Source organism: Salvelinus sp. IW2-2015, linkage group LG11, assembly GCF_002910315.2.
Source record: "Salvelinus sp. IW2-2015 linkage group LG11, ASM291031v2, whole genome shotgun sequence".
Taxonomy (NCBI): domain Eukaryota; kingdom Metazoa; phylum Chordata; class Actinopteri; order Salmoniformes; family Salmonidae; genus Salvelinus; species Salvelinus sp. IW2-2015.
In genome coordinates, this window is record NC_036851.1 from 2021877 (window position 1) to 2093965 (window position 72089).

Below are 72089 nucleotides of genomic sequence, written 5' to 3' on the forward strand. Positions count from 1 at the left end.
GTAATCAGGAAGGTGATGGAGTCCAGGTAAGTGTCATGAGGCGCAGGTGCGCGTGGCGATGGTGGCAGGTGTGCGTAATGATGAGACAACTGGTGATGTCAAGCGCCGGAGAGGGGGAGCTGCAGTAAACGTGACACCGCCACAGGAAAGGAGGACCCAGAGTTACCTTTGCTGCAGAGGATCAGTTAATTACAGTTACCAGCCTCAAAATTTGCAGCCCAAATAAATGCTTCACAGAGTTCAAGTAACAGACATATCTCAACATCAACTGTTCAGAGGAGACTTTGTGAATCAAGCCTTCATGGTCAAATTGCTGCAAATGAACCACTACTAAAGGACACCAATGAGAAGAAGAGTCTTGCTTGGGCCAAGAAACACAAGCAATGGACATTAGACCGGTGGAAATTTGTCCTTTGGTCTGGAGTTCAAATTTTAGATTTTTGGTTCCATCCGCTGTGTCTTTGTGAGACGCAGTGTGGGTGAACGGATGATCTCCGCAAGTGTATTTCTCACCGTAAAGCATGGAGGTGTGATGGTGTGGGGGTGTGTTAGGGTTCGTTTCTTACGTCCTTCTTTGTCAATCATTGGTTCATTGGTGAAATTAGCATTATGACAATATATTTAATTAAATCATTCAAAAACCTTTATTAATGCAATTGCAGACAGAAGTTGACAAACAGGAACATAGCACGCATGTTTCTGAGTAAGTTCTGCCCCCACCAATGGGTATCCAGTGGTTTTATTAAAACCTAAAGTCGCGCCCTGGTGATGTCACTGCCCTAAGTCGCGCCCTGGTGATGTCACTGCCAATATCATCATCCTCTACTCCTGGGACCAAAACCATGCCTACAAAGCTGTATAAACAGGCCCTTTATTGTTAGCTAAACACATAGCAGTAAATGTCCCCTTCCCCCAAAGTTGACCCATTGTGGAATGTTTACCTAGTCTTATCTCCTTCACTCCCCTGCAGAGTTCTGTCTAAGGGCCTCTTTATAATGAGGCAGAAAAAGAGAGAGAACTAAAATACAAATGTAGAACAATACTAAACTTCTACAATGACTATATCTATTGTTAATCAGTAGTCTAAAACCCTATAAATGTAAGGAGGGAGGGGTCTTTCAACCCCTCCCCTTCTATTAATAAAACATAAGCATAATAAAAAAAAATCTAATACATCAAACATTTGGGTACAACCCCTTTTATGACCCCTAGGTGAACCCGACAGGTGCTTTGCTGGTGACACTGTCGGTGCAAACATTTTAAATGTCACGTTCCTGACCTTATTTCCTTTATTTTGTCTTTGTTTAGTATGGTCAGGACGTGAGCTGGGTGGGCATTCTATGTTATGTGTTTCTATGTTTAGGTTCATTGTTAATTAGCCTGATATGGTTCTCAATCAGGGGCAGGTGTTTTACGTTTCCTCTGATTGAGAACCATATTTAGGTAGGCTGTTCACACCGTTTGTTTGTGGGTGATTGTTCCTGTGTTAGTGTTTATGCCACACGGGACTGTTTCGTTTGTGAGTTTGTGCGTTCTTCGTTGTCTGTAAGTTCTCATGTTCAGGTCTGTTTATGTCATTTATTGTTTTGTAGTTTGTTAAGAGTTTTTTCGTGTTCGTCTTTCTTTAAATAAATCATTATGTCTTCATACCTCGCTGCATATTGGTCCGATCCTTGCTCCTCCTCAGACGAGGAGGAGAACGAACGTTACATTAAAATAAAGAAAAACCCTTGAATGAGTAGGTGTGTCCAAACTTTTGACTGATACTTATATGTATACACACACAAATACACACACACACGCATCTTTTAAAAATATATTTCCCTTTTATTTTCCACTAACCCTACCATATACACTACCGGTCAAAAGTTTTAGAACACCTACTCATTCAAGTCTTTTTCTTTATTTTTACTGTTTTGAACATTGTTGAATAATAGTGAAGACATCATCAAAACTATGAAATAACACATATGGAATCATGTAGTAACCCAAAAATGTTTTATATTTTATAATTGAGATTCTTCAAAGTAGCCACCCTTTGCCTTGATGGCAGCTTTGCACACTCTTGATATTCTCTCAACCAGATTCATCTGGAATGCTTTTCCAACAGTCTTGAAGGAGTTCACACATATGCTGAGGACTTGTTGGCTGCTTTCCTCCACTCTGCGGTCCGACATCCCAAACTATCTCAATTTGTTTGAGGTCAGGGGATTGTGGAGGCCAGGTCATCTGATGCAGCACTCCAACCCAATGGTCACTCTGACGGGGCTCTACAGCTCTACAGATGGGAGAACCTTCCAGAAGGACAACCATCTCTAAAGCACTCCATCAATTAGGCCTTTATGATAGAGTGTCCAGACGGAGCCACTCCTCAGTAAAAAGGCACATGACAGCCCGCTTGGAGTTTGCCAAAGGCATCTAAAGGACTCTCAGACCATGAGAAACAAGATTCTCGGGTCTGATGAAACCAAGATTGAAGTATTTGGCCTGAATGCCAAGTGTCACGTCTGGAGGAAACCTGGCACCATCCTTACGGTGAAGCATGGTGCCAGCAGCATGCTGTGAGGATGTTTTTCAGTGGCAGGGACTGGGAGACTAGTCAGGATTGAGGGGTAGATGAACAGAGCAAAGTACAGAGCGATCCTTGATGAAAGCCTGCTCCGGAGCCATCGGGACCTCAGACTGGGTTGAAGATTAACCTTCCAACAGGACAATGACCCTAAGCACACAGCCAAGACAACACAGGAGTGGCTTCGGGACAAGTCTCAGCATGTCCTTGACTGGCCCAGCCAGAGCCCGGACTTGAACCTGATCGAACTAAATAGCTGTGCACCGATGGTCCCCATCCCACCTAACAGAGCTTGAGAGGATCTGCAGAGAAGAATGGGAGAAACTCCCAAAATACAGGTGTGCCAACCTTGTAGCGTCATACCCAAGAAGACTCTAGGCTGTAATCGCTTCCAAAGGTGCTTCAACAAAGTACTGAGTAAAGGTTTTCAATACTCATGTAAATGTGATATTTCCATTTTAAATTTTAACAAATTTGCAAAAATGTCAAAAAAACAGTTTCTGCTTTCTTATTATGGGGTAATTGTGTGTAGATTGATAAGGGGGGAAAAGTATTTAATACATTTTAGGATAAGGCTGCACAGTATAAAAAATATATATATGGGGGATTGGAAATGATGCACACAAATACATTGATGGAATCCACAATCTATCTGCAATGTTATACCCCCCCCCCAAAGTTTTTTAGTTTTTTAAAAACAAATAATAAAAAAGGTTGCTGGAGCATTCTTCAAACCAAAAGGCATGACTTTGAAAGAGAACAAACCATCAGGGGTGACGAAGGCAGGCTTGTCCTGGCTGACGGGATCTATTGCCACCTGTCAATATCCGCTTTTCACATCCCGATTATTTAAGATGGTCGCTCCGACCAGAGATTCCAGTATATTATCGATGTTTGGTAGAGGGTAGGCATCGCTTTCTATTATGGCATTCAGCTACATGTAGTCCACACAGAATCGATATCCTCCATCTTTCTTTGGAATCAAGACAACCGGAAAAAGAAGGTTCCACAAAGCCATTAGCCAATATGCTCTCAAGCTTTTCATTGAGAATCGCCAGTTTGGAGGGGGACAGCCTGTAGAGATGTTGCTTAATGGTGACTTCATGCCGGCTGTAGATTTTGTGTTTGAAGACTGTTGTTCAGCCAGTTGTAAGAGTACAGACCTCGCCGTTTATCTCCAGCATCTGGGAGCGCTGCCACCTCTCGTGGGTGGGGTATGGCTGTAATCAGTGTGATAGCCGGATTATCTGCCTTCATTGGTGAAACTTGTTTTAGTCTCTGCCTTTTCATTGTATTTTCTCTCTTTGTCGTCATCTTCATCTTTGTCTTGACTTTTCCAAGACTCTGGATAGGATAGCAGGCAGTGCATTTCCAGTTTGAAGTTGAGGTGGCCGGAAAGGGTCAGAGCACATCCAATAGGATGTTTCGGACAATGAGATGGTCAGTCTGCTGAAGAACATGATGTCCAGGCCAAGGACTACATCAAATGCAAGGCACAGATCTGCAAGAATAGTTACAGGAAGGGTAATCTCATCATGCAGCTTTATTTCCATATCCGTCCAGCCCAAGGGATTGGTCGGTTCTCCAAATACAATGGTCCTTCCTCCCAAGTTCAAAGCTCCTCATGTGGTAATGCCATCTTTTTCCAGAGGGGCTCCTTCCTCAGGGTGTAAGTTGCTCCTGTGTCCATTATGGCCTTCCATCTACAGTTCCTAACAGTCAGGGGAACCAACAGTGGTTGAGGGATATGAACAAGACAGCTAAGTGAGCTGTCTGAAGGCGTCATCGATGGCATTGAGGCCGACCTAACCAAATGCAAGCCACCACGCCTATCTATACCGCCTGTCTTCTGACCTTTTTCTGAATCCTGATGCTGGTCATAGAGAGGGCAGGAACCTGGAGGACGTTGGCCCTTACACCTCCAGCACATCATTGGACTTTTGTCCTGGTTATTAGGCACAAACCGCTGAGACAATTTAGCCCCAGGAGAGTTGTTGGGATACCGGGATGAGAGAACAGGGGTTTGAGGTGGTGCTCCCAGTTTTTCTCAAACTGGGTCCCAAGATACACCGGATCCTCCACATTCTGCACACATTCGTGAAGTTGACTGGCAAGGCGGGGAACAATGTTCTTAAGAATGAGTTTGACTATCTCCTGTTCAGTAATATCAGCCTTCCATCTCCTAAATAGATAGGAGAAGGCAAAGTTCCGTATTGGTGCTGCTTCACGCTGGAGTCTGTTACGAACCCATTCCGCCAGTTCACCCTCATAGTCCTCCAAGAGAAATGGTTTCTGAAACTCCTCCCAAGTTGACACCTGTTCACGGGCCATCTCCCACCAGTCTCTTGCTGTACCATGGAGAACACTGCGGAGGGTGGCAAGAATCTCCAAGTCAGTGACAGTGCCGGAGAGAAAGGAAATCATTACACATAAATAGGAAAAGCAGAGGATCAACATCATCTTCTGGGCTGCCAAAAGTGGGAAAAAGGAGATTGATAGGGAGGGAGCTCTCTAGAGGAGGCATGACAGTGGCAGGAGGTCTTGGTGAAACTGGAGTTCATTGTTTAACTGCGTTTTTAGACGTTATTTCCAGTGCTATCTGTTCCTATTCCTTTAATGGCAGAGGTAAACACTGAGGGAGGTGCAGAGGATTTGTCCAGAAGGGAAAAGCTCTGCATTACCTCCTGGTACAGCTCTTCCAGTTGACAGTCTATGGCCTTCTGTACTCTCATTAGAGAGTTCCCCTGTGAGAGAGTTCTTCATGTCCCGCATAATGTGTTTCAGGTGAGCACATATTTCCTTCATAACAGAGGCTGTCTTGCTCAAGACAGGTCATGACTAGATGATGGTTAGTTTCTATGAGTGTTTTGAGACTTTGCATTTTCCCTTGAACATCTTGTTTTAGAGAATCTTGCAAATATTTCTGTGTTTGAACAGTTTGTTGTTTATTTTCCTCCTTTTGATGGGGGAGGTGAGCCAACCTCAGTGGCATATGTTTCTGATGGACCTCCACGCTTTCACTAAGTTTGCGAATGCCATTCACCTGCATTGTCAAACTATTGTTGGTGTGTCCGTTGTTGTTCCATTTGTTGTGTGAGCACAGAGACACCTCTCCTAGTCTGTCTGAGCAGAATAACAGGCAGAGGTTGAGGGGAGGGTAATGGTGGAGAGGTTATAGGCGAGCCAGAATCCTGTGGATAAGGTACAGTGCTCTCCAACTCCATTACACAATCAAGTCTTTCCACAATAAAATTATCCCGGTCATAATTTCCTCTGGGCGTGTCTACATTGACACAGTGTAGGATTCCAATAAAATACACGATTCAACAACTGTGTGTGTGCTGTGTTCATGGGTGCTTTTCTCCACAGGTACCTAGGGAACAGCTGTTCGGGCGCCAGTTCGGTATTATTAGAGAGGGGTAAAGATAACAATTTTTGTTTGGGCGCCAGGCAGGTATTAAACCCTGCCAATGTGAGATGAGTAGGAGAGAGAGTACCGCTACCAGAGACACACACACACACACACACCAGCAGAAGAGACTGCCGAGAGTGTATCCTGTTTACCAGTTAGCCAGTGGAGAAAAATGATAAGACACACCATATATCCACAAGTCACAGCACAGGGGTAAACTAACCAATAATACCTCATACAATAATAATGATTATTATTTTAATTTTATTTCACCTTTATTTAACAGGTAAGCTAGTTGAGAACAAGTTCTCATTTACAACTGCGACCTGGCCAAGATAAAGCAAAGCAATGCGACAGAAACAACAACACAGAGTTACATGGAATAAACAAGCGTACAGTCAATGGCGTACACAATAGAAAAAAAAGAAAGTCTATATACAGTATGTGCAAATGGCATGAGGAGGTATGGCAATAAATAGGCCATAGTAGCAAAGTAATTACAATTTAGCAGATTAACACTGGAGTGATAGATGAGCAGATGATGATGAGCAGATGATGGTGTGTAAGTAGTGATATTGGTGTGCAAAAAAGCAGCAAAGTAAATAAAAAAAATATGGGGATGAGGTAGGTAGGTAGATTGGGTGGGCTTTTTACAGATGGACTATGTACAGCTGCAGCGATCGGTTAGCTGCTCAGATAGCTGATGTTTAAAGTTAGTGAGGGAAATGTAATGTCTCCAGTTTCAGCGATTTTTGCAATTCGTTCCAGTCACTGGCAGCAGAGAACTGGAAGGAGAGGCGGCCAAAGTAGGTGTTGGCTTTGGGGATGACTAGTGAGATATACCTGCTGGAGCGAGTGCTACGGGTGGGTGTTGTTATTGTGACCAGTGAGCTGAGATAAGGCGGAGCTTTACCTAGCATAGACTTGTAGATGACCTGGAGCCAATGGGTCTGGCGACGAATATGTAGCGAAGGCCACCCGACTAGAGCATACAAGTCGCAGTGGTGGGTGGTATAAGGTGCTTTGGTAACAAAACGGATGGCACTGTGATAGACTGCATCCAATTTGCTGAGTAGAGTATTGGAAGCTATTTTGTAGATGACATCGCCGAAGTTGAAGATCGGTGGGATAGTCAGTTTTACTAGGGTAAGTTTGGCGGCGTGAATGAAGGAGGCTTTGTTTCGAAATAGAAAGATGAGTCTGGAAGGAGAGTTTACAGTCTAGCCAGACACCTAGGTACCTAGGTAATTTTCCACGTATTCTAGGTCAGAACCGTCCAGAGTAGTGATGCTAGTCGGGCGGGTGGGTGCGGGCAGCGAACGGTTGAAAAGCATACATTTGGTTTTGCTAGCGTTTAAGAGCAGTTGGAGGCCACAGAAGGACAGTTGTATGGCATTGAAGCTCGTTTGGAGGTTAGCTAACACAGTGTCCAAAGAAGGGCCAGATGTATACAGAATGGTGTCGTCTGCGTAGAGGTGGATCAGGGAATCACCCGCAGCAAGAGCGACATCGTTGATATAAACAGAGAAAAGAGTCGGCCCGAGAATTTAACCCTGTGGTACCCCCATAGAGACTGCCAGAGGTCCGGACAACAGGCCCTCCGATTTTACACACTGAACTCTGTGTTGTTATGTGTTAATAACATTTAGACTACGTTACCCAGCAGGCTATGCGGGAGGCAGATGGTTGAAGAATGCCTTGCATGGCTAAACATGGAGTTTTCTAGCTGAAGTATATGTTCATTAAAAGTAGTTAAACCTACGCCCCGGTTTGTCATTATATAAGGAACAAACATAACATGGTGTCAGATTGGTAGTCGCTATGACGAGACAGAGAAAAGAAAGGAGTAACTCTGCAAATTTCCGCGACGAAAATTGAACATTCTACCACAAGTCAAGTGACGTGAGTAGTCGAAGATGCTAGCTTGCAAGAGCGAGGACAACGAGCCGCAGCAGCGAGAGTGACAGCAGCGAGAGCGAGGCTGCATTGGAATCTGTTGATGAGCAACATACTGAAGTAAGAGAAATTGACACTGTTCCTGTTCTCCGTCATGGATAGGCTTAGTCCTCCTACTCCTATGCAGTTAACAGGAAATTTAGCTGACAATTGGAAACGTTTCAAGCAGAGATTCAATATCTACCTAGCAGCCAGTGGTGCAAGGTGAGATGATGACAAATTGAAAGCTTCCATTTTTCTGCATGTTATTGGAGAGGATGCATTGGACATTTACAATAGCTTTCAGCAAGACGAGGCAAACTTGACATTGACTGTGTTAATGGCTAAATTTGAGGAGTACTTTGTACCAAGCCAGAACGTCACGTTTGAGAGATACAAGTTTTTCTCTCATGATCAGAAACAAGGAGTCAGTTTTGACCAGTATTTGGCGGAGGTGAACACACTGAGCAAAACGTGTGAATTTGAAAATCTGAAAGACTCACTAGTGAAAGACAGGATAGTCTGTGGCATACTTGATAATGGACTCAAGGAGAGATTGCTGCGTGAGAAAGATTTAACTTTGGATAAAGCAGTGAATATGTGTCGAGCAGCTGAAACCACCAGAGCACAAGCTAAAGAGCTGTGCAGGGATGAGACGTCAGTGCATGCAATAAAAAAGAGAGGAGCAATACATATAACGCCTTACAAAACAAAAACAAGCAAAAGAGAGAAATCAAAACACTACATGTGGAAAATGTGGATTTATCCACAAGCCCAAAAAATGCCCTGCATATGGAAAATCATGTAACAACTGTGGGAAAAATAATAATTTCTCAAAATGCTGCAAAGCTRAGGCTACAAAGAAAAAGGTTCACACAGTCGAGGAGATGGAAGAATTCTTTGTTGATTCTGTGGAAATATGCAATGCAGTAAATGCTGAATGGATTGTGCCATTGACTGTGAATGAAACTATAATACCATTCAAGCTTGATACTGGAGCACAGGTAAACCTGTAAACCTGATGACTACAAAACACTGAAGGTGAAGAGCAAAATACACCCGGTGAAAATTAAGGTTACTGGTTATACTGGGGATAACGTACCAGTCAAAGGTAGCTGCATAGTAACTTTACAGCACAAAGGAAAACAGTTCAGAGCACAGCTGCTGATTGTGGAAAAGAGTGTACAGCCTATTCTAGGAATCAATGCATGTGAAAAGCTCAATTTGTTGAAAAGAGTGTATGTAGTGACATCACAGACTGAAAATGACCAAGAATCACTACTGGCTGAGTATGAGGATGTGTTTGAGGGTCTTGGATGTTTACCAGGAGAACACAAAATATGTACTGATGACAAAATTACTCCAGTTGTGCATGCATGCAGAAAAGTTCCATTTGCACTGAGGAAAAAGCTCAAAGAGGAACTCGGGCACATGGAAAAGATGGACGTCATCACAAAAATGGATGAACCTACAGACTGGGTAAGCTCACTGGTTATTGTGGTGAAAAAGAACGGCGATCTCAGGATATGTCTAGACCCGAGAGATCTCAACAAAGCAATCAAGATAGAGCACTTCAAGTTGCCAACCAGAGAAGAGATAATGTCGCAGTTTGCTGGAGCAAAGTGGTTCAGTAAGCTTGATGCCTCATCAGGATTCTGGCAAATGAAGCTAGATGATGCAAGCTCAAGGCTATGCACATTCAACACACCTGAGGGCAGGTACAGATTTCTATGGGATTCTCTCAGCGCCAGAGGTCTGCCACAAGACAATCCACATGATCTTCGAGAACATTCCAGAAGTGTAGACCATGATGGATGACATCATCGTCTGGGGGTCCACAAAAGAAGAACACGATGCGAGAGTGAGACAAGTGCTGGACCTGACACGGAAAGTCAACCTAAAACTAAACAAGGACAAATGTGAGTTTGGTGTGAAAACACTTACCTTCGTGGGAGACGTACTTTCAGAGGACGGAGTCAAACCAGACCAGAGGAAAACATCAGCCATCAACAACATGGAGTGCCCGAAGAACAAGCACGATGTGAGACGCTTCATGGGCATGATCACCTACCTTGCAAAGTTCATACCTCAACTGTCAGCACAGTCCGCTCCACTCAGATGTCTTCTGGAACAGAAAAATGAATTAGAATGGTCCCATGAACAGGAAAACTGCTTCAAAAACCTAAAGAAGACCATCACAGAAGAGCCAGTGCTCAGGTTCTATGATCCAGAGAAAAGCACAAGGATTTCTGCAGACGCGTCACAGTTTGGCCTGGGAGCAGTTCTTCTGCAACAGCATGACGACACATGGCAACCCGTCGCTTATGCGTCCAGAGCCTTGATAGGCGCAGAGACAAGGTATGCACAAATAGAGAAAGAACTACTGGCAAGTACATACGCTTGCGAAAGGTTTCACCAATATGTCTACGGATGAGACTTCGAAGTAGAAACCGACCACAAACCATTGGTGTCAATCATGTCTAAGCCACTGAATGATTGTCCAATGAGAATCCAGAGAATGTTGATCAGACTGCAAAAGTATGATGTGAAGATGATCTATACCCCGGGAAAGTTCATGTTCGCCGCCGACACTCTTTCTCGAGCAGTCGACAAGGAGAGCTTCGACACACAGAAAAACACTGAGATTCAGGCCTACGTCGACATGATTGTAGCATCACTTCCTGTGTCTTCTGAGAGAATGGAGCAGATCAAAAGAGAGACCGCAGCTGACCAAACAATGACAGAGTTGAAAGAAACAACACTGATAGGATGGCCTGCACAGAAAAACAACTGTCCAAGGAGAATACAGGATTACTGGATGTGCAGAGCAGAGCTCACCGTTGTGGATGACATAGTGTTCAAAGGCAACAAGATTGTCATTCAGATGACACTACGCAAAGAAATGCTACAGAAAATACACGAGGGTGAGGAAAAATGCAAACGACGAGCACGAGAAGTAATGTACTGGCCGAGAATGAACCAGGAAATCAGCCATGCCTGTAGGTCAAACACAGTTCACATGAAGCACATGAATTTCTGGAGAGATCAATTTTTTAAATTAGAAGCTCGAACTGTTTGGGCATAGACCTGGAAAGTATGACAGAACTTTGCAAGCCATCTCTGCAGTAGATTGCAACTCCTCCCCCTTTGGCAGTTCTATCTTGACGGAAAATGTTGTAGTTGGGTATGGAAATCTCAGAATTTTTGGTGGCGTTCCTAAGCCAGGATTCAGACACGGCAAGGACATCGGGGTTGGCGGAGTGTGCTTAAGCAGTGTGTAAAACAAACTTAGGGAGGAGGCTTCTGATGTTAACATGCATGAAACCAAGGCTTTTTCGATTACAGAAGTCAACTAATTAGAGTGCCTGGGGACACGCAGGGCCTGGGTTAGCCTCCACATCACCCGAGGAACAGAGGAGGAGTAGGATGAGGGTACGGCTAAAGGCTAGCAAAACTGGTCGTCTAGTGCGTTGGGGACAGAGAATAAAAGGAGCCGATTTCTGGGCATGGTAGAATAGATTCGGGGCATAATGTGCAGACAGGGGTATGGTGGGGTGTGGGTACAGTGGAGGTAAGCCCAGGCACTGAGTGATGATAAGAGAGGTTGCATCTCTGGACATGCTGGTTATACTTAGTGAGGTCACCGCATGTGTGGGAGGTGGGACAAAGGAGGTATCTAAGGCATGTACAGTGGGACTAGGGGCTCCGCAGTAAACTAAAACAATGATAATTATCCTAAACAACAGTATACAAGGCATATTGACATTTGAGAGAGACATAAAGCGAGGCATAAAGTAATCACAGGTGTTGATTGGGAGAGCTAGCTTAGTCAACAACGGGTAAGACAACAACAGCTAATCAGCTAAGTCAACAACAACAGGTAAAATGGCGATGAATGGGCAGGGAGGGTCGGTTAACCACACACAGGGCCTGAGTTTGGGGCTAGGGCGACAGATAAACAAAGGTAAACAAAGTGGAGTACCGTGCCAAATGAACAGTCCAGCAAGCATCAGCTATGTAGCCAAGTGATCATAGGGTCCAGCGTAAAGCAATAGATGAAACAGGGAAAAAGCTAGTTAGTCGTTACTATGCTAGCACGCGGGAGACACGGCGTTTAAAGTTAGCAGTCCGGGGTAAGTAGAAGCGTCTGCTCCGTCGTCCGGCAAAAGCCGGTTGAAGGCACAGCTGATGGAATTACGTCTGTGGACTTGTCGTGGTGGTACGGCGGGGCGCCGTGTCGACGAAGGGACCAGGCCAGACAACAAACCACGTCTGCACTGCTACGCCATCTTGGATATGTATGAGAGTAATCAGCTCGAGGATTCGATTAGAGTAACTCAGAGGCAACTTCATAGAGTCAACAGACAATAAAGAACCCAGCAATCAACAAAGGATTTGCAATAATCTGTATTCATTCCCAGATGGAGGAGTGACTGGGTCATGAATGTGTATTAGTGTGTGTGTGTGTCACGCCCTGGCCTTAGTATTCTTTGTTTTCTTAATTATTTTGGTTAGGTCAGGGTGTGACATGGGGAATGTATGTGGTTTTTTGTAGTGTCTAGGGTGGTTGTAAGGTTTAGGGGGTTTATTAGAGTAGTTGGGTTTATGTTTAGTATAGTAGTCTAGCTGTGTCTATGGTTGAGTGTAGGTATCTAGGAARGTCTATGGTTGCCTGAATTGGGTCTCAATTAGAGACAGCTGGTTATTGTTGTCTCTGATTGGGAGCCATATTTAAGGCAACCATAGGCTTTAGCTGGTTGTGGGGAATTGTCTATGTTGAACGTTTGTAGCATGTTTGTGTGCACTACGTTTATAGCTTCACGGTCGTTTGTTGGTTTTGTATAGTTTGTAATAGTGTTTCGTTTCATGTTCATCTTCGTAGTAAAATAAAAGAAGATGGCTTATTTTCCACATGCTGCGTTTTGGTCCGTCTCTCCTCCACACGATCGTGACAGAATCCCACCAACATCGGATCAAGCAGCGTGTGCAACAACAACAGGACCCACTACACAGGACTATTGGAATTGGGAGAAATTCTGGACCGCGAAGTACCAGGAGAATATAACCGCCCCAAAGCTGAGCTGGAGGCAGCGAAAGCAGAGAGGCGGAGATATGAGGAGGCAGCAAGGAAACAAGGCTGGAAACCCGTAAGTCAAACCCAAACATTTCTTGGGGGGGGGCTCTCGGTAGTTTAGTTGGGTCAGTCGGGAGACGTGAGCCAACTCCTCCTGCTTACCGTAAGGAGCCGGTGAGGGCGGATTTGGAGGTGAGTGACGCAGAGACAGTAAAGGAGTTAATGGAGAAATTGGAGGAGAGAGTTATGAGGGATGTACTGGTTTGGTGCATGAGGCACGGCATTCGTCCGAATGAACGTGTTGGTGAGTTAATGTCACCGGGAACAGCTCTCCATACTCGTCCTGAGGAGCGTGCTAGCCGTCTGGTTAAGACAGTGCCTACAGCACGCACAAAGCCTCCTGTGCGTCTCCAGAGTCCTGTGCGTCCTGTTACTGCTCCTCGCACTAGCCCTGTGGTGTGTATTCCCAGCCCAGTACCACCAGTGCTGACACCACGCACCAGGCTTCCAGTGCGTCTCCAGAGCCCTGTTCCTCTCCACGCACTCTCCCTGTGGTGCGTGTCTCCAGCCCAGTGCCTCCAGTCCCGGCACCACGCACCAAGCCTCCTGTGCGTCTCCAGAGCCCTGTACGCACTGATCCTTCTCCCCGCACTCGTCCTGAGGTGCGTGCCCTCAGCCCGGTACCACCAGTTCCGGTACCAGCGCACCAGTCCTATAGTGCACCTTGAGAGTCCAGTGTGCCCTGTCCCTGCTCCCCGCACTAGCCTTGAGGTGCGTGTCTCCAGTCCGGTACCTCCAGTTCCGGTACACGCACCAAGCTCATGTGCGTCTCCAGAGCCCTGTACGCACTGTTCCTTCTCCCCGTACTCGCCCTGTTGTGCGTGCCTCAGCCGGTACCACCAGTGCCGGTACCACACATCAGGCCTATAGTACGCCTTGAGAGTCCAGTGTGCCCTGTTGTTGTTCCCCGCACTAGCCTGAAGGTGCGTGTCCTTAGCCCGGTACCTCCAGTTCCGGCACCACGCACCAGGCCTACAGTGCGTCTCAGCCGGCAGAGTCTGCCGTCTGCCCAATGGCGCTGAACTGCCCGTCTGCCAACGGCGCCTGAACTGCCCGTCTGCCAAGCGGCGCCTGAACTGCCCGTCTGCCAAGCGGCGCCTGAACTGCCCATCTGCAAGCGGCGCCTGAACTGCCCGTCTGCCCAACGGCGCCTGAACTGCCCGTTGCCCAACGCCGTCTGAACTGTCCGTCTGCCAACGCCGCATGAACTGCCGTCTGTATTGAGCCTTCAAAGCCGCCCGTCTGCCATGAGCCTGCAAAGCCGCCCGTCTGCCATGACGCTACAGAGCCGTCCGCCAGACAGGAGCCGCTAGAGCCTTCCGCCAGACAGGAGCCGCTAGAGCCTTCCGCCAGACAGGAGCCGCTAGAGCCTTCCGCCAGACAGGAGCAGCCAGAGCCTCCGCCAGACCGATACAGCAGAGCCTTCCGCCAGAACGGATCAGCCAGAGCCTTCCGCCAGACCGGATCAGCCAGAGCTTCCGCCAGACCGATCAGCCAGAGCCTTCCGCCAGACGGATCAGCCAGAGCTTCCGCCAGACCGGTAAGCCAGAGCCTTCCGCCAGAGCCTTCCGCCAGAGGATCAGCCAGAGCCTTCGCCAGACGGATCAGCCAGAGCCTTCCGCAGAACGGATCAGCCAGAGCCTTCCGCCAGAACGGATCAGCCAGAGCCTTCCGCCAGCCATGACCAGCAGAGCGTCCGCGAGCCATGACCAGCCAGAGCCGTCAGCGAGCCATGACCAGCCAGAGCCGTCAGCGACCATGACCAGCCAGAGCCGTCAGCAGCCATGACCACCGCAGAGCGTCAGCGAGCCATGACCAGCCAGAGCCGTCAGCGAGCCATGACCAGCCAGAGCCGTCAGCGAGCCATGACCAGCAGAGCCGCCAACCAGACAGGATCTGCCAGAGCCGCCAACCAGACAGGATCTGCCAGAGCCGCCAACCAGACAGGATCTGCCAGAGCCGCCAGCCAGCCATGAGCGTCCAGAGCCGCAGCAGCCATGAGCGTCCAGAGCCGCCAGCCAGCCCTGAGCGTCCAGAGCCGCCAGCCAGCCATGAGCGTCCAGAGCCGCCAGCCAGCCATGAGCGTCCAGAGCCGCCAGCCAGCCATGAGCGTCAGAGCCGCCAGCCAGCCATGAGTGTCCAGAGCCGCCAACCAGCCATGAGCGTCCAGATCCGTCCCAGCAGCCATGAGCAGCCAGATCCGTCAGCCAGCCATGAGCAGCAGATCCGTCAGCCAGCCATGAGCAGCCAGATCGTCCAGCCAGGATCCGCCAGAGCCGTCATCAGCCAGGATCCGTCCCTCAGTCCGGAGCTGCCGTCCCTCAGTCCGGAGCTGCCCCTTATCCTGGTGCTGCCCCTTATCCTGGTGCTGCCCCTTATCCTGGTGCTGCCCCTTAGTCCGGTGCTCGCCCTTAGTCCGGTGCTGCCCTTAGTCCGGTGCTGCCCCTTAGTCCGGTGTGCCTAGTCCGTGCTCCCTTAATCCAGTGGGGTTAATGTGGAGGGTGGCCATTTGGAGGAGGCTACGAAAGCGGGTAGTGACTATGGTGTGGGTGGGGACCACGACCAGTGCCGGAGCCCGCCGTGGACGGACGCCACCCAGACCTCCCCTAGACTTTGTGCTGGTGCGCCCGGAGTTCGCACCTTAAGGGGGGGGGGTTATGTCACGCCCTGGCCTTAGTATTCTTTGTTTTCTTAATTATTTTGGTTAGGTCAGGGTGTGACATGGGGAATGTATGTGGTTTTTTGTAGTGTCTAGGGTGGTTGTAAGGTTTAGGGGGTTTATTAGAGTAGTTGGGTTTATGTTTAGTATAGTAGTCTAGCTGTGTCTATGGTTGAGTGTAGGTATCTAGGAAGGTCTTATGGTTGCCTGAATTGGGTCTCAATTAGAGACAGCTGGTTATTGTTGTCTCTGATTGGGAGCCATATTTAAGGCAACCATAGGCTTTAGCTGGTTGTGGGGAATTGTCTATGTTGAACGTTTGTAGCATGTTTGTGTGCACTACGTTTATAGCTTCACGGTCGTTTGTTGGTTTTGTATAGTTTGTAATAGTGTTTCGTTTTCATGTTCATCTTCGTAGTAAAATAAAAGAAGATGGCTTATTTTCCACATGCTGCGTTTTGGTCCGTCTCTCCTCCACACGATCGTGACAGTGTGTGTATAGACAAAACAAAAAAGGCCTTCAAATGTCTCAGTTTCTTTGGCCAAATAACAAAAGTCCCACAAAAATCTATCCAGTTCAATCAATAATCCATAATAATAAACAATCTCAAATGCACACTCCGTTGAACACCACTGTCAATAATATGTCCTGAAAGCAATAATAGTCCAGCCGCACTGAACACACCAGTGCGTGCAGCTCAAAAAAAAGAAAGTTGAGCGAGAGGGGGCTATGGTCTTAGCTGTTAACTTTAGGCTTGCAGTTGCACTCGTCCGTCCGTCTAATAGGGGAAAGGGGGATACCTAGTCAGTTGTACAACTGAATACATTCAACTGAAATGTGTTTTCCGCATTTAACCCAACCCCTCAGAGAGGTGCGGGGGGCTGCCTTAATCGACATCCACGTCATCGGCGCCCGGGGAACAGTGGGTAAACTGCCTTGCTCAGAGGCAGAACGACAGATTTTTACCTTGTCAGCTCGAGGATTTGATACAGTAACCTTTTTGCTACTAGCCCAACACTCCTACCCCCGTTGGTTTGGTTTGTTGGTTTGTTTGTCAAATCTACTCAACAATGTTACCAGTAATCTAGGAAATGCAGTTTGAAAGACGTTTTGGACACTACAGTGAAAATTGTTAACTTTGTTAAAGCAAGGCCCCTGAACTCTTGTGTATTTTCTGCATTATGCAATGATATGGGCAGCGACCATGTAACACTTTTACAACATACAGAAGAAGTGTGCTGGTTATCAAGCGGCAAAGTATTGACACGTTTTTAAATTGAGAGACGAGCTTAAAGTGTTCTTTACTGACCATAATTTTCACTTGTCTACCGCTTGCATGATAACGAGTTTCTCACATGACTGGCCTATCTGGGAGATGTTTTTTCTCGCCTGAATGATCTGAATCTAGGATTACAGGGACTCTCTGCGACTATATTCAATGTGCGGAACAAAATTGAGGCTATGATTAAGAAGTTGGGGCTCTTCTCTGTCTGCATTAACAAAGACAACACACAGGTCTTTCCATCATTGTATGATTTTTGGTGTGCAAATGAACTCAAGCTTACAGACAATGTCATCGAATTGCAACAAGCGGTTCTGTAAAAAAATATATTTAATCAGAAGCCTCTGACAGATATCTGGATAGGGCTGCGCTCAGAGTATCCTGCCAGCAAATCGTGCTGCTAAAACACTTTTATTTTTTTCTTTAACCTTTATTTACTAGGCAAGTCAGTTAAGAACAAATTCTTATTTACAATGATGGCCTACTTCGGCCAAACACCGATGCCCTTTGCAACAACGTACCTATGTGAGAGTGGATTCTTTGCATGAAAACTAAATACAGGCACAGACTCTCTTCAATACAACCCAAGATTGCAGAGTTATGTGCATCCTTTCAAGCACACCTTTCTCATTAACCTGTGTTAAGCTATCCACCATTTTTGATGAACAAATAAGGTTTATATGTAAGGTGGCTAATTATATTATTATTTGTGCCCTGGCTCTTTGTCACTTCCCACGAGCTGGGTTGTGACAAAAACTCACACTGATTCTTATGTTTAATAAATGTACCGTATAGTGTGTGTGTGTGGCAGCATTTGAGAGTGTGCTGACCCTTGTGCTAGAGGGGGTACGCAGCTGGAGGTTGAATGTATGAAGGGGTACGGGAGTATAAAACGTTTGGGAACAACTGCCTTAACGGTTTTGATTGAGCTGTGTTCATTTCTTACCACGCAACTACTTACATTGAGCTACAATACCGCGAGAGTTTGGACTTCTGTTTTTAAGCAAAGAATGAGTCTGAATCCTATTTCAGTGTTAGTTTTACACAAATAATTATTTATTTTCAGTTATAAAACTGATGATTGTTTATTTTTTTTTAAATTGAAAGTATAGATGATGGGTGTACTGTTGCTTCTAGTGTTGTATGCATGTGCTTTCTGTGACTGTCACCCTGATATTGGCTACTAGGTAGCAACTTCCTATGCCCGTTGCCTGACAGTAGTGCCACAGATAGAGCAATGTGACAGATATTTCACCGGATGTATAAATATGAAGCATGAGCTTGGCGTTTCCACTCACTACCAAATATGGTTGTGAGAGGAAGCCTAGTAGCCTGCAAAGGGCGAAGATGAAACTGAAATTCTGTAAATTTTTTCAAGGTGAAATCTAGGTGGTTATCAATATTAGATATTTATTGTGTAGATTGCTATCCTACTTTAAATAAACTGATGTGAGAGAAAAAAAATGTCCACGTAGCTACTGCCAACGACACTACCATGATACCAAGCAGGACACACTTCAAGTGGGCAAGCACAACACGGGGGCACTGGTCGCAGATTTACTATGAGTAATAGTGCAGCCCAATCAGCAACGCAAAACGGTCTTGTGTGGCAACAAATCTACCCAATTAGCTGATTCGCTTTCCATACACCCACTACTTTCATTTTTTAAATATTTTTTAAATAAAATAAAATGAACACCCACTACTTTCGACACACCCACTCGCCCATTCTCCGGTCGCCATATTGGGCTGTAGCTACCCATACTTCCCTGTCCAAAGAAAGGAAGAAACGAAAATGAAATCTAACACCATTCAAGAGCAAGATGGCGTCCGATCTCCATCCGCCAGCAAGAATAAGCAAGAACTTGCAAGAAACAGGCCGTGACCTCGGCGATTTTCCTTCACAATAAAAGTCCCACAATGAAGATGAAAAAAGAATACAAATGGTCGAAATTCATAATATTTTATGAGGAAATGTTAGCAGACTTTGTTTAACAATATGAAAAATTAATAAATGTAATAGCCTTTATAGCACAAATAATATTATATAGCATTGACATTATTGTTAACAGCATTAAAAGTAATAATTACTAGATAATTATCATGGTAACAACAGTATTATATATTACAAAACATTATTTAGAAAGCCATTATTACTAATAATAATAGTAATAACAATATTAATAATATTACTATATTATTATAGTTTCCAAGTCAAGAGAGTTTACATCCAGAGGATCGTCACTGCTCATTTTGCGGCCCTTATAGAGTGGCCCATCAACTTAAATCCAATAGTTTTTTCATATTGGACATCTAATTATTTGATGTACTTTTCCAAGATGGATTTGAAATTACAATCATCTGTTGAATGCTATATGTTGCATGATTATCAGAAATTTTATTTTGTCTTTCAGTAACTGAAAGCCTGGGACCTTTGAGACATAATGTTCCTCGCCAAGGACATTTTCTGAAATCACAAAGAGAACAAAGTGGAAGTTGTGTTGATCTTCTTGTAAATATATTGTTTAAATTCAAAAGCATTACTTATTACATTTATATTACCCAAAAGTTTGAAAGCATAGATTTTAGGCCAGTTGTCAATGTATGACTTATTTTCTGTTTCATTTTGTTAATTCTTTTGTGCTTTTGTACTTGTCTAATGACTCATCCTTGTATGGGTGTTTCCCAGCAGTTTGAGATTTGTTAGTATTTTGTATCAGGGATGGTGGCTTCATGTTCAATCCCCGTTCTACCACACCTAATTCTACTAATCAGCTCATTTGTAGAAACATGTATGGTAGAACTGGGCTTGAACAAAGTCTTGCACAACCTGTGGGTCCTTAAGAGCAGGCACGAGCCCTGATTATTAAGTACTAGTTCCAAAGTCTGATTATTGTAGGTTTGGCTATTAAATAGTTGTTTTTGTTGTAATAAGTCACTATTTTTACATGTATTTGAAAGTATGTTTCCGTATAAATAGTTTAGTTATTGTTAATGATTTGTGTAGTTCCATGAGCTTGCTCCATTGTCTTAAAAGCGATCAGGGGAGTTATTTTTCAGTTTCTCCAACATTGGCTTTAGTAGGTATCTGTTATTTCACTTCCCTCTTGAAAATAAGTATTTCAAAGTAGCAACAAATAAAAACTAGCATTGACCATATTTTTGTTTCCATTTGTCATTATTTTGTATTCGTATTCATCAGCAACTCACTTAAGGAGCATAACCAGCTCTATGCCTTGAATATCAGTTTTCTGTAACGTTTCCACAGATTAAGGGACACTATAATAGTATAAATTGCGTACAGTGCAATATGTATGTTCCAGAGGAGGCTGGTCAGAGGAGGACAGGCTCATTGTTATTGCTGGAATGGAATCAATGGAATGATACCCAGCCTCAGGAGGCTGAAGAAATTCGGCTTGGCCCCTAAGACCCTCACAAACCTTTCCAGATGCACAATTGAGAGCATCCTGTTGGGCTGTATCACCGCCTGGTAAGGAAACTGCACCGCCCACCACCGCAGGGCTCTCCAGAGGGTGGTGCGATCTGCCCAATGCATCAACTGGGGCACACTGCCTTCCCTCCAGGACACCTACAGCACCCTATGCCACAGGAAGGCCAAAAAGATCATCAAGGACATCAACCAGGGGAGCTACGGCCTGTTCACCCCGCTACCATCCAGAAGGCAAGGTCAGTACAGGTGCATCAAAGCTGGGACCGAGAGACTGAAAAACAGCTTCTATCTCAAGGCCATCAGACTTAAATAGCCATCACTAGCTGGATACCACCTGGTTACTCAACCCTGCACCTTAGAGGCTGCTGCCCTATATGGCACACTAGTCACTTTATTAATAATGTTTACTGCTTTACTTACTTCATATGTACAGTGGGGAGAACAAGTATTTGATACACTGCCGATTTTGCAGGTTTTCCTACTTACAAAGCATGTAGAGGTCTTTTAATTGTTTAGCATAGGTTACACCTAATCAACTATGAGAGACGGAATCTAAAACAAAAATCCAGAAAATCACATTGTATGATTTTTAAGTAATTAATTTGCATTTTATTGCATGACATAAGTATTTGATACATCAGAAAAGCAGAACTTAATATTTGGTACAGAAACCTTGTTTTGCAATTACAGAGATCATACGTTTCCTGTAGTTCTTGACTAGGTTTGCACACACTGCAGCAGGGATTTTGGCTCACTCCTCCCTACAGATCTTCTCCAGATCCTTCAGGTTCGGGGCTGTCGCTGGGCAATACGGACGTTCAGCTCCCTCCAAAGATTTTCTATTGGGTTCAGGTCTGGAGACTGGCTAGGCCACTCCAGGACCTTGAGATGCTTCTTACGGAGCCACTCCTTAGTTGCCATGGGTGTGTGCTTCGTGTCGTTGTCATGCTGGAAGACCCAGCCACGACCCATCTTCAATGCTCTTACTGAGGGAAGGAGGTTGTTGGCCAAATATCCGCGTACATGCCCATCCATCCTCCCCTCAATACGGTGCAGTCATCCTGTCCCCTTTGCAGAAAAGCATCCCAAAGAATGATGTTTCCACCTCCATGCTTCACGGTTGGTGGTGTGTTCTTGGGGTTGTACTCATACTTCTTTTCCTCTAAACACGGTGAGTGGAGTTAGACCAAAAAGCTCTATTTTGTCTCATCAGACCACATGATCTTCTCCCATTCCTCCTCTGGATCATCCAGATGGTCATTGGCAAACTTCAGACAGGCCTGGACATGCACTGGCTTAAGCAGGGGGACCTTGCGTGCGCTGCAGGATTTTAATCCATGACGCGTTAGTGTGTTACTAATGGTTTTCTTTGAGACTGTGGTCCCAGCTCTCTTCAGGTCATTGACCAGGTCCTGCCGTGTAGTTCTGGGCTGATCCCTCACCTTCCTCAATGTCATTGATGCCCCACGAGGTGAAATCTTGCATGGAGCCCCAGACGAGGGTGATTGACCGTCATCTTGAACTTCTTCATTTTCTATAAATTGCGCCAACAGTTGTTTCCTTCTCACCAAGCTGCTTGCCTATTGTCCTGTAGCCCATTCCAGCCTTGTGCAGGTCTACATTTTATCCCTGATGTCCTTACACAGCTCTCTGGTCTTGGCCATTGTGGAGAGGTTGGAATCTGTTTGATTGAGTGTGTGGACAGGTGTCTTTTATACAGGTAACGAGTTCAAACAGGTGCAGTTAATACAGGTAATGAGTGGAGAACAGGAGGCTTCTTAAAGAAAAACTAACAGAGTCTGTGAGAGCCGGAATTCTTACTGGTTGGTAGGTGATCAAATACTTATGTCATGCAATAAAATGCAAATTAATTATTTAAAAATCATACAATGTGATTTTCTGGATTTTTGTTTTAGATTCCGTCTCTCACAGTTGAAGTGTACCTATGATAAAAATTACAGACCTCTACATGCTTTGTAAGTAGGAAAACCTGCAAAATCGGCAGTGTATCAAATACTTGTTCTCCCCACTGTATATACTGTATTCTATTCTACTGTATTTTAGTCAATGCCACACCGACATTGCTCGTCCCAATATTTATATATTTCTTAATTACTTTCTTTTACTTTAGATTTGTGTGTATTGTTGTGAATTGTTAGATAGTACTGTACTGTTGGAGCTAGGAGCACAAGCATTTCGCTCTACCCACAATAACATTGCTAAATATGTGTGTGAATGTGACCAATAATATTTGATTTGACTTGAAACATACCAAACATTTGGAAACAACGTGTTTAACCCCGTTCGATTGATTACATCCCAGCCATTAAAATGAGCTCCTGCCACCAGCCTCCTCTGATATGTTCAATGTAACACTGAACGCTACAAAAAAATGATATTTTCCGTCATTAGTCAGATTTTTAAAAGCACACTAGATGGGGTAGTTGTTCAAAGTGAAATGTTTTAATAAATATGTTTCTCTTTTATTAATCATGTTCATTTTCTTATATATCTTGTAAACTCTGTTTACTTGGAAACTACAGGTGCTCCTGAGTAAAATGGACCCCCTTTTGCTGCAACACAATGTACAGAAATGGTGCAAAATGTATGTCCGACATGATATATGGCCTCAAAATGAGCAGCGAAACTACTGGGGGTGTAAACTCTGTGGATTTGGAAATTAAAATTGCTCTTGAGTAGAATGGACCCTCCCTTTTACAACGGCACAAGGTATAGATAATTTTGTACAGTGCAATATGTATGTCCAATATGAAGATTTTTTTTATTTAAGTTGATGGGCCACTCTATAAGGGCCGCTAAATGAGCAGCGACACTCCTCTGGGTGTAAACTCTACGGATTTGAAAACCTCAAGTGCTCCTGAGTAGAATGGACCCCCTTTTACTGTGGCACAACGTACAGATAATCTTGTACAGTGCAATACGTATGTCCAATATGAAAAAAAACATTGGATTTAAGTTGATGGCCCACTCTATAAGGGCTGCCAAATGAGCAGAGATGCTCCTCTGGGTGTAAACTCTGTGGATTTGGACACTAGAAGTGCTCCTGAGTAGAATGGACCGCCCTTTTACTGCAACACAACATACAGATAATTTTGTATGGTGCAATAAGTGATAGAAGTGCACACACACAAACATTGTTGACCATTTAGGCTTGGAAGAAATATACATTAAAAAATAAATTACATAACATAATATGGAATTATTCTTAATTATTATTTGTATGATAATTAGTATAAATTATATATATGTCGATAGTTGTGCACATTTTCATTATTAATTTACAAAGTATACAGGACGGAACTTTTACTCTGAATGATTCCACAAATCCGTGACCCGGAAGTACTTATTTGTTCTTGCCTTTTTCGATCACAGCGGTCTTGCCAATAACAGAAGTTAGCGTGATTCTGAAAATCCACTGATCGCTGCTCGTGATTAGCTAGTAAGCGAGACACGTATTACACCTCTATAGCTAATTTGTTTAAGATTTTGGCTTTACTAGCTAACATGATTGTCTAGAAGATTTGCGGACGAGTACAGTAGATTATAGCTAGTTACACAACCGGCTTGCCCGGATATCAATATTCATTCAGTCACTGGTAAATTGAGACCTAGCTGGATACACTAATACTATGCTAGTTAGCTACGGTATTTTTAAGGAATTAGCTAAAATTATGCTGGCCAGATTATTCAAGGGAAGTATGTAGAAGCTAAAGTTAGTTGGCTGGCTAAATTTAGTAGCTATGAACAATAACTTTTGTTTGCTGTAAAAGTTAGCTTGCTTGCTAGCCAAACGTAAAGCTAACGTTAGCCAACTAACGATATCTTGCAACTGTTTTTGTCATGTGTTACAGCAAAACAAAGATGTCACAGAAGCGTCGTTCCCAGTCTTGGACAGAGTTGAAACAAGCAGGCAACGAATTCTTTAAAACTGGACAGTATGGGGAGGCTGCTTCTATTTACAGCCAGGCTATCAAAGAAGTGGAGAAGTCAGGTAGGCAGCTAGCTAACAAGTCAGTCACAACAATGTGACCAGGCTACATGGTAGGGGACTACATTCAACGTTGGTTCTGGTGTTATACTTTGTATTTCATGTTATAGAGAAGCTTCTCAGGAACACATAGCACTATTTCATGAGGATAGGATTTACCATTGCTGAAATCTTATTTTCAAGTTACCGGAGAAGGTCAAGAAGGTACTTTGTATTCCATGTTATAGAGAAGCTTCTCAGGAACACATAGCACTATTTCATGAGGATAGGATTTACCATTGCTGAAATCTTATTTTCAAGTTACCGGAAAAGGTCAAGAAGGCAGTGGACAGGTCAAAGTTAATCCCTAGTCAATAATGGCACCAAAATACCTGGATTCTTAAATTCAACAGATTTTGTCCAATCTTTCAAGATAGGTTGGTCATATTGTTATGCCATTTTATGGGCTGATTTAGAACACAGAGGATTCAGATTAAAGTGAAATGTATTAAATTTAAATGTTATATTATGCAAATGAGGCACTTAATATACAAATCACTAAGGATCTATCATGGTCCACACACACAATGGTCATGAAAAGGATAGGACCGGCTCTTCCCCATCAGGAGAATGAAAAGATTTGGTATGGGCCCTCAGATCCTCAAAAAGTTATCCAGCTGTGCCATTGAGAGCTTTTTTTTTAACAATGCAAAACATACAAATGACAACGACCTCACCTTCCCAGACCCACCTGCTCTCACCCCCATCTCAAGATTTCACATCACTCTCCTTCACATGCACCATTTTGTTTCTCAGTCACTGATGCGAGTTCATACAATTCCAAGTCTGGAAGGTAAAAAAAAACACCCTTATTCCGTTTTATTTGCCCATATAAAGTCTTATGACCAGAGTATACTTTCAGTATACTTTTTAAAAGAATATCTTTGTATTACTGAAAATTAATATAAAAACTTTGGGAGCCATGCCATTCTGAAGAGGTTTATTCTACCTGTAAGATTTATGGGAAGATTGTTCCATTTAATTAGATCTGCTTTCATATTTTTGAGTAATGGGATGAAGTTATCTTTATACACTGTGTACAAAACCTTGGAAACACCTTACTAATATTGAGTTGCACCCCCTTTTGCCCTCAGAACAGCCTCAAATCGTCAGGGCATGTGCTCTACAAGTTGTCAAAAGCTTTACATAGGGATGCTGGCCCATGTTCACTCCCAATGCTTCCCACAGTTGTGTCAAGTTGGCTGGATGTCCTTTGCATAGTGGGTCATTCTTGATACACATGGGAAACTGTTGAGCGTGAAAAATCCAGCAGCGTTGCAGTTCTTGATACGCTCAAACCGGTGTGCCTGGAACCTACTACCATACCTTGTCAAAAGTACTTAAATCTTTTGTCTTGCCCATTCATCCTCTGAATGGCACACACACAATCCATGTCTCAAGGTTTAAAAATCCTTCTTTAAACTGTCTCCTCCCCTTCATCTACACTGATTTGAAGTGGATTTAACAAGTGACATCAATAAGGGATCATAGCTTTCACCCAATTCACCTGGTCAGTCTGTCATGGAAAGAGCACTTGTTTAATGGTTTTTACACTCTGCGTATATTTGTTGTTTGTGGTCACTAATAAGCATCCTAAGTATTTGATATTGTTTGTGGTCAACTTAATAGATTGCTGTAGATCATTAGTCTTCCTATTGACATTATTTTGTTTTTCCTCCCGGTGAATTTTATTAGTATTTTGAAAATAATTTTAGCAAGGGGGGCATTGTTTTTCAATATTGGTTACGTATAGCAGGACATAATCTGCAAATGCGTTTAGTTTATATTAATGTTTGCCAATACTGATACTTGTTACGCTTGGGTCCTGTTCTTTCTTTCAATTCTTTCAGCAAGAGATTCAGTTGCCAGTGCAAACAGGAGGGAGAGAGAGAAGACATGCCTTTCTTTTGCCCCTTTCTTAAGCAATTTAATCAGATAATGTGTTATTTGTGTATATTTTTGCATCAGCACATTTATTATTTCAGCTGGAATAGCCATTCCAAAAATATCAAAAATAGCAATTTTTGATTAATCTATACTCTATATACAGTGCATTTGGAAAGATTTCCAGACATTTTGTTAAGTTACAGGCTTATTCTAAAATGTATTAAATAGTTTCCCCCGCTCATCAATCTATACACAAGACCTCATAATGACAAAGCAAAAACAGGTTTTTAGAAATGTTTGCAAATGTATTAAAAATAAACTGATATCACATTTACCTAAGTATTCACACCCTATACTCAGTACTTTGTTGAAGCAGGTTTGTCAGCGATTACAGCCTTGAGTCTTCTTGGGTATGATGCTACAAGCTTGGCACACCTGTATTTGGGGAGTTTATCCCATTCTTCTCTGCAGATCCTCTCAAGCTCTGTGAGGTTGGATGGGGAGTGTCGCGGCACAGCTATTTTTAGGTCTCTCCAGAGATGTTTGATCAGGTTCAAGTCCAGGCTCTGGCTGTGCCACTCAAGGACATTCAGAGACTTGTCCCGAAGCCACTCCTGCATTGTCTTGGCTGTGTGTTTAGGGTCCTTGTCCTGTTGTAAGGGGAACCTTCACCCCAGTCTGAGGTCCTGAGCACTCTGGAGCAGGTTTTCATCAAGGATCTCTCTGTACTTTGCTCCATTCATCTTTCCCACGATCCTGACTAGTCTCCTAGTCCCTGCCACTGGAAAACATCCCCACAGCATGATGCTACCACCACCATGCCTCAAAGTAGAAATGGTGCCAGGCTTCCTCCAGACGTGACGCTTGGCATTGAGGCCAAAGAGTTCAATATTGGTTTCATCAGACCCGAGAATCTTGTTTCTCATGGTCGGAGAGTCCTTTAGGTGCTTTTTGGTGAACCAAGCGGGCTGTCGTGCCTTTTACTGAAGAGTGGCTTCTGTCTGGCCACTCTACCATAATGGCATGATTGGTGGAGTGCTGCAGAGATGGTTGTCCTTCTGGAAGATCCTCCCATCTCCACAGAGGAACTCTGGAGCTCTGTCAGAGGGACCGTTGCGTTCTTGGTCACCTCCCTGACCAAGGCCTCCCCTGATTGCTCAGTTTGGCCGGGCGGCCAGCTCTAGGAAGAGTCTTGGTGGTTACCCTTCTCCAGATCTGTGCCTCATCACAATCCTGACTCGGAGCTCTACTGACAATTCCTTTGACCTCATGGCTTGGTTTTTGCTCTGACATGCGCTGTGGGACCTTATATAGAGACGTGTGTGCCTTTCCAAATCATGTCCAATCAATTGAGTGTACCAGAGTGGCACCTGAGCTCAATTTCGAGTCTTAGCAAAGGCTCTTAATACTTATGTAAATAAGGTATTTCTGTTTTTTATTTGTAATAACTTTGCTAACATTTCTAACAACCTGTTTTTCGCTTTGTCATTATGGAGTATTGTGTGTAGATTGAGGATTTTTTTTTATTTAATCCATTTTAGAATAAGACTAACGTAACAAAATGTGGAAAAAGTCCGTCTGAATACCCATTCATCCATTCATGAAATGGGTTTCCATGGCTGATCAGCCGCACACAAGCCTAAGATCACCCTGCGCAATACCAAGCATCGGCTGGAGTGGTGTAAAGCTCGCCGCCATTGGACTCTGGAGTAGTGGAAACGCATTCTTCGCTTCACAAATCTGGGTTTGGCAGATGCCAGGAGAACGCTACCTGCCCTGAATGCATAGTGCCAACTGTGTTGGAAGAGCAATAATGGTCTGTGGCTGTTTTTCATGGTTTGAGCTAGGCCCCTTAGTTCCAGTGAAGGGGAATCTTAAACGCATACAGTGACATTCTATACGATTCTGTGCTTCCAACTTTGTGGCATGCCCTTTCCTGTTTCAGAATGACAATGCCCTCGTGCACAAAGCAAGGTCCAGACAGAAATGGTTTGTTGAGATCGGTGTGGAATAACTTGACTGGCATGCAAAGCCCTGACCTCAACCTATTGAACACCTTTTGTCACGACTTCAACCGAGGCAGGCTCTCCTTCCCGTTCGGGTGGCGCTCGGCGGTCGTCGTCACCGGCCTACTAGCTGCTACTGACTCTTTTTCCTCCCCCTCCTTATGTGTTTATGGTTATCACCTGGTTTGAGGGAATTAGCAATCAGGGTGGCTTTATTAGTCAGCCAGCCTGWCTGCTTCTTTGTGCGGGATTGTTCGTCTGTTTCTTTGGATTTCGGGAGTGGTTCGTGTGTGTGTACTGGTTTTGTCTTCATGTTGGAAGACAGGTGTTTATTTTGACACCCAGTAGTCCGGTTTGGACATTGTTTGTGTACGAGTTGGGAATTAAACTCAACCTATTGAAGCTCTGCTGTTCCTGCGTCTGATTCCACAAACACCCCGACACCTAGAGCGTTACACCTTTGGGATAAATTGGAACGCTGACTGCGAGCCAGGCCTAATCGCCCAATATCAGTGCCCGGCCTCACTAATGCTCTTGTGGCTGAATGGAAGCAAGTCCACGCAGCAATGTTCCAACATCTAGTGGAAACGGGGAACCAACTCCATATTAATGCCCATGATTTTGGAATGCGATGTTCGATGAGCAGGTGATTAGGCTATTGTGGCTTGTGGAATCCCAGTCCACAATCCCAGTGTGAAGTTGCTGGATATTAGCTGGAACTGGAACACTTTGTCGATCCAGAGCATCCCAAACCTGCTCAATGGGTGACATATCTGATGAGTATGCTGGCCATGGAAGAACTGGGACATTTTCAGCTTCCGGGAATTGTGTACCGATCCTTGCGACATGGGGCCATGCATTATCATGCTGAAACAGGAAGTGATGGCGGCGGATGAATGGCACGACAATGGACATCATGATCTCGTCACGGTGTTTCAGCATTCAAATTGCCATCGATAAAATGCTACGGTGTTCGTTGTCCGTAGTTTATGCCTCCCAATACCATAACCCCACCTCCACCATGGAGCACTCTGTTTGCAACGTTGATATCAGCGAACCGCTCACCCACACGACGCCATACATGCTGTCTGCCATCTGCCCGGTACAGTTGAAACCGGGATTCACCCATGAAAAGCACACTTCTCCAGCGTGCCATTGGCCATCGAAGGTGAGCATTTTCCCACTGAAGTCGGTTACGACGGCGAACTGCAGTAAGGTTAAGACCCTGGTGAGGACGAGGAGCACGCAGATGAGCTTCCCGGAGACGGTTTCTGACAGTTTGTGCAGAAAATCTTCGGTTTTGCAAACCCACAGCTGCCCGCGTGGCTGGTCTCAGATGATATCACATGTGATGAAGCCGGATGTGGAGGTCCTGGGCTGGAGTGGTTTTACGTGGTCTGCGGTTGTGAGGCCGGTTGGACGTACTACCATGGTAGAAATTAACATTCAATTATTTGGCAACAGCTCTGGTGGACATTCCTGCAGTCAGCATGCCAATTTGCACACTTCCTCAACTTGAGACATCTGTGGCATTGTGTTGTGTGACACAACTGCACATTTTAATGGACTTTTATTTTTCCCAGCACAATGTGCACCTGTGTAATGATGATTCTGTTTAATCAGCTTCTTGATATGCCACACCTGTCAGGTGGATGGATTATCTTGGCACGGGAGAAATGCTCACTAACAGGGATGTAAACAAATTTGTGGACGAAATATTAGAGAAACAAGCTTTTTGTGCATATGGAAAATTTCTGCAATCTTTTATTTCAGCTAAAGATTTTTTTTTGTTTAGTGTGTATATAGATTTTTATAGAAGCTTTTAAAATTGTAATTGCATTGTTTCTAATTAACACATTTGTATCTTTATCTTTTAAAATTATATTTAGTTTGGCGTCTATTCTTTGTCCTGTCTACATTTGTAATGGTAAAGGTTTTTATTTACATATTTAATAAGAGCATCTTGACTGGCTGAATCACCGCTTGGTGACTGCAAGGTGCTACAGAGGGTAGTGGGTATAGCCCAGTACATCATTGTGGGCCGAGCTCCCTGCCACCCAGGACCTCTATAACAGGCGGTGTCAGAGGAAGGCCCTAAAAATGGTCAGACTCCAGCCACCCAAGTCATAGACTGTTCTCTTTGCTACTACAAGGCAAGCGATGCACCAAGTCTAGAACCAACAGGACGCTGAACAGCTTCTACCCCGGCCATAAGACTGCTAAATAGTTAATTAAATTGTTAACCAAATAGCTACCCGAACTAACTGCATTGATCCTTTTTGCACCGATTTTTTTGTCTCATCACATACGCTGCTGCTACTGTTCATTATCCGTCACTTTATTCCTAGTTATATTTGCATATCTACCTCAGTTACCTAATACCCCTGCACATTGACTCGGTACCCTAGTATGTGTGTATATATACAAGTTCTTTATTTATTAATTATTTATTACTTTTATTATTACATTTTACTTTTTTATTATTTATCTGCATTGTTGGGAAGCATTTCACTATTAGTCTACACCTGTTGTTTACTAATAAGCATGTGACAAATAACATTTGATTTGAAATTAAGCATTACGGAATACATATTTTAAGCCCAATAATTGAAGGTAACCTAGTCATATTATTAACAAGACTTTATGCAAAGCTGAGAGTTTAACAATTTACGAAATTAGAATAAAACGTTATGTACTATCTTATGCAAATTAGATATTTAATATGCTAATGAATCTGTAAGAAAAGAAAAGAGAACAAATAAAGTCCATTCGTCTTTGTATCTTTCAGTGCATCTAGCCAGTGTATGGATTGGGGGTAGAAACGGTTCAGTGTCCTGTTGGTTCCAGACTTGGTACATCGGTACCGCTTCCTGTGCAGTAGCAGAGAGAACAGTCTATGACTTGGGTGGCTGGAACTAGCCAGCTGCACAGAAAGATAGATGGGACACATGTTCAATTAACTGCTATTTAGCAATGTTTATATCGATTGTAGGGCTGTAGCCACTGATTTCTGGTATTTTTTACTTGAAATAATAAAACCATCAATCACAAAATTCGCAGCTGGCAAAATACAGTCAATGCCTCGCAGTGCTGCCGCTCGCCCAGCTCGTTGCCTCAGCAAACAGGCACTAACACGAACTGCGTCAGACACTCGCACTCCCACAAAACACGTTTCATATCCCACAGCTAACAAGCTAGCGCTCATCATTGAAATGGGAATGGCGACACGTGAATTCGGACCAATCCCCGACGACCTATACATAAACATAGCAACGAAACTCTACTTTGTAACATGATGTTTTTTTCGTGTCTCTGAAAACATAAATGACAGAAGCAAGCGAAGGAAAAACATTTCACTATATATTTCAGACAAAAGACGTCTGATGACAGTGAAACACCCCCTACTTTCCCCTATTGATCTTGCTCTGATGTGTTGAGGAATAGCCATCGCAAATGTAAATACACAGAATTCGTGGGTTTCACAAAAAGGTTCTTAGCATGGGACTTTACATTTGTGCTCATATCGCGTAAATATAATATCGCACAGTATTGGGATTTTTAGACATGGGTAACAACTGCCACATGAACGTTTTCAAGTTATTTATTTTGTATTTTGACGACCACAGATGTGTTTATTGCGTTTCTTTTGGTACAATTCTCGCATAGCGTCCATTGTTTGTCACGTCACCTAACACCATATACATGTGTTTTATATTGTGCGTAATTGAAGTCTTCTAAAACCAGAACAAGCTTTCCATGTTCAGATACATTATTACCACTGTAAATTCATTTGCAGGAAAGAAGAATCCAGAGGATCTTAGTATCCTGTATTCTAACCGTGCAGCCAGTTATCTGAAGGATGGAAATTGTTGGGAGTGTGTGAAGGACTGTACAGTGTAAGTAGCCTACATTATGGACATATGTTTTGTGGTAGGCCATGAAGGCCTATTTCTTCGGCTCTACAGTTGGTTCATACTGCTGCAGTAACACTCCTACCTAAAACATATTGGAATGAAACTGGCCGCGCTTATAAACCCAGGGTCGTTACAATATCAACATAATCTTTTCCCAATATACTGTAGCTCATTACTTTGTCCGGTGTTGCTTAGATTGTCTTTCATTTTCCCAATTTACTGTAACTCATTACTTTGAAACTCATTACTTTGTCCAGTGTTGCTTAGGTTCTGTTCTGTCATTCCTTGTCCATACTACTGCAGAAACACTCATACCTAAAACATATCACAATAATCTTTTTCCAATATACTCAAGTAGCACATTACTTCGTCTGTTGTATAGGTTCTCCGGTTTTCTTTGTCCATACTACTGCAACAACACTGCTACCTAAAAATGTTTTATTTTATAGATCTCTTGACCTAGTTCCGTTTGGCATCAAGCCTCTCCTTCGCCGGGCTGCAGCGTATGAAGCATTGGAGAGATACAGATTAGCCTATGTGGACTACAAGACGGCCTTACAGATCGACTGTAACATACCTGCAGCCCATGATGGTACCAGCAGGTATAACATGTTGCACAAATCCATTTTCACTTACAAAAACCCTTTAAAGTCCTTTAACTTCTGAGAACTTCTGTCATATATAGGGGACATAATCAAGATAGTGGAATGTACAACTTGTTCACCCTCTTTCCTTCTAGAATGACGAAGTGTCTGACAGAGGTGGATGGACTCTCATGGCGAGAGAAGCTCCCACTTATTCCCACTGTTCCGATGGCCGTCAAAGAAAAATTGTCTCTGGCAACAAGCCAACAAACAACGCAACACAATGGCACCAGAGAAAATAAGAAATCTGGTAGGATTCAGTCTCTCAAATATGAGTAGAAACACAAAATGCTGTTAATAATTTGGCTATTACTATTGGATTCTCATCTTTGTACAACCTGGAACAGATGTACAGTCAATAATAAGATGTATCATTTATTTTTTTCAGTCCCAGGAGAGGTTTCCATTAAAAAAGCCCTAACCCTGAAAGAGGAAGGCAATGCGCAGGTGAAAAAAGGAGAGTACAAGAAAGCCATAGAGAAATACACTCAGAGCCTCAAACACAATTCCTCAGAAATCACAACCTACACAAATAGGTGAGACTAATAATGTCTATCTGGTGTGTAGACAAATGCCAACAAACCCTTGGGAGTGGTATTCCCAACTCTGCATTGTTATATAGTTCTGTGAAATGTTATTGCCCAGCTCCTGTTGTACAAGGGATGTGCATAATTCCTATATGGGACTAATTTGTGCCTTTTGTACTAAATAGGGCACTTTGCTACCTCTCTGTGAAGATGTACAAGGAAGCACTGCAAGATTGTGAAGAGGCCCTGCGACTCGACTCCGCTAATATCAAGGCACTGTACAGACGAGCACAGGCACACAAGGAGCTGAAAGTGAGAGCCTTGCTGATGAGCAAAAAATTGTTAGTACATTCTATGGAGTTTTTGCATTTTGTTTGATGTGTTCATTTTGCCTTTCAGGACTACAAAGCTTGCATTGAAGATCTAAACAGCTTGCTGAAAGTTGAGCCAAAGAACGCAGCCGGACAGAATTTACTGCTGGAAGTGCAAAAGAAGAAATGAGCTTGTGATTCGGATGGTTGCCTGTGGATGTGAAGGAGCCTACGCTGACCTGGTGTACATGCCTGAAGTGCCTGTATTCACTCACAGAAGCTGGTTTTCCAATCTATTTCCTGGCCTGTTTAACTTAAATCCACTCAAGATGGAGTATTGCTTTGACTACTACAGAGGAAGCACAGTCAATGCAGTTTATATTTAGCCTTCATATACATCATGCAATCACTGCATGAAACTGAAAATATAGCATTCAACCATTGTTTCACAAGGACTATGCATTTGTATGTATTTCCACTAGCATAAGAGATTTTCACGATCAAATACTGTTGTAGTTGAAGATATAATTCACCCAAATTACAAAATTACATTGGTTTACTTACAGACTTACTCTGTAAGCATTCTATGGACGAGGTAGGACAGCAATTCATGCATTGTTTTTTGTTTACCTGGTCACTATTTCAAATGCTAACTTTTTAGCATTTATGGCACAAATCCAATGCAAGTCAATTGTACCTATATTAGCATTCTCGCACTTAATGTACAAATCATTTTAAGTAACTTATTTGAGTTACACAATCAATATTTAGATACTTTAGGATGATTTGGACATAAAGCATGAAAATTCTAATATAAGCACCTATTTATATTATCTTTAATACATCTATAGGTAAACTATCCCTTTAAGATCGTAGTTATCTTGGGCTTCCGAGTGGCACAGAGGTCTAAGGCACTGCATCTAAGGCACTGTGTGATTGGGAGTCCCATAGGGCGGCGCACAATTGGCCCAGCGTCGTCCGGGTTTGGCCGGTGTAGGCCGTCATTGTAAGTAAGAATTTGTTCTTAACTGACTTGCCTAGTTTAAATAAAGGTTAAATAAAAAAAAATCTTAACATTTTATGGGTATTTTCATTGAGTCGAGGAAAGTAACACTATACCAGAGAAAGAGATAGTTACCGTATTATTGTGAATTTAAGACCATATTGAAACATCATTACCACCTCTATCACCGAACATGCTGACAATTCTATCAGTAATGCATAATCTTTAGATGTCATTTTTTTCGCTAATTAGGATTCAGGAAACAAACGGAACAAATCAAACTCTCATCCTCCCTGATGGGGGCTGAGTTGGATGATACCAGTTGTGAAACTAGTTGTTTTCCATTGTCTAGTTGTTGCTTCAATTACGGAATGTTTGAACATCTTTTTTCCAAATGCACGTATCCTACATGGTCAAAGTATGTGGACACCTGCTCGTCTAACATCTCTTTCCAAAATCATAAGCATTAATATGAATTTGGTCCCCCCTTTGCTTCTATAACAGCCATTCATCTTCTGGGAAGGCTTTCCACTAGATGTTGGAACATTGCTGCAGGGACTTGCTTCCATTCATCCACACAAGCATTAGTGAGGTCGGGTAGTGATGTTGGGCGATTAGGCCTGTCTCACTGTTGGTGTTGCAATCCATTCCAAAGGTGTTCGATGGGGTTGACATCAGTGCTCTGTGTAGGCCAGTCAAGTTCTTCCACACTGATCTTGACAAACCATTTCTGTGTGGACATCGCATTGTACTCAGGGGCATTGTCATACTGAAACAGGAAAGAGCCTTCCCCAAACTGTCACAAAGTTGGAAGCACAGAATTGTCTTGAATGTCATTGTATGCTGTAGCGTTAAGATTCCCCTTCACTGGAATTAAGGGGGCTAGCCCGAACCATGAAAAACAGCCCCAGACCATTATTCCTCCTCCACCAAACTTTGCAGTTGGCATTATGCATTCGGGCAGGTAGTGTTCTCCTGGCATCCACCAAACCCAGATTCTTTCATCCGACTACCAGATGGTGAAGCGTGATTAATCATTCCATAGAACGCGTTTCCACTTCTCCAGAGTCCAATGGTGGCGAGCTTTACACCACTCCAGCCGACGCTTGACATTGCGCATGGTGATCATAGGCTTGTGTGCGGCTGCTCGGCCATGGAAACCCATTTCATGAAGCTCCCGGTGAACAGTTCTTGTTCTTCTTGACGTTGCTTCCAGAGGCAGTTTGGAACTCTGTAGTGAGTGTTGCAACCGAGAACATATGATTTTTTACGTGCTTTAGCATTCGGCTGTCCTGTTCTGTGAGTTTGTGAGGCCTACCACTTCGCGGCTGTGCCGTTGTTGCACCTAAATGTTTCCACTTTACAATAACAGCACTTACAGTTGACCAGGGCAGCTCTAGCAGGGTAGAAATTTGAGGAACTGACTTGTTTGAAAGGTGGCATCCTATGGCGGTGCCACGTTGGTCACAGAGTTCTTCAATACAGGCCATTCTAAATCAAATCAAATTTTATTTGTCACATACACATGGTTAGCAGATGTTAATGCGAGTGTAGCGAAATGCTTGTGCTTCTAGTTCCGACAATGCAGTAATAACCAACCAATTCTACTACCAATGTGTCTTTAAAAAATTTTAATTTCACCTTTATTTAACCAAGTAGGCCAGTTGAGAACAAGTTCTCATTTACAACTGCGAACTGGCCAAGATAAAGCAAAGCAGTGCGACACAAACAACACAGAGTTACACATGGAATAAACAAACGTACAGTCAATAACACAATAGAAAAGTCTATATACAGTGTGTGCAAATGAAGTAAGATTAGGGAGGTAAGGCAATAAATAGGCCATAGTGGTGAAATAATTACAATTTAGCAATTAAACATGGGAGTGATAGATGAGCAGAAGATGAATGTGCAAGTAGAGATACTGGGGTGCAAAGGCGCAACAACAAAAATAATAACAATATGGGGATGAGGTAGTTGGGTGGGCTATTTACAAATGGGCTATGTACAGGTGCAATGATCTGTAAGCTGCTCTGACAGCTGATGCTTAAAGTTAGTGAGGGAGATATGAGTCTCCAGCTTCAGTGATTTTTGCAATTCGTTCCAGTCATTGGCAGCAGAGAATTGGAAGGAAAGGCTTTGGGAGTTGGCTTGGGGGGTGACCAGGGAAATATACCTGCTGGAGCGCGTGCTACGGGTGGGTGCTGCAATGGTGACCAGTGAGCTGAGATAAAACGGGGCTTTAACCTAGCAATATGAGTCTCCAGCTTCAGTGATTTTTGCATTTTGTTCAGTCATTGGCAGCAGAAAATTGGAAGGAAAGGCTTTGGGAGTTGGTTTTGGGGGTGACCAGTGAAATAAACCTGCTGGAGCGCGTGCTACGGTGGGTGCTGCTATGGTGCCCAGTGAGCTGAGATAAGACAGGGCTTTACTAGCAAAGACTTAGATGACCTGGAGCCAGTGGGTTTGGCGACGAATATGAAGCGAGGGCCAGCCAACGAGAGCATACAGGTTGCAGTGGTGGTGGTATATGGGGCTTTGGTGACAAAATGGATGGCACTTTGATAGACTGCATCCAATTTGCTGAGTAGAGTGTTGGAGGCTATTTTGTAAATGACATCGCCGAAGTCAAGGATCGGAGGGATAGTCAGTTTTACGAGGGTATGTTTGGCAGCATCAAATCAAATGTATTTATATAGCCCTTCTTACATCAGCTGATATCTCAAAGTGCTGTACAGAAACCCAGCCTAAAACCCCAAACAGCAAGCAATGCAGGTGTAGAAGCACGGTGGCTAGGAAAAACTCCCTAGAAAGGCCAAAACCTAGGAAGAAACCTAGAGAGGAACCAGGCTATGAGGGCTGGCCAGCCCTCTTCTGGCTGTGCCGGTGGAGATTATAACAGAACATGGCCAAGATGTTCAAATGTTCATAAATGAGCAGCATGGTCAAATAATAATAATCACAGTAGTTGTCGAGGGTGCAGCAAGTCAGCACCTCAGGAGTAAATGTCAGTTGCTTTTCATAGCCGATCATTAAGAGTATCTCTACGCTCCTGCTGTCTCTAGAGAGTTGAAAACAGCAGGTCTGGGACAGGTAGCACGTCCGGTGACAGGTCAGGGTTCCATAGCCGCAGGCAGAACAGTTGAAACTGGAGCAGCAGCATGAGTGAAGGATGCTTTGTTGCGACATTGGAAGCCGATTCTAGATTTAATTTGGGATTGGAGATGCTTGATGTGAGTCTGGAAGGAGAGTTTGCAGTCTAACCAGACACCTAGGTATTTGTAGTTGTCCACATATTCTAAGTCAGAAACGTCCAGAGTAGTGATGCTACTCGGGTGGGAGGATGCGGGAAGCAGTCGGTTGAAAAGCATGCACTTAGTTTTACTTGCATTTAAGAGCAGTTGGAGGCCACGGAAGTAGAGTTGTATGGCATTGAAGCTTTTCTGGAGGTTTGTTAACACAGTGTCCAAAGAAGGGCCAGAAGTATACAGAATGGTGTCGTCTGCGTAGAGGTGGATCAGAGAATCACCAGCAGCAAGAGTGACATCATTGATGTATACAGAGAAAAAAGTGGTCCCGAAAATTGAACCCTGGGGCACCCCCATAGAGACTGCCAGAGGTCCGGACAACAGGCCCTCCGATTTGACACACTGAACTCTCTGAACCAGGCGAGGCAGTCATTTGAGAAACCAAGGCTGTTGAGGCTGCCGATAAGAATGCGGTGATTGACAGAGTCGAAAGCCTTGGCCAGGTCGATGAAGACGGCTGCACAGTATTGTCTTTTGTCGATGGTGGTTATGATATTGTTTAGTACCTTGAGCTTGGTGGCCTTCCTAAGCCAGGATTCAGACACGGCTAGGACATCAGGGTTGGCGGACTTTGCTAAAGCAGTGAATAGAACAAACTTAGGGAGGAGGCTTCTGATGTTAACATGCAAGAAACCAAGGCTTTTACGGTTACAGAAGTCAACAAATGATAGCGCCTGGGGAGTAGGTGTAGTACTAGGGGCTACAGGGCCTGGGTTTACCTCTACATCACCAGAGGAACAGAGGAGTCGGATAAGGGTACGGCTAAAGGCTATAAGAACTGCTTGTCTAGTGCATTCGGAACAGAGAATTAAAGGAGCAGATTTCTGGGCATGGTAGAATAGATTCAAGGCATAATGTACTGTACAGGGGTATGGTAGGATGTGAGTACAGTGGAGGTAAACCTATGCGTTGGGTGACGATAAGAGAGGTTGTCTCTGGAGGCGTCAGTTAACCTAAGTGAGGTTTCCGCATGAGTGTGGGGTGGGAGAAAAGAGCCATCTAAGGCATTTTGAGCAGGACTGAGGACTCTACAGTGAAATAAAACAATGAAGATTGCATGGCTGTCTATGGAGATTGCATGGCTGTGTGCTCGATTTTATACACCTGTCAGCAACGGTTGTGGCTGAAATAGCTGAATCCACTAATTTGAAGGGGTGTCCACATACTTTTGTATATAGCTGAATCCACCAATTTGAAGGGGTGTCCACATACTTCTGTATATAGGGTGTATGTAGATGCTGGAGATAACTAATATAATGTTGAAAAGTTGTGGAGTTGCACTTTAAGGTTCAATCATAGGCTGGCTATTTCACCCAATTCCAGGTCACTAAGGGTATACGCCATAACATTTCTACATGCATGCTAATGTGAATAATGTATGAGATGTATCAAATAGGCTATGTAGTAGTAGGAATTAAATTGAGAGAAAATACATTATTTATTTGAAGCTATCCATTTGAAGTTGCTTGATAGTGTAACTGTCAAGAGTGGTCCGCCAAGCCACTTTATGCTGATTGGTTCTTGTTCTCAGAAGTTGAAAATCTATATAATAATACTGTAAGCCACTTAACTGCGGGGAAACTATGCAGATTTTCTTAATTTTAGGTTCGCTGACTAAATTATTTTCAGCTGTGTTTTGTATTTTTGTTTATTTTATCTTCAACTGCATATCTCATGACCCACTGCCCTGTTTTCCCCAACTAACCCCTTAAACCTTAAAAAAAAAAAAAATGCTGTCAAATAATGCAAGGTACATACTATACTGGGTTCATGGTTGGCCTATCACAACATTTAATTTTAAAGAGAAAGCAAGTGCCATGATGATCCCATAGGAAATAAGCTGTGTTGGGGAGTTGAAAGGTAAAACTCCCTAAATAGGAAAAATCCATGAGAGTAACCAGACTTCAAAGAAGGAGCCCCACAGAAATGACTCAATCTCAAGGGGAAGCCCATCCTCAGAACTGCTGGTCCATTCCTGGGGCTATTCAATCAATTTTGATATTTGGCAATCTTTTGTTGGTATAGCAAAATAACAATTTCCCCCATTTATCTTCATTGTGGTCAATGACTGCACTTCAGGATGTATCTAGTGCCCTGATGCTTCATTTCAATTTCTAGGTTGTGTGCAATACTATGTAGCCTAATTCAAGAGCCCATTATAGAAAGGACCAAATGAAAATAGAACGCCTGAGGAATAGATTAAGTGCCCTATTCAATCAGATCCGCTTTCAGACATCAGCATAGCGGTTGTTTTGGCAGTGTCAAAGGTGAGCTGCGCTAGAGCTGTCAAATCCAAAAGCAGCTCCTGGCATTATACCTAAAGTGGACATTGCCATTGGCTGCACGGAGTCGCATTAAGAGCAATCCCATGCAGCCTTGTTCACAAGTTCGAACAGTGGAATGCGACTTGTAGGCCTAATCTACTCCTCAATTAGGTTGATAGAAATCCTCGTTCATCATTTCAAATTTAAGCGTCATTTCTACACTGCTCAAAAAAATAAAGGGAACACTTAAACAACACAATGTAACTCCAAGTCAATCACACTTCTGTGAAATCAAACTGTCCACTTAGGAAGCAACACTGATTGACAATAAATTTCACATGCTGTTGTGCAAATGGGATAGACAAAAGGTGGAAATTATAGGCAATTAGCAAGACACCCCCAATAAAGGAATGGTTTGCAGGTGGTGACCACAGACCACTTCTCAGTTCCTATGCTTCCTGGCTGATGTTTTGGTCACTGTTGAATGCTGGCGGTGCTTTCACTCTAGTGGTAGCATGAGACGGAGTCTACAACCCACACAAGTGGCTCAGGTAGTGCAGCTCATCCAGGATGGCACATCAATGCGAGCTGTGGCAAGAAGGTTTGCTGTGTCTGTCAGCGTAGTGTCCAGAGCATGGAGGCGCTACCAGGAGACAGGCCAGTACATCAGGAGACGTGGAGGAGGCCGTAGGAGGGCAACAACCCAGCAGCAGGACCGCTACCTCCGCCTTTGTGCAAGGAGGAGCACTGCCAGAGCCCTGCAAAATGACCTCCAGCAGGCCACAAATGTGCATCGCCGCCGCCATGCTACCACTAAAGTGAAAGCACCGCCAGCATTCAAAAGTGACCAAAACATCAGCCAGGAAGCATAGGAACTGAGAAGTGGTCTGTGGTCACCACCTGCAGAACCACTCCTTTATTGGGGGTGTCTTGCTAATTGCCTATAATTTCCACCTGTTGTCTATTCCATTTGCACAACAGCATGTGAAATTTATTGTCAATCAGTGTTGCTTCCTAAGTGGACAGTTTGATTTCACAGAAGTGTGATTGACTTGGAGTTACATTGTGTTGTTTAAGTGTTCCCTTTATTTTTTTGAGCAGTGTATATAGCCTACACTTTCTCATTCTGAACATCTAATGCGAGCAGGAAGGTGTGGCTTAATGACAAGGATCAAGAGCAGCTTCTCACCAATTTGACAGCTCCAATGCAGTTACACATTCGACACTGCCAAAACATCAGCTATGTGGGTGTTGGCTATCCGGTTAATGCTTGATCTGATTGAATCTTCTTTGGCTGCATTTACACAGGCAGCCCATTTGACATTTTTTCCACTAATTGTTCTTTTGACCAATCAGTGAAAGAAATATCATTATTTAGCTGTAAGTGCCAGTGAAAATGCAGCCTTTGAGGTGTCGTGCAATTTCTGTCAACTAAATAAGTAGCCTGTTTTAATTGAACATTAAATAATGCTTATCAGACTAAGTAAAAATGTATGCGGGAGTGTTTAACTCTGTCAGACAAACCACTCGTTACAAAAACAAAACAGGACAATTTGGAACTGATAAAACTTTTATTTCACTTTAAATTGTCTTTTACACTTTCCTGATAACATGTAGGGTGAAACTAGAACTGTTTTAAAAGACATACAAATCTAGTATTACGTCAATAACCAGGGGTTGTTTTTTTTGTGTATTTTTGTTTTAATGCTATTCTAAATCTAAGCAATATAAACCATCACAGAAGCAAACTTTAGGCAGAATACTGGTCAGTAAAAACAAAGCAATTGGAGATACCAGATATACAGACAGGCTCGGTTCCACATTCACTACTGCATTTTTTAAATTAAGCGTAGAATAACTGCCATTTATTCAGCTAACGGGGAGATTTTTCTTCAGTGCATGAAACATTGTCTTCAGCAAGACTGAACCAGATGAATTCAACACCTAAGTGGAATGTTATGGTGATGACAAAGTATTGTGACACTGAGTGAATTCAGCTACTTCTTCAAGTTCCTTGCACTACTCCAGAATCTAACCCATCCACTGACCGCATTCCACTACAATATGGTCTCCTCTGATAGACTCCAGACTTAAGTCTGGAGATACACGAAACTAAAGCATCAATGCCATCTCCGACTATGACAACTTACATTAGGGGATTTGCTTACACACTCTTCGTGGGCAAGAGCATGAATTCTCTTAGATATCGTTTCCTTTATGAAATGATATCTAACTTTTGACTGGTCAGTTGGGACTGTCAGCATAAGGCCTTCAAGATAGGCTTTAATAACCAATATATAAAAGTTCAATGTAAAACAGCTTTAAGGTGTTTCTTTGCAAGCAGGTTAACAACACAATTTAAGAGATTTAAATGTACTTTAAAAGGGTTTACAATTTACAGTTTTGAACCAATGTGCGAGTCACTATTACGCAAAGCAAAAAAGTAACATTTAAGAACAAAATAGTATCATTATACTAATGTCAAACAGCACCTTTATGTCAAATGTTCTAGTACATAACATTAGGAGAATGCTCCGGTTTGTTCAACAAAAATGTATAACACCTTGAAGGTAGACTCAGCGAAATGACATCGATGCAGAAAGTTAACAGAAAGTTATTTCTGCAACTAAGAGCGCTGAAGTGGGAGCTCAACTTTTACTCTGTTTTGGTCTCGTACCTACCACACTAACAATGTGAAGCAAACCTGTGCGCATGCACAGATACTGTGTGACCGTGTAAGACCAAAGTCTTGCTCATCTCAATATCTGCAGTGCTGCGTGTGGCAACGTTATTTCACTGAGTCTACCTTTAAATGTTAGGTTCTAATGGAATGTTTTTTTTCCTTTTCAGCTGGACATACATTGAATGGCAAAACCTAGAGTCCCTTGTATTAATTTTAGTTCCAGATGCAAAATAAAATTTACAATACACAGCAATATGCATGTTAGTCAGTGTCACAATACAACCTCTTCTACCATTCTCTATGAGGCCACAGCAGAATTGCACTGCTACATACAGTACTGAATTTTAGCGACCAGAATTTGTGATTATGTGGAGAAAAACTAAGCATCACAGTGTTTGTTGAAAATAAACAGTTTAATGTTTAATGACCTTTTTGAATAAAAACCAGCAATCGCCAGTACACTAGCAAAGCAAAAAAGGATACTATCAATGCATATCTTGCTAGGTGAAAGAACATATCTTTATGAAATGTTAGGAGAGAATCAAAGGGGGGGGGGGCGAATGGCCTTGCCACTCAACCAGGTAAATGTATTTTTCTTTTATCCTCACAAAACAATACTCTGCTTGTTAACAACTGAGCATATCTGAGAAAGGGCACAACTGGTAGGTCAGGTACAATTCATGCTGCTTGTCATACAGAAAGGGAGGGGGCTGGATGGAGCAGGGATGTATGGGCTGTATATGTGTAAAATAAAGAAAGAAGAGTGTGGGTGGATTAACAGTGATGTGCAACGCCTTTAGTTCTCCCCTTCGCCGGCATCCCCCTCGTCACCCTGGTTTTCTGATGTCCACAGCTGCAGAGGGAAAAAAACAAAAAAAACATTGGATTCATACACTCGAGGCATTCAGTTCCAAGTTTATCGAACGATAATGCATTTGAATGGCATGACATTGGCAAGGCGCATATTGTCTGTAAGTACTTACAGTGAGATTGTCCCTTAGTAGCTGCATGATCAAGGTGCTGTCTTTGTAAGAGTCCTCGTTCAAGGTGTCAAGCTCGGCGATCGCTTCGTCGAAAGCCTATAGGGAAAACAGGTATATGGAAGGGGGTAAAAAAAACATGTTTTATAAGGCCCAGAATACCACAAAATAAAATGCCTCCAAAACACTTTACCAATTGACAAAGCTTGGTACTCCAGATGACAAAGCACCATCACAACAGTCTATTTTTCATTTAAATATTTGGCAAACGCCAACAGCACAAGCACCGGTGTTAAAGAGCAGGTTTGTGTAAAAAATCTGAGCAGGAGGGGCGTGTCTGTATCACGCAGGCACTGCAGTGTGATGATGGAACGTGTGTGAGAGTATAACGGTGCCCCACCGCCTTCGCCAAACTGCAGGCCTGCTCGGGGGAGTTGAGGATCTCATAATAGAAGACGGAAAAGTTGAGAGCGAGGCCCAGCCTGATGGGGTGTGTCGGCTGCATGTCCTTCTTGCTGATGTCAAATGCCTCCTGGTAGGCCTGCTGGGAGTTCTCCACTGTGGCTGTGATGGTGAGAGAAGAGGCCCAATGAATTAACACCATTCACTCATCATGCTTTTGTTGAAGAGAATTAATGTTTCATTTCACAGAGCATCTCCTGTATAATGGATACTGATTGAACATTGTCTAGATATTATGTACTGTGGACATCAAATCAGGCCAGTGATGATACCACTTAAGCCTTAAAAAGCACTGCAAGCAGCAGATTATAAAAATATAGGTTTTGCTTATTTCCATGATAATCAGACGCTGAGGAAAAGTGGCCAATTAACGATCATGGGTTCTTGGCAACAGTGTGACTCGGAAGCTTCCTCACAGAACAGAGATCTACTTACTCTTCTTTGAGTCTCCAGATGCCACCTCAGACAGATATCTGTAGTAGTCACCTTTCATTTTAAGGTAGAACACCTTGCTTTCTGCCTGAGTCGCATTGGCAATGAGGTAATTGTCGAGGAGTGCCTAAAACAGAAAAAAAGAGAGGTTGGTTGGGTGTCAGTCAACTCAAGTCCGCCCTTTCAACACACAGGACCAAACAAAAGATTAACCAAAAATAGATGCTCTGCAACCTTGCTTTGGTGTCAAATTCATTCCAGCTCACATTCACGCTAAATGAAAAATGCTTGTTGTGTAAATAGGGCATTTTCCCTGTACAATTTCCACTTCCAACCACATTCCCAAATTGCCTGCACTCTAAATGAATCTAACTCTAGCCCCAGTGTCACATTATATCACCCCGTCCCCATAGCATCAAGGGACTCCTTTAAAAGCGATGGCACAGACTAGCAAGCTCTCGCTCTCTCACCAGCACATCCTTGCAGATGTCCTGCAGCTCGGCCTCAATCTTCTCGCGGTATTCACGGGCCATCTGCTGCTTCTTCTCGTTGCCCTCGGTCTTCTGCTCGATGCTGGAGATGACGCGCCAGGAGGAGCGACGCGCCCCCACCACATTCTTGTAGGCCACCGACAGCAGGTTGCGCTCCTCGTTGGAGAGCTCGCCGCCCTGCTCCGTCACCGCTTTCATCGCCGCCGCCATATCGTCATAGCGTTCGGCCTGCTCGGCCAGCTTAGCCTTCTGTACCAGGTCGTTCTTGTCCATGTCGAGGCTGTGAAATGGCACAAAGTTATTGTGGTCATAGTCACACCAAGCAACAGTTATTAGTAATGTTAGAAAGTATGAGGTTACCCATTCTACAACCCTAGTACTGTGGACCCAAGGGGATGAACATTTTTGATCTAGTCATATACTAACAGACCCGATTAGATGCATCTGGTGTGCTTGTGCTGGGCTAGAACATTAATGTGCACCTCTGTGGGTCCTGAAAAGTTTTTTAATGTTCTGATTTTATTAATCCGTTTTATCATGTAGCCTATTGAATACTCAGTAATTAGGCGTGATAAAATGTCTAACAAACCAATAGCCTATTAGCACAGATGTCTCTCTCAGCTAAGGGAGTGCCTCATTTCTGACTGATAATGATTAGGATTTTTAAATATGCATTAATATACGGATATAAAGACAACCCGATAGCATGTCCAGAGATGTCTGTGTGTCCGGGTTGGGGTCAATTCCATTTCAATTCAGTTAATTCTGGAAGTAAACTGAAAAGCAAGCAAGACTGAATTGAAATGGAACTGACCCAAAACCTGCAAGTGTTCTTCAAATGGAAAATCACTGAGTATTCAATAGGCTACATGATCAAATTGATTAATAAGCATCATAACTTTTCAGATACCAGTCAGGAACTATTCCCTTACATGCAAACCACAGCGGCCACATTCCGTGCACGAGCGTTGCAAAATAAATGTACCAGTCAAAAGTTTGGACACACCTACTCATTCGAGGATTTATCTTGATTTTTTGTTTTTACTTTTAACCCTTTTTCTCCCCAATTTCGTGGTGTCCAATTGGTAGTTACAGTCTTGTCTCATCGTTGCAACTCCCGTACGGACTTGGGAAAGGCGTAGGTCGAGACCAAACCAAGCCACACTGCTTCTTGATACAATGCCCGCTTAACCCGGAACCAGCCACACCAATGTGTCGGAGGAAACACTGTACCGCGTCAGCCACAGGAGTCACTAGAGCGCGATGGAACAAGGACATCCCTGCCAGCCAAACCCTTGCCTAACCCGGATGACGCTGGGCCAATTGTGCGCCGCCCCATGGGTCTCCCGGTCGCGGCCGGCTGCAACAAGGCTTGCACTCGAACCAGGATCTCTAGTGGCACAGCTAGCAACTGCGATGCAGTGCCTTAGACCACTGCGCCACATTTGTACTATTTTCTACAATTGTAGAATAATAGTGAAGACATCAAAACTATGAAATAACACACATGTAGTAACCAAAAAAGTGTTGAACAAATCCTAATATATTTTTTTATTTAAGATTCTTCAAAGTAGCCACCCTTTGTCTTGATGACAGCTTTGCACACTCTTGGCATTCTCTCAACCAGCTTCATGAAGTAGTCACCTGGAATGCATTTCAATTAACAGGTGTGCCTTGTTAAGTCAATTTGTGGAATTTCTTTCTTCCTTAATTCATTTGAGCCAAGCATTTATGTTGTGACAAGGTAGGGGTGATATACAGAAGATAGCTCTATTTGGTAAAGGTCAGTTAATACGGAACATTTCTTCAAGTGCAGTCGCAAAAACCCATCTTCCATCAAGACCCAGAGTTACCTCTGCTGCAGAGGATAAGTTCATTAGAGTTACCAGCCTCAGAAATTGCAGCCCAAATAAATGCTTCACGGAGTTCAAGTAACAGACATCTCAACATCAACTGTTCAGAGGAGACTGCGTGAATCAGGCCTTCATGGTCGAATTGCTGCAAAGAAACCACTACTAAAGGACACCAATAATAAGAGAGCAAATGGACAATAGACAGGTGAAAATCTCCTTTGGCCTGATGTGTCCAAATTAGAGATTTTTGGTTCTAACCACCGTGTCTTTCTGAGACGCAGAGTAGGTGAACGGATGATCTCCACATGTGTGGTTTCCACCATGAAGCATTGAGGTGGTGCTGTGATGGTGCCAATATTCTTAATTTATTTAGAATTCAAGGCACACTTAACCAGCATGGCTACCACAGCATTCTGCAGTGATATGCCATCCCATCTAATTTGCGCTTCGTGGGACTGTCATTTGTTTTCCAACAGGGCAATGACCGAACACACCTCCAGGCTGTATAAGGGCTATTTGACCAAGAAAAAAAGTGACGGAGTGCTGCATCAGATGCATGCCCTGGCCTCCACAATCACCCGACCTCAATTGAGATGGTTTGGGATGAGTTGGACCGCAGAGTGAAGGAAAAGCAGCCAACAAGTGCTCAGCATATGTGGGAACTCCTTCAAGACTGTTGGAAAAGTATTCCAGGGGAAGCTGGTTGAGAGAATGCCAAGATTGTGCAAAACTGTCATCAAGGCAAAGGGTGGCTACTTTGAATTATCTAAAATATATTTGGATTTGTTGAACATTTTTTTGGTTACTACAGGATTTAATGTGTTATTTCATAGTTTTGATGTCTTCACTATTATTCTACAATGTAGAAAATAATAACAATTAAGAAAAACCCTTGAATGAGTATGTGTGTCCAAACTTTTGACTGGTAGTGTACATGTTATTCAGCCATTTCACCCACACCGCTCACAGGCCTGAACGAGCGTATGCGTAGCCAAACGATAAAATACAACTTGTCTATTTTTGAGACACTTGACACGCTGGAAGTCCCACCTCTCCCATCTACTCATTGGTTTGCAGGAGCATACAACATCACGTGGGTATTTGAAAGATGACCGAGGAGAGACTAAACATAGACAACTAAACTTAGAGCATCATTTAGAGGTCATATGAATTTAAGATTTTAATTATTCTGCCATTTTCAAAGTCATGTCCCCCCATCCTTGACTTTTCTTAAATAAGTATATTCAAAACACTGTGGTTGTTAGAATTTCACTATCAAAGTTTGTTATAAGCAGTTTTGAGGACATGCAATTTTCCCCCATTGCACTTGGCTGCCATCTGACAATGTCCCATGGCTCCCGAGTGGCACAGCGATCTAATGCACTGCATCTCATTGCTAGGCATCACTAGGTTCGATCCCGGACTGTATTACAACCGGACGTGATCAGGAGTCCCATAGCACAATTGGCCCAGTGTCGTCCGGGTTAGGCCATCATTGTAAAATAAGAATTTGTTCTTAACTGACTTGCCTAGTTAAATTAAAATAGATAGAAACTACCCCCTAACCAGTGGTCCAACAGGTCGTTTTCAGTCGATCGCCAAACATTTCTGTAAAAAAGCCGATTGGCGGTAGGTGCACCCGATTTAGCTGCCCTGAGCGCTGAGCAGGCAAAGAGTTTGCATTTTGAAACATGCGTCTGAAGTTACGAACTCTGCCTTCCAGGCAGACCCGGAGAGTAAATCAAGTGCACTAAAGGTCTACCGCTGGCCAATCGTGTGGCTCAGTTTACCGTGTCTGCAGTAATGTAGCAGGAATAAAAAAAAAAAGCTACAGTAAAGCTGATACTGCGAGATTTTTTTTTTTAAACCATGATTAGAGAGAGAGCTGCTGTTTTTATGAGTGAGTTAATGTAAGTCCTTACTCAGCACTGTCAACTCTTTTTATTCAACACCTTTATAAGCCATAAAATGCACGTTCTTCCTACTTCCACTCGTGCTGTAACGAATGAGTAGGAAAGTGTATTGATAGGCTTGCATTTTATTAGCGGCTTGGTTCTTTTTTAATATCCAGGAATATTTCACTTTCTGTTCACAACATGAATTTGTGGTGCGTGAGTTGTCATCAGCTGGAAGACGGTGTCCCTTTTTGGTTAGTGTCAGCAGAGGAAAGAGAGAGCGGCAGGACGTTGAGGCAGACCCTCAGTCAGCTGCTCTCTCCCTCCGCTGAGACTGACCATCAGATGCAGGCACCATCAGCCCAGCAAAATAAAAATAAGCAAATTATTTAAATGTATGCTCAATCAGCTGTGACTCACAAGTAATACAATGACTGATCTATTACCGCTGTGATCATATAACTCACAGTTTTAAATTAACTTTTTTGGGGGTGGGGGACAATGCATTGGGAGGGCAATTCAAGCAAAGACAATGTGCGGTGATAACGTATTAGGCCTATAGCCCACTGCACAAACCTCATTACTACAGTACTGTTTTTAATAGGTTAGTGTTGCATAGACTTAAATGTTTTAAGTCACGTTAAAATAAAATCTGAGCAGTAGATCTCGGGTTGCATTTTGACTCAGAAAGTGATCTTGAGACGGTTAGTGACACCTGACCTAAACTATATCAAAACTAATTTCACACATAGATGTACTAATAATAGATGTAGCCTAAAGACCAGATTACAGTTACAATATTCTGATGGGTGACAATAGTATTAACTGCCTTGTGATTGAAGAGACTACAGCGCAGTGTGGGTAACTGACAAAGGGAAAGCTTCAGCTTACCAAAAAGCAACTTTTTCATATAAGTCTTCATGCAGGAAAACTTTTTGATTTCCTAACCAGAAAAGAGCAGGTTAAGGTTTCTAAAACATGTGCATTTGCCAAACAACTTAAAGTAAAAATCCACTCAAAACCACCCATTCCTTTAATTTACAGTGTTAAAAGAAAATGGGAAAGGGGGATACCTAGTCAGTTGAATGTCTGAATGCATTCAACTGAAATGTGTCTTCCGCATTTAACCCCAACCCCTCTGAATCAGATGTGCGGAGTGCTGCCTTAATCGACATCCACGTCTTCGGCGCTCAGGGAACAGTGGGCTAACTGCCTTGCTCAGGGGCAGAATGACAGATTTTTACCTTGTCAGCTCAGGGACTGGCCCAAAGCTGTGAGAACAATATTTTTTGTGAACAAATGTTTCATTTTGGCGTTATAATAAGGTTGGTAGCAACATGGAAAATCGCTTTTTGAAATCTGTTGAAGCTCAAGTCGACAACAAAATCCACAATGCAAATGCTCTCTCTATGGGCTGGCTGGCTAGGTAGCTATCAAACGTAACTACACAAAATAATACCAAAGACAATATCAGTTAGTGTAGTTTTAGGCAATTTTACAGCTATCAATTTAGGAGTCTACAATCTCACCATGTTCAAACAGCAGATCGATGTGCCTTACAGAGTGGTCTAACATTCACAATGGTAGATATACTTTTGAGGAGATGGGAAACGTTGCCCATGCTACGTCAACGGGCTGCGCAGTGCATTCTGGGCAATTCTGGGACAAGAAGCACTCTCCTTCAAGCAGTGAATGGGAATCTATTGGTTATTAGCTCAAAAACCCAACATTAGCACACATTTTGGCAACAAGAAAACAAAATTACCAATCTTTACCGAGATATGAGAAAAGTACTCGCTATCTATAGTATCGTATAGCTTTGGAATGGTGACATTACGTACTTTTGAGGAAAATAGGCACGTTTCTCAACATATACACTGACTGACAACGTGAACGCGATTGGTCGACAGTCTGCTGGGTGGGTCGTTACACGTTCCTTCATTCGTTGGATTCCTATCTTCTTTCTATAATACACTGCTCCAAAAAATAAAGGGAACACTTAAACAAAACAATGTAACTCCAAGTCAATCACACTTCTGTGAAATCAAACTGTCCACTTAGGAAGCAACACTGATTGACAATAAATTTCACATGCTGTTGTGCAAATGGTATAGACAACAGGTGGAAATTATAGGCAATTAGCAAGACACCCCCAATAAAGGAGTGGTTCTGCAGGTGGTGACCACAGACCACTTCTCAGTTCCTATGCTTCCTGGMTGATGTTTTGGTCACTTTTGAATGCTGGCGGTGCTTTCACTCTAGTGGTAGCATGAGACGGAGTCTACGACCCACACAAGTGCCTCAGGTAGTGCAGCTCATCCAGGATGGAAGGTTTGCTGTGTCTGTCAGCGTAGTGTCCAGAGCATGGAGGCGCTACCAGGAGACAGGCCAGTACATCAGGAGACGTGGAGGAGGCCGTAGGAGGGCAACAACCCAGCACAGGACCGCTACCTCCGCCTTTGTGCAAGGAGGAGCACTGCCAGAGCCCTGCAAATGACCTCCAGCAGGCCACAAATGTGCATGTGTCTGCTCAAACGGCCAGAAACAGACTCCATGAGTGGTATGAGGGCCCGACGTCCACAGGTGGGGTTGTGCTTACAGCCCAACACCGTGCAGGACGTTTGGCATTTGCCAGAGAACACCAAGATTGGCAATTCGCCACTGGCGCCCTGTGTCTTCACAGATGAAAGCAGGTTCACACTGAGCACATGTGACAGACGTGACAGAGTCTGGAGACGCGTGGAGAACGTTCTGCTGCCTGCAACATCCTCCAGCATGACCGGTTTGGCGGTGGGTCAGTCATGGTGTTGGGTGGCATTTCTTGGGGGGCCGCACAGCCCTCCGAGATGTGCTCGCCAGAGGTAGCCTGCATGCCATTAGGTACCGAGATGAGATCTCAGACCCCTTGTGAGACCATATGCTGGTGCGGTTGGCCTGGGTTCTCCTAATGCAAGACAATGCTAGACCTCATGTGGCTGGAGTGTGTCAGCAGTTCCTGCAAGAGGAAGGCATTGATGCTATGGACTGGCCCGCCGTTCCCCCAGACCTTAATCCAATTGAGCACATCTGGGACATCATGTCTCGCTCCATCCACCAACGCCACGTTGCACACAGACTGTCCAGGAGTTGGCGGATGCTTTAGTCCAGGAGATCCCTCAGGAGACCATCCGCCACTCATCAGGAGCATGCCCAGGCGTTGTAGGGAGGTCATACAGGCACGTGGAGGCCACACACACTACTGAGCCTCATCTTGACTTGTTTTAAGGACATTACATCAAAGTTGGATCAGCCTGTAGTGTGGTTTTCCACTTTAATTTTGAGTGTGACTCCAAATCCAGACCTCCATGGGTTGATAAATTTGATTTCAATTGATAATTTTTGTGTGATTTGTTGTCAGCACATTCAACTATGTAAAGAAAAAAGTATTTAATAAGAATATTTCATTCATTCAGATCTAGGATGTGTTATTTTAGTGTTCCCTTTATTTTTTTGAGCAGTGTATATCTTTGGCAAATTCACCATGCACTAGAGGCAGACAAATAGTGCGACACCCTCCATTAAATTACACATTTGAGGTAAGATTATCGCAAAAATAAGATCAATGGCTCATTCGAGAGAAGACATCCTCCCGAGTTATGACATCAGCCAGTATTTTAATCTGACATGTTGACGAACGTTTTCGCAATCTAAAAGACGAATTCCTTTTGACTTCCAGTGTAGTTGAGAGTGACTATCACCGTGCTACGTCATACCGGCCTAAGCGAACGCCAATAACTCAGACACACATGAAATGACCCAGGGAATAGATTGAACATCAAATCAGAGATGCAAAACACAAAATAAAATTCAAAATGGGCGAACTAGGGCTGGGAAAAATCTCATATCCCGATATACAGTAGAAGTCGGGTTACTGTATGGCTTGCTTTTGTGGCTGAAGCTATTATCAGATTATTGAATATTGTGTTTTGCCGTAAAGCTTTTGAATATCTGACACCGCGGTGCATTAAGAACAAGTGTATCTTTAATTCTATGTAAAACATGTATCTTTCATCAAAGTTTATGATGAGTATTTATGTTATTTGACGTGGCTCTCTGCAATTTCTCCGGATATTTTGGATGCATTTCTGAACATGGCGCCAATGTAAACTGAGGTTTTTGGATATAAATATTAACTTTATTGAACAAAACATATATGTATTGTGTAACATGAAGTCCTATGAGTGTCATCTGATGAAGATCAACGGTTAATGATACATTTTATCTCTATTTCGGGTTTTTTGACTCCTGTCTTTGGCTGGAAAAATGACTGTTTGTCTGTGATTTTGCGGTGACCTAACATAATCGTTTGTGGTGCTTTCGCTGAAAAGCCTATTTGAAATCGGACACTTTGGTGGGATTAACAACAAGATTACCTTTAAAATGGTATAAGACACATGTATGTTTGAGGAATTTAAATTATGGGATTTCTGTTGTTTTGAATTTGGCGCCCTGCAGTTTCACTGGCTGTTGACGAGGTGGGACGCTACCGTCCCACATACCCTAGAGAGGTTAAGGCAGAGCATCACTTTATTACAGACAGACTTCTCCCCATCTTAGCTACTACTGCATCAATATGTTTTGACCATGACAGTTTACAATATAGTGTTACTCCAAGCAGTTTAGTCACCTCAATTTGCTAAATTTCCACATTAATTATTACAAGATTTAGTTGAGGTTTAGTTAATGATTTGACCCAAATACAATGCTTTTAGTATTAGAAATACCCACTCAAACTAACTGCAGCTCTTTGTTGAGTGTTGCAGTCATTTCAGTCGCTGTAGTAACTGACATGTATCATGTTGAGTCATCCGCATACATAGAACCTCTGGCTTTACTTCAAGTCAGTGGCATGTCGTAAGTAAAAATTGAAAAAACAAGGGGCCTAAACAGCTACTCTGAGGAATTCCTATTATATTTGATAGGCTTCCAATAAAGAACACCCTCTGTGTTCTGTTAGACAAGTAACTCTTTATCCACATTATAGCAGGGGGTGTAAAGCCATAACACATACGTTTTTCCGGCAGTAGACCATGATCAATAATGTCAAAATATGCACGGAGTCTAGCAAGACAGCCCCCACAATCATTTTATCATAAATTTCTCTCAGCCAATTCAGTCATTTGTGTATGTGCTGTGCTTGTTGAGTGTCCTTCCCAATAAGCATGCTGTGTGTCCTTCCCTAAATTCTGTTGTTAATTTGTTTACTGTAAAATAGCATTATATCTGGTCAACAAAAAAAATCCAGCGGTTTACTAAGGGTTGGTAACTGGCTGATTGGTTGGTTATTTGAGCCAGTAAAGGGGGCTTTACTATTCTAGGGTAGCGGAATGACTTTAGCTTCCCTCCAGGCCTGAGGGCACACACTCTCTAGTAAGCTTAAATTGAAGATGTGGCAAATAGGAGTGGCAATATAGTCAGTAATTTTCCATCTAGATTGTCAGACCCTGGTGGCTTGTCATTGTTGATAGACAAAAATTGTTCACCTCTTCCACTCTGACTTTACGGAATTCTAAAGTACAATTCTTGTCTTTCATAATATGGTCCGATATACTTGGATGTGTAGTGTCAGCGTTTGTTGCTGGCATGTCATCCCTAAGTTTGCTTATCTTGCCAATGAAAGTCATTAAAGTAGTTTGCAATATCAGTGGGCTTCGTGATGAATGAGCCATCTGTTTCAATAAATGGAGCCACGTTGGCTTTTCCCCCAAAAATTTCATTTAAGGTGACCCAAAGCTTTTTACTATAATTTTTTATATAATTTATCTTTGTTTCATACTTAATTGCCATACCTTTTGCCTCATCCCTCTCAACCATACACATTTTTAATTCCTCATCAATTCACGGGGATTTAACAGTTTTAACAGTCATTTTCTTAATGGGTGCGTGCTTATTAGTAACTGGAATAAGTAGTTTCATAAATGCGTCAAGTGCAGTGTCTGGTTTCTCATTACACACCACAGACCAGCAAATATTCTTTACATCAACATATGAAAAACTACAAAACTAATTGTATGACCTCTTATACACTATATTAGGCCCAGCCTTTGGAACTTTGGTTTCCCTAGATATGGCTACTATATTGTGATCACTACATCCTATGGATTTGGATACTGCTTTAAAGCAAATATCTGCAAAATGTGATCAACACATGTTGATGATTTAATTCCTGTGCTGTTTGTAACTACCCTGGTAGGTTGACTGACTGATGCAAGTTGCAGGCACTGGTTACAGTTTTAAGTTTTTTCCTGAGTGGGCAGCTTGATGAGAGCCAGTCAATATTTAAAATCACCCAGAAAATACATTTCTCTGTTCATATCACAAACTCAGCAAAAAACCAAACGTCCCTTTTTCAGGACCCTGTCTTTCAAAGATAATTAGCAAAAATCCAAATATCTTCACAGATCTTCACTGTAAAGGTTTTAAACACTGTGCTTGTTCAATGAACCATAAACAATTCATGAATATGCACCTGTGGAATGGTCGTTAACCTGTCTAGGACTGGGGTTCCGCTAGCGGAACAGTAGGTCAGTAATCCAGAGCAGAGTCCGAAAGGTATAGAATGGCAGGCAGGCTCAGGGCAGGCAGAGGTCAGCAATCCAGGGTGGTGTGACAAGGCACAGAATGGTGTGGGGGTGCTTTGCTGGTGACACTGTCAGTGATTTATTTAGAATTCAAGGAACACTTAACCTGTCTGGGAACGGGGTTTCGCTAGAACGGGGACCTGTTGGATCGGAGGGTGAGGGCTAGGGCGATTCCCCCCAGAAATGTCCGGGAACATGCAGGTACCTTGGTGGAAGAGTGGGGTAACATCTCACAGCAAGAACTGGCCAATCTGGTGCAGTCCATGAGGAGGAGATGCACTGCAGTATATAATGCAGCTGGTGGCCACACCAGATACTGACTGTTACTTTTGACCCCCCCTTTGTTCAGGGACGCATTATTTCATTTCTGTTAATCACATATCTGTGGAACTAGTTCTGTTTATGTCGCAGTTGTTGAATCTTATGTTCATACAAATATTTACACATGTTTAGTTTGCTGAAAATAAACAGTTGACAGTGAGGACATTTCTTTTTTTGCTGAGTTTACATTATCACGCATTTCACACATATTATCCAGATACTGACTGTTAGCACTTGGTGGTCTATAGCAGCTTCCCACAAGAATGGGCTTTAGGTGAGGCAGAGGAATTGTAGCCATATTACTTCAACAGTAGTTAACATTAGATCCTCTAAGGTTTACAGGAATGTGGTTCTGAATATAGACAGCAACACCACCTCCGTTGGCATTTGTCTTTTCGGTAGATGTTATAACCATGTATTGCTACCACTGTATCATCAAATATATTATCTAAGTGAACAGAATATGAATGTCATCTGTTACAGATGAATTCTAAATAAATCACCAACAGTGTCACCAGCAAAGCACCCCCGCACCACCTCCTCCATGCTTCACGGTGGTAACCACACATGCGGAGATCATCCGTTCACCCACTCTGCGTCTCACAAAGCCACAGCAGTTGGAACCAAAATTCTCACATTTGGACTCAGATCAGATCAAAAGGACAGATTTCCACCGGTGTAATGTACGTTACTCGTGTTTCTTGGCCCAAGCAAGTCTCTTCTTATTATTGGTTTCCTTTAGTAGTGGTTTCTTCGCAGCAATTCGACCATTAAGGTCTGATTCACGCAGTCTCCTCTGAACAGTTGATGTTGAGATGTGTCTGTTACTTGAACTCTGAAGCATTTATTTGGGCTGCAATTTCTGAAGCTGGTAACTCCAATGAACTTATCCTCTGGAGCAGAAGTAACTCCGGGTCTTCTTTCGCTGTGGCGGTCCTCATGAAAGCCAGCTTAATCATATCGCTTGATGGTTCTTGCGATTGCACTTGAATAAACTTTCAAAGTTCTTGAAATGTTCTGTATTGACGACCTTCATGTCTTAAAGAAAGGAGAGAAAGAAGTGATCTCATCTTTGTGGTTGGGAGTGGCAAGGGGGAGGGCTTGGTGTATGTGTGTAAATGGGAAGGTGCACAGCACACAAGGAGCCAAGACACAAAACGACAACATGAGAACAAACGCTTATGAAAAAATACAAAAATAAAGTGATTCTTGTGATACAGGCATTGATTTAATTAATTTGATATATTGCCTAGCCCTAATTTTAAGATTCAAGGAATGCCATACAGGCCATCATTGTAAATAAGAATTTGTTCTTAACTGACTTGCCTAGCTAAATAAAGGCCATTAAAAACAAAAACACAGTATAAATATACCTTTTAACACTTTCAGCATTTTTCGATGGTGAGAGGCAAGGAACCCCTTTCTCTGGGACAGTAACACAAATTCAATGTTATAAAGAAAATCTTGTCCACACCGGAACGGCTAAATAATGCTGACATAGGACAATATAAGATCAGCTTGGTAAATGTTAGGTATTATATTTGAGAAAATTGGCCATTATGATTGGCCACAACTAAACAAATTCCAATATTGTGGTTCTGATAATTTATCTTGAAAACACAACATTCTTAGAAATATCGATTTGTCCCCATTGGGGCTCTAGAAAGTTTAAGCCATAATCAGAAGACTTTCTTCTTCTAAACAACCATTATAGGAAATTAACCATATAACTTTTACGTGAAACCCAGCTCTAGACGCAAGGCATGTTTTCAAAGGACATACATCCCTAAAAAATAACGTGAAGTAGTGACAACGCAGCAGGTGATCTTAGCTTTATTGTTTAACCAATGTATTATTATTATGGCCACGTATAGTTATACGGCTCGTGGCCATGTTATCTCAAGTCAATTTCGACTATGATAAAGTCAGATTTGCTCACAATGGCTGTGTCACTTGCGCCAGTTGAGATCAGTTTATTTTAAAAACCTGGTATACTATGACAGTATGGTATCCTACATTACCAAGGCTATGTCTTAATTGTCACTGTGTTTTACTATCGATACAATTTCCTCCAACATAACCATCTTTCAACCGTTAGCAAATACTCGCTAACTAGTTATGATCACGGATGTCAAATTTAACGTCCATGGCGGAAATACTGCAGCATTGCGCTATAAAATCGGTAGCACCTAATCGCTAAAGCGTTAGCTTGCTAGATTCCAGTCCGGCATTGAAGATGGAGCTGGAGAGCTAGTAACGCCCTCTCTGTCGCATTCCCTTGCGGAATTTTAATATGAAAGCTGCCGTTAGCTGGCCTATCTAGCAAGTTATAGTAATTGAATGTTACCAATGAGTTGGATATACGAAAATATCATTTAATTCGTAGCTATTAAACACCAGTGTCATCGCAAAAACCTGTGCATTGCAGTCCATTCACTTGTAAAATTAGCTGGAGATAGCGTCATGTTAGCATTAGCTTGCTAGCGCTGGTAAGGTAGCTACTGTAAGTCTTGATTTCACGACGACCAGGCAGGGAACATTAGCCTTGCAAAAAAATTATCATAGTCTAGTGTGGATATATACATCAGCATTACGGTACAATTTTGGATTTTGATTCATATTTCCTAGGGCAGATCTGAGATACGTGGTTTACAATAACCTAATTCCTAGCTAGCTTGTGAGCTCTAGCTCGCTATTCAATCACACGTCTCGGCCTAAATCCTTGTACCCAGCCCCAAACCACCTTCCGCCACAGATAGCGATTGGAGACATTGTTGGGTTATTATGAACCCACAATTACCGCTCTGACCCAGGAGATAATAATATAATCAAACTTATGCAAGTGAACTCACATTTAGCTTGTATTTTGAATCCTGCTTTTTCTCTAAACGATGGGAGTACCAAGCTGTCCTCCGTTCGCTGCTCGGGATTTTCAGGGCAGTACCACTTCCGCCTGCGCTAACACTTCCGCTTCCTCTAAACTCCCCCCTCCCCCCGCCAGTATCTATGGTAACAGCACTCCGGGGTTTCCTAAGCATTTTGCAGGGTAGTTGACGTCATAAAGAGTATGCGAGCCACTATGCGATGACGTAAGTGGTCACCATAGTTACCGTCTCCAAGCAAATGCTTACAGTCCCATGTAAAGTGTAAATCATAGACCACAGATGTTGAGACAGGATAGTCTGGCTGTACCGTTTATATAAAGTTGCAGGCGCGTCACAATACTTTTGAGCTAATATTATATAAGAGGAACAGGAGCTCAAGCAGTAGAACATTTGCCAGTAATCAGCTCCTGTGAGCTCCTGTCCAAGTCAAGCACTGATCATGTCTTATGAAATGACAGCTTGCATGAATATGATTGCATGCATATGATTTTAAAAAAATATTGCTACCATAATACTAACAACACTGCTCTTAGAAAAAACACTGCTCTTAAAAAAAGTTACTCCAGCAGAAGAACCCATTATGGGACTTGGTAGAATAACTCTTTCACCCACAAAAGAGTTCCATGTATACTGAACAAAAATATAAAGGCAATGTCTAAAGTGTTGGTCCCATGTTCCATGAGCTGAAATAAAAGATCCCAGAAATGTTCCACATGTACAAAAAGCCCATTTCTCTAAAATGTGTGCACAAATTTGTTTACATCCCTGTTAGTGAGCATTTCTCATTTTCCAACTTAATCTTTCGACTTGACAGGTGTGGCATATCAAGAAGCTGATTAAACAGCATGATCATTACACAGGTGTAAGTTGTGCTGGGGACAATAAAAGGCCACTCTAAAATGTGCAGTTTTGTCACACAACACAATGGCACAGGTGTCTCATGTTTTGAGGGAGCGTGCAATTGGCATGCTGACTGCAGGAATGTCCACCATATCTGTTGCCAGAGAATTTAATGTTAATTTCTCTACCATAAGCTGCCTCCAACGTCGTTTTATAGAATTTGGCAGTACGTCCAACCGGCCTTACAACCACAGACCATGTGTAACCACACCAGCCCAGGACTTCCTCATCCGGCTTCTTCACCTGCGGGATCCGGCTTCTTCACCTGCGGGATCGTCTGAGACCAGCCAGCCGGACAGCTGATGAAACTGAGGAGTATTCTGTCTGCAATAAAACCCTTTTAAGGGAAAAACTCCTAGCTCCCCAGTTTCGTTTTAGGTTACATACCAGCATAAAGCATACTCTTTCACTACTGCCTCTAGAAATTGTGTTTGACCAAGGCGTTATTACTGCTGAACTTTGGTCACTAACTGAAGAGTGCGTCTGCACTGCAGCTCAAGGCAGTACCACAAACGCCCAAAGAAAATCTCAGAAACAAGCTGAACCCCATCTTGAACTTTAACTAAGCACCCCTGAAGTGGTGTCACCAGATTGCATCATATTCAGGTTTGTTATTTAAGCAAGAAGACCAAATAAATTACTGTTGGTATTATGGAATTATGGAAAATATATATGCATTTATGTAAAAAAGAAAATAAGAAAAATAAGAGAGAGACGGAGAAATAAAACAAAAGGAAATCTAGGCCTCTCTTAATCATTCACAGGAGTCAAGAATAGTACGTCTCAAGTCATGGGTACAAATGTTTAACACCAGTGTTTGCAATGTACTCGTATCCATGACCTATGAGGGGTTCCCACTACATGGCCAAGCTGCGAAGTCAAAATTGTCTATAGTGGCTTGCGAAAGTATTCACCCACCTTGGCATTTTTCCTATTTTGTTGCTTTACAAACTGGATTTTTGGGGGGATTTGTATCATTTGATTTACACAACATGCCTATCACTTTGAAGATGCAAAATATGTTTTATTGTGAAACAAGAAATAACACAAAAAACTGAAAACGTGCGTAATTATTCACCCCCCCAAAGTCAATACTTTGTAGAGCCACCTTTTGCAGCAAATACAGCTGCAAGTCTCTTTGGGTATGTCTCTATAAGCTTAGCACATCTAGCCACTGGGATTTTTGCCCATTCTTCAAGGCGAAAATGCTCCAGCTCCTTAAAGTTGGATGGGTTCCGCTGGTGTACAGCAATCTTTAACTCTTACCACAGATTCTCAATTGGATTGAGGCGTGGGCTTTGACTAGCAAATTCCAAGACATTTAAATGTTTCCTCTTAAACCACTCGAGTGTTACTTTAGCAGTATGCTTTGGGTCATTGTCCTGCTGGAAGGTGAATCTCCATCCCAATCTCAAATTTCTGGAAGAGTGAAAGGTTTCCCTCAAGAATTTCCCTGTATTTAGCGCCATCCATCATTCCTTCAATTTTGACCAGTTTCCCAGTCCCTGTCGATGAAAAACATCCCCACATCATGATGCTGCCACCACCATGCTTCACTGTGGGGATGGTGTTCTCGGGTGATGAAAGGTGTTGGATTTGCGCCAGACATAACGTTTTCTTTGATGGCCAAAAATATAAGTTTTAGTCTCATCTGACCAGAGTACCTTCTTCTATATTTTTGGGGAGTCTCCCACATGCCTTTTGGCGAACACCAAACGTGTTTGCTTATTTCTGTCTTTTAAACCTCTCTAGGATAGGGTCTAGTTTCCTGAATTTCTGCCTGACTGACGTGCCTAAAGTAAACTTCCTGTTACTCAGGCCCAGAAGCCAGGATATGCATATAATTGGGTAACATTGATAGAAAACACTTTGAAGTTTCTAAAACTGTTAAAATTATGTCTGAGACTATAACAGAATTGATATGGCAGGCGAAAGTCCAAAGAAAATCCAACCAGAATGTTTTAGTTTTTTTAGCTCCCAGGCTCTTATTATGGAAACCTATTGTTTCTATGTAAATCCATCTCCCAGATTGCAATTCTTATGGCTTCCACTAGATCTCAACAGTCTTTATTCAAGGTTTCAGGCTTCTTTTTTGAAAAACAAACAATTATTTAGAGTTTTTGTTAGGAGACCACCTGAAGAAAATCAGTCTTTCGGCGCCCGAGGGAGAGGTCGCGCACTTACGAATTTTCCTTTCCTATTGAACATACTACATTCCATATGAAATATTATAGTTTATTTACATTTTCGAGTACCTGAGGATTAAATAGAAACGTCATTTGACTTGTTTGGACAAAGTTTAGCGGTAGCTTTTTGGACTCCTTTGTCTGCATGTTGAACGAGTGGATTACTGAAATCGATGGCACCAACTAAACTGACTTTTTGGGATAAAAATAAGGATTTTATCAAACAAAACGACCAATCATATTGTAGCTGGGACCCTTGGGATTGCTAACAGAGGTAGATCTTCAAAAGTAAGTGATTTATTTAATCACGATTTGTGATTTTGTGAAGCCTGTGCTGGTTGAAAAATAGGTTGATGTGGGGCGCCATCCTCAGACAATCGTATGGTATGCTTTCACCATAGAGCCTTTTTGAAATCGGACAATGCAGTTAGATTAACAAGAAGTTAAGCTTTTAAATGATATAAGACACTTGTATGTTCATGAATGTTTAATATTAGGAATATTTATTTGAATTAGGCGCCCTCCAATTTCACCGGATGTTGTCGGCTTGTGTCCTCACCTATCCCCAATTAAGCAATAACTTTTTTATGACCACTCTTCCGTAAAGCCCAACTCTGGAGTGTACGGATAAAAGTGGTCCTATGGACAGATACTCCAATCTCTGCTGTGGAGCTTTGCAGCTCCTTCAGGGTTATCTTTGGTCTCATTGTTGCCTCTAATTAATGCCCTCCTTGCTGGTCCGTGAGTTTTGGTGGGCGGCCCTCTCTTGGCAGGTTTGTTGTGGTGCCATATTCTTTCCATTCTTTTATAATGGATTTAATGTTGCTCCGTGGAATGTTCAAAGATTCCTTCTTTTTTTTATACAACCCAACCCTGATCTGTACTTCTCCACAACTTTGTCCTTGACCTGTTTGGAGAGCTCCTGTAACGGCAGTCTAAGTCGTCCTCCTCAGACGAGGAGAGGCGAGAAGGATCGGAGGACCAATGTACAGCGTGGTAAGTTTCCATGATTTAATAACACGAAAACTAGACAAAATACAAAACAACAAACGAACCAACCGTCACAGTCCCGTGTGGCACAAACACTGACACAGGAAACAACCACCCTCAAAATCCCAACACAAACAAGCCACCTATATATGATTCTCAATCAGGGACAACGATTGACAGCTGCCTCTGATTGAGAACCATATTAGGCTGAACACAGAAACAGACAAACTAGACACACAACATAGAATGCCCACCCAGCTCACGTCCTGACCAACAATAAAACAAGCAAAACACATAAGCACTATGGTCAGGACGTGACAGCTCCTTGGTCTTCATGGTGCCGCTTGCTTGGTGGTGCCCTTTGCTTAATGATGTTGCAGAATCTGGGGCCGTTCGGAACAGGTGTATATATACTGAGATCATGTGACACTTAGATTGCACACAGGTGGACTTTATTTAACTCATTATGTGACTTCTGAAGGTAATTGGTTGCACCAGAACTTATTTAGGGGCTTCATAGCAAAGGGGATGAATACATATGCACGTACCACTTTTCCGTTGTATTTTTTTAAACAAGTTATTTTTTTCATTTCACTTCACCAATTTGGCCTATTTTGTGTATGTCCATTAAATGAAATCCAAATAAAAATCTATTTAAATTACAGGTTGTAATGCAACATAATAGGAAAAAGCCAAGGGGGATGAATACTTTTGCATGGCACTGTATATCGTAAAAAAAAAAAAATGCTTTTTCCTCTTCATTTAAGGTTAGGGTTAGACAAGGTTAGCAGTGTGGTTAATGTTAGGGTTAAGATGACCCCTATAAGGCTAGTCCTCAGAGGTATTTTATAAGGGTGCACCTGACTGTGGTGAAGTGATGCTTTGAAGCAGCCAGCAGGGTGTAGTGGAGACTATGCTATTGGATGGATAGTCCTACATATGTTTTTTTTTTCATGATTAACTGGCCTGCCTTACAAAATGCTGCTAATAGGATCATTTTTCAAGACTATAACTTTCACATTTTGATATTGTTCAAAAAATAAAACCAACCTTATAATGAAGGTATCAGTATCACTGATATAGAATTGAGGGCATTATGAGCACAATGTCAACTGTTATTATATGCTAAATGAAGAGTTATAAATCAAATACCATATTGATCTGTTCTATGGTTTGCATTTAATCGACATCTTCAATAATCGATTGAAAGAGTGATTAGTCTTTACCATTCTTTCAATAAGTAATCAGTACATAATGTAATAACTCAGTCTTTACAGTCGCTTAACATTTTTACTATTGGCAATCAATTGAGTGTCCTTCACAATATTGTAATTTGGCAGAGCGGTTTGACAGACATAGGTTTGACTGGGGTCAGCCCTAACTAATGCCAGTCAAGACAGGACAGTCTAAACAGAAAACACTACAAATTGTCTCTATAGACCTATATATTGAGTTTTATGTTTTTTAATATTTAATTATCTTTTTTCTTCAGTCATCTGCTTCTGTTACTGAGGAGAAGCAGTTGCCAGCATGGAGGCATTCAAAGACTCTTGGCCTTGGCCATGGACAGCAGGCTGTTGCAGGGGGGATTATGGCACGGCAGTCATATGATATGGTGTGTTGTGTACACTGCCTGTGTACTTGCACTGCAAGGCTGAGGAGAAGATATTCACAATTATTTTTATTTCACCTTTATTAAAAATGTGATTACAGCCCATCATCACTAACGCATTTTTCCAACTACAGTTTAAGGTAAATGTTATGGGATCATTAATGTTTTGGGGGCTGCATCATCAGATATACCCACTCTTCCGTTGAGACAAAGACTAAGTCCTTGTTGCGGCCGACCTCTGTCATCATCATTATTGCACTCGTGATTGTTCCAAAACAGGAAAACTCCTTGCGAAGATGGTCATCTTCCCAGTGATCATCCAGATTTTTCACATATAGATCGACGCCCTGGTATATGGTCATGTTGTCCTGCTTCGTCTGCTCAAACTTGTGTATCGGCTCCGTCTGGCGCTCTCCTTCTGGGCTAGGCCCACATTACATTCAGATCCTTCCCATTCATTTCATCCACAGCCTGAGGAGGTCAGATACACTCCATTGAAACACTGGACTCATATACACTGAACTCTATTCCATATCTAGACAGTGAGAATACTATAGGGCATCACTCACCTTCTATGACTCTGTAAAGTCATTGGATCATCTGATTAATTTTGCATCGATGCAATTTCATCTTTATTGACTCATAGTGGAGTAACCACCACAGAAGCTTCATTTAAGTTACCCCCTCCCACTGCATAGCAAAAATGTATCTCTGCTAAGATTGGTGCTTCAACCCTGGAGACAGGGCAAATAAACTACCACTTGTGCCACAGATGTCCAGACTTCTTGGCAGGGGGTTTCATCTTACACTATGTTCAAAGAATGTTGCATTGATCCTATCCTGCAATTGGAACAGTGTTCTAGTTCTTCCTCTGTTTGGCAACACATATACATTTTTCAAGCATGACAAAATAGGGATTATTATATTTCCGCTTTATTTTGGATGCTACTTTTAGGACTTGGTGTAATGTAGCAGTGCACGTATGTCACGTTCTGACCTTTATTTCCTTTCTTTTGTCTTTATTTAGTATGGTCAGGGCATGAGTTGGGGTGGGCAGTCTATGTTTGTATTTCTATGTTTTCCTATTTCTGTGTTTGGCCTGATATGGTTCTCAATCAGTGGCAGGTGTTTTGTGTTGTCTCTGATTGGGAACCATATTTAGGTAGCCTGTTTTGTGTTGGGTTTTGTGGGTGGTTGTCTTCAGTCTTTGTGTGTCTGCACCAGATAGAACTGTTTCGGTTTTCACGTTTGTTGTTTTGTATTTTGGAAGTGTTCAGTTTATTGTCTTTTATTAAACATGACAAAGGGGAAAATACTTATTTTCCACCATAATTTGCAAATAAATTAATAAAAAATCCTACAATGTGATTTTCTGGATTTTTTTTTCTCATTTTGTCTGTCATAGTTGAAGTGTACCTATGATGAAAATTACAGGCCTCTCTCATCTTTTTAAGTGGGAGAACTTGCACAATTGGTGGCTGACTAAATACTTTTTTGCCCCACTGTATGTATAATGTTAGAATCAGTAAAGGCCGCTTTACCACTCTTGGGTAGCGAAATAACTTTGGCTTCCATCCAGGCCTGAGTACAAAGACTTTCCTCTAGGTTCAGATTAAAGATATTACATATATGATTGACTATAGAGTCAGCTACCATCCTCAGTAGCTTTCCATCTAAATATTCAATGCCAGGAGGTTTGTCATTATTGATCAATAACAATCATTTGTCCAACTCTCCCACACTTACTTTACAAAATTCAAACTTGCAATGCTTTTCTTTCATTATTTGTTATTTTATGCATGAATACGATGGCTCACTGTTCTAATGAAGGAGTTATGTCACACATGCAGCTAACAAAAATATATGGAAATGTCTGCTCTATCCAAAATTACAAGCAACTAATTACAGCATTACCACAAAAATGGAAGAGGCAAGTGGAAGGGGTAGAAAGTAAGGAACTTGTCTTTCGGCCTTGCATTAAAGACCAAAATTGGTTAATGAAAATTGTGTTAAATAAAAAACTTTACAAGTTGACAGCCAAAAAATTGTCAGCTGTGCCATATAGATTGTAAAATAGTTGGGAAGAGATTTTCGATGTACCGATTCCATGGCACATGGTTTATGAACTGATACAGAAAACAACACTTGTATTCACAACTTGAGTTTTTCAATTTAAATTATTATACACAATTTCTGCAACCAATAGAATGTTATATATATGGGGGATACGACCATCCCAGCTCTGCAGATTCTGCTGCGAAGAGACAGAATTATTAGATCATTTGTTCTGGTATTGTCCATATGTAGCTTGTTTTTGGTTGCAGGTTAAGGAATGGATGAAGAATTGCAACATTTACCTGGACTAAAAACAAACAAAATGTAACTATTGTAAAATATACTGTGTCCTTAAAATGAAACCTAAGTGTTGTTGTCAATTAGTTTTCTCCAATCAGGGGTGGTAGTAAGGTGAAAATATATTTATAAATAACATATGGGGTATAGGAAATGATACAGACAATTACATTGATGGAAGCCACAATGTGTCTGCAATATTAAACCCTATCTAAATAAAAACATTTTATTAAAAAAAAAATGTATACATACAGTGCATTCGGAAAGTATTCAGACCCCTTGACTTTTTCAAACATTTTGTTACATTACAGCCTTATTAAAAAAAAGGTTCTCATCAATCTACACAAAATAACCCATAATGACAAAGCGAAAACAGGTTTGTAATCGCTGCCAAAGGTGTTTCAACAAAGTACTGAGTAAAGTGTCTGAATACTTATGTAAATGTAATATTTTAGTTTCTTTATATATGAGCAAAAATAAATAAAAATCTATTTTTTCTTTGTTATTATGGGGTATTGTGTGTAGACTGATGAGGGAAAACAACAATTTAATACATCTTTGAATAAGGCTGTAATGTAAGAAAATGTGGAGAAAGTCAAGGGGGCTGAATATGTATACAGTCAGGTCCATAAGTATTTGGACAGTGACACAATTGGCATCATTTTGGCTCTGTAAGCCACCACAATGGATTTGAAAGGAAACAATCAAGATGTGCTTTAAGTGTAGACTTTCATCTTTAAGTTAACGGTTTTGTCAAAATTATTGTATGAACCGTGTAGGCATTACAACCATTTTTATACATAGCCCCCCAATTTTAGTGGGTCAAATGTTTTAAAAAACTTGGTTGCAAATCCTTTGCAAATCCTTGTGTTTGAAGGTACCGAACCTCCTGTTCAAGCAGTTGGCACACAGTTCGGACACTCATCTGTACAACATAAGACATGCAACCAGAGGTCTCTTCACAGTTCCCAGGTCCAGAACAGAGCCTGGGAAAGGCATAGTATAAAATAGAGTCATGACTATATGGAATACTGCCACCCCAGGTATCTCAAGCTAGCAATAAAACCAGTTTTAAAAAAACAGATAAAAGAACACCTTACTGCACAAAGGGGACTGTGAAGAGTCAGCCATTTTATACTGTATATATTGTATTGTAATTTGCACTGCACTATGTATTAGACCTAGACATTGTGTGTATGTACTGATATGTAGGCTATGTGTGATGTTTTAAATGTATGTATTTCAGTCCTTGACTAATAATGCTCTGTACTATCTATTATGTCATGTTTCATGTGGACCTCAGGAAGTGTATCTGATGCTTTTGCAGCGGCTAATGGGGATCCTAATAAATACCAAATATGTCGCTGCAATAGTGTCACTGCTTACCTATATAAAATGTCAGGCCCCCCCCACCCCCTCTTTACAATATGTTGTGAAAGGTCTAAGGCAATTGCCTGCCCCTGCCTCTGAACCACATTATGGCAAGTGTGCTGGAGCATGCAATTCCCTGGCAAATGTGATTCTCTCTCTCCAGGTACTCAGCCTAGGGAGGGAAAAACAGCTGTCTGCTAAATTTCTCCATGAGCCTTACCAAGATCCCTGCAGTAAATTGAACAGTCAGTGGACATCTGTGTCCTTGGATTCGCAATATGACATTATAGGAGAACAGAGGCAGAGCAAGTTAAATAGTATCATGAACGAGAGACCGGATACAGCGATTAACTATTAAGTGTTCTGTCTGTGTCAAGTCCCATTGTCCCCTATTTTTATTTTTTATTTTTTTTATTTCACCTTTATTTAACCAGGTAGGCTAGTTGAGAACAAGTTCTCATTTGCAACTGCGACCTGGCCAAGATAAAGCATAGCAGTGTGAACAGACAACACAGAGTTACACATGGAGTAAACAATAAACAAGTCAATAACATGGTAGAAAAAAAAGAGAATCTATATACAATGTGTGCAAAAGGCATGAGGTAGGCAATAAATCGAATAATTACAATTTAGCAGATTAACACTGGATATCCAATATGCCTGATACTGTTGTTCAGGCTAGTTATCATTATCATTGTTTTGGTTTGCAATGGACCCCGTAGTTCCACTCTCCGTACCTCTGATACCTCCTTTGTCCCACCCCCCACAATGCGGTGACCTCACCCATTGAGACCAGCATGTCCAGAGATACAACCTCTCTTATCATCACCCAGTGCCTGGGCTTGCCTCCGCTGTACCGGCGCCCCACCATACCCCTGTCTGCACATTATGCCCAGAATCTATTCTACCACGCCCATAAATCTGCTCCTTTTATTCTTTGTCCCCAACGCTCTAGGCGACCAGTTTTGATAGCCTTTAGCCGCACCCTCATCCTACTACTCCTCTGTTCCTCGGGTGATGTGGAGGTAAACCCAGGCCCTGCATGTCCCCAGTCACCCTCATTTGTTGACTTCTGTGATCAAAAAAGCCTTGGCCTCATGCATGTCAACATCAGAAGCCTCCTCCCTAAGTTTGCCTTACTCACCGCTTTAGCACACTCTGCCAACCCTGATGTCCTTGCCGTGTCCGAATCATGGCTTAGGAAGGCCACCAAAAATTCTGGGATTTCTATACCCAACTATAACACTTTCCGTCAAGATAGAACTGCCAAAGGGGAGGAGTTGCAATCTACTGCAGAGATAGCCTGCAAAGTTCTGTCATACTTTCCAGGTCTATGCCCAAACAGTTCGAACTTCTAATTTTAAAATTAATCTCTCCAGAAATAAGTCTCTCACTGTTGCCGCCTGCTACCGACCCCCTCAGCTCCCAGCTGTGCCCTGGACACCATCTGTGATTGATCGCTCCCCATCTAGCTTCAGAGTTTGTTCTGTTAGGTGACCTAAACTGGGATATGCTTAACACCCCGGCAGTCCTACAATCCAAGCTTATGCCCTCAATCTCACACAAATCATCAAGGAACCCACCAGGTACAACCCTAAATCCATAAACATGGGCACCCTAATAGACATTATCCTGACCAACCTGCCCTCACAATACACCTTGCTGTCTTCAATCAAGATCTCAGCGATCACTGCCTCATTGCCTGTATCCGCCACGGGTCCGCGGTCAAACGACCACCCCTCATCACTGTCAAACGCTCCCTAAAACACTTCTGCGAGCAGGCCTTTCTAATCGACCTGGCCCGGGTACCCTGGAAGGATATTGACCTCATCCCGTCAGTTGAGGATGCCTGGTCATTCTTTAAAAGTTACTTCCTCACCATATTAGACAAGCATGCTCCGTTCAAAAATGCAGAACCAAGAACAGATATAGCCCTTGGTTCACTCCAGACCTGACTGCCTCGACCAGCACAAAAACATCCTGTGGCGAACTGCAATAGCATCGAAGAGCCCCCGCGATATGCAACTGTTCAGGGAAGTCAGGAACCAATACACGCAGTCAGTCAGGAAAGAAAAGCCAGTTTTTTCAAGCAGAAATTTGCATCCTGTAGCTCTAACTCCAAAAAGTTATGGGTAACTGTAAAGTCCATGGAGAACAAGAGCACCTCCTCCCAGCTGCCCACTGCACTGAGGCTAGGTAACACGGTCACCACCGATAAATCCGTGATAATCGAAGACTTCAACAAGCATTTCTCAATGGCTGGCCATGCCTTCCTCCTGGCGACTCCAACCTTGGCCAACACCCCGCCCCCCCCGTGCTCTACTCGCCCAAGCCTCCCAGCTTCTCCTTTACCCAATCCAGATAGCAGATGTTCTGAAAGAGCTGGAAAACCTGGCCCATACAAATCAGCTGGGCTTGACAATCTGGACCCCTATTTCTGAAACTGTCCGCCGCCATTGTCGCACCCCCTATTACCAGCCTGTTCAACCTCTCCTTCGTATCATCTGAGATCCCCAAGGATTGGAAAGCTGCCGCGGTCATCCCCCTCTTCAAAGGGGGACACCCTGGACCCAAACTGTTACAGACCTATATCCATCCTGCCCTGCCTATCAAGGTCTTCGAAAGCCAAGTCAACAAACAGATCACTGACCATCTCGAATCCCACCGTACCTTCTCCGCTGTGCAATCCGGTTTCCGAGCCGGTCACGGGTGCACCTCAGCCACGCTCAAGGTACTAAACGATATCATAACCGCCATCGATAAAAGACATTACTGTGCAGCCGTCTTCATCGACCTGGCCAAGGCTTTCGCACTCTGTCAATCCCCATATTCTTATCGGCAGACTCAGTAGCCTCGGTTTTTCTAATGACTGCCTTGCCTGGTTACCAACTACTTTGCAGACAGAGTTCAGTGTGTCAAATCGGAGGGCATGTTGTCCGGTCTCTGGCAGTCTCTATGGGGTACCACAGGGTTCAATTCTCGGGCCGACTCTTTTCTCTGTATACATCAATGATGTTGCTCTTGCTGCGGGCGATTCCCTGATCCACCTCTACGCAGACGACACCATTCTATATACTTCCGGCCCTTCCTTGGACACTGTGCTATCTAACCTCCAAACGAGCTTCAATGCCATACAACACTCCTTCCGTGGCCTCCAACTGCTCTTAAACGCTAGTAAAACCAAATGCATGCTTTTCAACCGTTCGCTGCCTGCACCCGCACGCCCGACTAGCATCACCACCCTGGACGGTTCCGACCTAGATATGTGGACATCTATAGTACCTAGGTGTCTGGCTAGACTGCAAACTCTCCTTCCAGACTCATATCAACATCTCCAATCCAAAATCAAATCAAGAATCGGCTTTCTATTCCGCAAACAAGCCTCCTTCACTCACGCCGCCAAACTTACCCTAGTAAAACTGACTATCCTACCGATCCTCGACTTCGGCGATGTCATCTACAAAATAGCTTCCAATACTCTACTCAGCAAACTGGATGCAGTTTATCACAGTGCCATTCGTTTGTTACTAAAGCACCTTATACGACCCACCACTGCGACCTGTATGCCCTAGTCGGCTGGCCCTCGCTACATGTTCGTCGTCAGACCACTGGCTCCAGGTCATCTACAAGGCTTGCTAGGTAAAGTGCCGCCTTATCTCAGTTCACTGGTCACGGATGGCTACACCCACCCGCAGCACGCG

General features: G+C 42.8%; 2 protein-coding genes across 3 annotated transcripts; one reads left to right on the plus strand and one right to left on the minus strand.

Moving 5' to 3' along the window:
- Positions 1-23802: 23802 nt before the first annotated feature.
- tomm34 (translocase of outer mitochondrial membrane 34) lies at positions 23803-34663 on the plus strand. 2 transcript variants are annotated; one of them, XM_023995806.2, is made up of 8 exons: positions 23803-23903; positions 24316-24455; positions 32181-32280; positions 32748-32900; positions 33038-33192; positions 33331-33478; positions 33655-33781; positions 33869-34663. In XM_023995806.2, exons 2-8 carry the CDS (start codon positions 24326-24328, stop codon positions 33968-33970), a joined length of 915 nt encoding a protein of 304 aa, XP_023851574.1. In that variant the 5' UTR covers positions 23803-23903; positions 24316-24325; the 3' UTR covers positions 33971-34663. The 2 variants fall into 2 exon arrangements, with proteins under 2 accessions (XP_023851574.1, XP_023851576.1); XM_023995808.2 differs by having other exon boundaries at positions 23897-24060.
- An 8921-nt stretch (positions 34664-43584) lies between these two features.
- LOC111969654 (14-3-3 protein beta/alpha-1) lies at positions 43585-59066 on the minus strand. Its single transcript, XM_023995809.2, has 6 exons — positions 58945-59066; positions 45383-45683; positions 44916-45039; positions 44419-44582; positions 44022-44117; positions 43585-43891 (listed from the first exon to the last, which is right to left on the minus strand). The coding sequence occupies exons 2-6, from the start codon at positions 45674-45676 to the stop codon at positions 43835-43837; spliced, it is 735 nt and encodes a 244-aa protein (XP_023851577.1). The 5' UTR covers positions 45677-45683; positions 58945-59066; the 3' UTR covers positions 43585-43834.
- Positions 59067-72089: the final 13023 nt, after the last annotated feature.

Coding starts and splice junctions, on each gene's coding strand:
- tomm34 (XM_023995806.2), top strand. CDS start 24,326: ATGTCACAGAAGCGTCGTTCCCAGTCTTGGACAGAGTTGAAACAAGCA. Junction 32,901..33,037: donor GCCCATGATGGTACCAGCAG/GTATAACATGTT, acceptor CTTTCCTTCTAG/AATGACGAAGTGTCTGACAG. Junction 33,782..33,868: donor AGGCACACAAGGAGCTGAAA/GTGAGAGCCTTG, acceptor TTTGCCTTTCAG/GACTACAAAGCTTGCATTGA.
- LOC111969654 (XM_023995809.2), bottom strand. CDS start 45,676: ATGGACAAGAACGACCTGGTACAGAAGGCTAAGCTGGCCGAGCAGGCC. Junction 45,040..45,382: donor ACATCTGCAAGGATGTGCTG/GTGAGAGAGCGA, acceptor TTTCTGTTTTAG/GCACTCCTCGACAATTACCT. Junction 43,892..44,021: donor TACTAAGGGACAATCTCACT/GTAAGTACTTAC, acceptor TTCCCTCTGCAG/CTGTGGACATCAGAAAACCA.